Here is a 72089-nt window from a genome sequence, read left to right on the forward strand (position 1 = left end):
AGAGAGAGAGAGAGAGAGAGAGAGAGAGAGAGAGAGAGAGAGAGAGAGAGAGAGAGAGAGAGAGAAAGAAAGAGAGAGAGAGAGCGCGCTAACTGGGAATGGCATGAGGTTTTGAAACTTCAAGGCCTACCCTCAGTGACATGCTCAGCCAAACCTCCTAATCCTTCCTAAATAGTACTACCAACTGGAGATCAAGCATTCAAATATATGAGTTTATGGGGACCTTTCTCACTCAAGCCACAACTGTATGGAAGAAGAAATGGCATGTAAGGAGGACACATAACCCATCTCAAGTCTTGTCACTATGGAGTATGAGAAAACAAAAACTCTGTCTGGGAAGGCAATAGCAACAATGGTGCCTCATTGAGGCAAAATGGTAAAAAGAACTCACAAAACCACTCTGAACCATTTTCCAAAGCAGCTTTCTATGCCCACAACTTGTTGTTTTGCCCCTGAAAGTTTGAACATTTTTTTGATCTTCTATTAAGGTTTTCAATCCATTTTGAGTTAATTTTGGTGCTAAGTGAGGAACACAGATCTAGTCTAGTCTCATTCTTCTGCTTGTGGATACAGTTTTTTCAGGACCATTTGTTGAAGAAGGTTTTCCTCTTCCATGTGTGTTCTTGACACCTTTATCAAATGTTAGGTGGTTAGACCTGTGCCACCCTACTTCTGGATCCTTTGACCTAAACACTGCCCCTTGTGTCTTTGTGTGTGTGTGTGTGTGTGTGTGTGTGTGTGTGTGTGTGTGAGCTAGTACCATTCTCCAGTTTACAATGGATACAGGCTCAGGTTTAACGAGTAACAGATGAGTGGAAAGACATAAAGATTAAGGGCTAATTTTTGCTTACAGTTTGAGGGTATAGTTCCCCCATGGTGTGGCAGCCGTCAGCAGGAGCTTCAGGCAGCTTGCTGCAGTGTGTCTGCAGTCAGGAAGTCCAGAGAGAGAAATGTTAGTCCCCAGTCTACTTTCTGCTTTTAAATCAGTCAAGGAACCCAGCTAAGGAGACTGTGTCACCCACAGTTAAAATCGGTCTTTGCATCTCAGTTAACCCAACCTAGAAGCTTCCTCCACAGGCAAGACAAGAGATTTGTCTTTTAGGTGATTATAGACATTGTCATGTTGATAACCATCAATATTAACCATCACAGGACTATTAGAGCTGTTATAAGCATCCCTGTACCTATTCTTCTGTGGCCGTATGACCTGATTTCTTTGTGAAATGGGTCTAGGTATGGAGTAGTTGGGTCATAAAACAAGCACGGGTATTGCTTTAGTGAACACTGCTGGACAGTGTTGCCAAAGGTCAGCACCACTTCCCAAGCAGTGACTGAGATTTCCAGATGCTTCACATCCTCACCAGCCAGCACTTAGTGTTGGCCATAGCTTGCTTTCAGTCATTTGGTGGGAGTGTAGTTACATCACACAGTGGTTTCCATCCTCATTTCTTTGATGACCTCGTAATACTATCAAGGAATTATGAACACACTGGACACACAGCAATTTCTTTGTTGAAGTGTTATTCAAATCATCAGCTCAGTAGACATTTGAATGGATACTATGCGTCCATATGAAGACAATTTGTCTTTTCAATGGACATGTAGGGATTTTCATATTGTGAATATGAATCTTTTGCTACATAGTAAGGGTTTTCTAAATCTGTGACTTTTTCAATTCACTTACATAGGGACAAGCAAAAGTTCTTCATATCAATAAGTACTAGGTTAAAATATTTGTTCTCTTGCAGCTTGTGCTTTTCATATTTTGTATTCTGTGCACTTGTTCTCAATATCATGAAGATATTCTATATATTATCTTAAAAGCTTTGTTGGACTACTGTTTACAATCTATAATCTGATTCTAATTTTTAATGTATGGTGCAGGGACCAACAATACATTTTTATGTAGATAACCAATTGTTCTTGCATTGTTTACTAAGAAGAATGTTGGTATCATTTTGTTGCTACTCAAATACTTCTAAGTATTTGAATTCATCCCGTTTACCTGTTTTTCTCTTTCTGTGCTAACATCACGCTGTCTTAATTTTCTTTGCTTTGTAGTAAGTCAATTTCCGATGATAAGTCTTGCAATTTGCTCATTGTCTTCAAAGCTATTTTGGTTGTTTTAAGTTCTATGTATTTCCAAATAGATTTCACAGCTTGTCAACTTCTTTTCTTCCACTTTTTTTTTTTTTTTTTTTTTTTTTTTTTGTGGTGCTGGGGATGAGAGCCAGGGCTTCACACATTATAGGAGAAAACTCTTCAACAGAGCCACATCTTCAATCCAGCTTGTCCATTTCTTTTGTTCTCTTTGTTTTTGAGAGTCTCATGCAAACATAAAGTGTACTATGACCATATTCACCTGCATTACCTGCTGGTAACCCCCTTTCACTTCCTGTTGTACCCGTTCTGAGTTCTACTTAGTCCCGCAGTGGCTATGTTAGAGAAAGATGACACCCTGTCTTATTTACTTCTCAATTGTTGTGACAAAACACCATGACCAAGGAACTTATAAAAGAAAGCATTGAACTGATTGTGTATTTCAAAAGGTTAGATTCCATGATGGCAGAGCAGAGGCAGAGCCGTAGGAATAGCTGAGAGCTCACATTTTCATCTGTAAGTAGGAGGCTGAGAACACCCGGGGAATGACCAGAATCTTTTGAAACCTCTTAGACTATCCCTAGTGACACACCTCCTCCAACAAGGCCACACCTCCTAATCCCTCCCTAAAGGTGCCACCAACTGGGGACCAAGTTTTCAAACATATGGACCCATGGGGGCCCTTCTCATCCAAGCTACCACATACCTCCTCCTCCATCAGCCATTAGCCATCATTATTCCCTAAAGAAGAGATGGGCCTCATAGGTATTTCTCCTGTATTTTCATTAGTTTCTCAATTTTTATTTAAAAAAAAATCACACCTATAGGAATTTTAACTGGCAAGACATTTTTTTTCTCAACATAGTTCTCTGTGTACCTTTGGAGCCTGTCCTAGAACTCACTCTGGAGACCAGGCTGGCCTCAAACTCATCGAGATCTACCTGCCTCTGCCTCCTGAGTGCTGGGATTAAAGGAGTGCACTACCACCACCGCCCAGCATGACATTGTTTTTAAGGATCAGTTTGGGTAGATTTTTTTGGCTTATTCTTGCAGTTTCTCTCTGTGTAAGGTCTTCATCTCCTCTCAGAACTACTTTAATTTTCACTCTGAAGAATTTTTACATCTTTCATTAGAAATTATCTTTATGTCTATGAAAGTTTAAGTTTTATTATAATTGCTATGCTTCCTTGAATTTTGTTTTCCAATTGCCTGTTGACAGTTTAAGGCATAGAATTTATTTGTAGATACCCACACTTTATCTAGCAACTCCTTAAAGAAGAAAGGTGACTTGCAGAAGAAGATTACTGGGAGGTGAGAATACAGAAGTGTGGGGGATTAAGAGGAGCGAATGAGAGGAGAGTAAATATTGTCAAAGGGCAGGGTGTGCATGGCAAACTATGAAATGTAATACTATAACAGTGACTGGACGTTCATAAATCTACTTATTTAAAACTATCTACATAATATAGTAATGCAAAATTTTATTTCCTTTCTTTCTTCTTTCCTCCTCCTCCCCGCCCCCCCCCCCCTCCTCCTCTTCTCTCTCTCTCTCTCTCTCTCTCTCTCTCTCTCTCTCTCTCTCTCTCTCTTTCATCTTACTCTGGCTAGACCTCACTTTGGTATTGAATAGAAAGGGTGATATTGGGCAATTCTCAGTACTTTACCCTGGAGTATCATTCCAGTTCAATGTTTTTATAAGTATGGTTTCTTTGTTTCCTGGCATTGTTTTAAAGGGCAATGAATGTAGGGGGAACACTCCTATTCTTTAGATGTTTCTTTCACACAAAAGAACTGGAGCACATGCTACCTCATGTCTCCCTTGCTCTTGTTTACTCTGCCACAGGGAGACTCGACCCCTTCTCTGCTGGGTGCCTGTGCTGGCCAGTGGAATATCAATTTGACACAGGCTGGAGTCATCTAAGAGGTGGGAACCCCAATTAAGAAAGTTTCCATAGGATCTGGCTATAGGTAAGCCCACAGGGAATTTTCTTAGTGGTTGATGTGGGAGGGCCCAGCTCACCGTGGGTGGTACCACCATGGGCTGGTGGTCTTGGATTGTCTAAGAAAGTGGGCTGAATAAACCAGTAAGCAGCACCCATGACCTCTGCATCAGCTCCTGCCTCCAGGTTCCTGCCCTATTTGAGTTCCTGTCCTGACTTCCTTCAATGAGATGACAGGGATGTGGGAGCCAAATAAATCCTTTCTTCTACAAGTTGTTTCTGGTCATGGAATTTCACCCCAGCAGTAGTGACATTTTCTAAGACAGTATCCCTGGGAACAGTGAGAATCTTTCTTTTAATTTTATGATATTACATTTCAGTATTTAAAATAAAAAATAGTTGGAAACACATGACCTATTAACCAATAGCTGAGGAGCCCCCAACTGGATCAGGCCCTCTGGATGAGTGAGACAGTTGATTAGCTTGATCTGTTTGGGAGGCATCCAGGCAGTGGGACCGGGTCCTGTCCTCAGTGCATGAGCAGGCTGTTCCGAACCTGGGGCTTATACAGGGATACTTGGCTCAGCCTGGGAGGAGGGGACTGGACCTGCCTGGACTGAGTCTACCAGTTTGATCTCAGTCCTCGAGGGAGTCTTTGCCCTGGAGGAGGTGGAATGGGGGGTGGGCTGGGGGGAAGGGGGGTAGGAGGGGGGAGAACAAGGGAATCCATGGCTGATATGTAAAATTAAATTAAATTATAAAATAAAAAATAAAATAAAAAATGGCATTTTGTTTATTATTATTATTTTTATTATTACTGGAGTGTAGGTGGGTGGGTGCACCCATGCCACAGTAATCATTTAGATGTCAGAGGATACTTTATTGTTATTTGTGTAAAGTTTGCAGCTTTACTTGGGTTTAGGGGTCAAATTCAGAGTACTAGACAAGTATCTTAAGCATACTAAGTCATCTCAGGAGCCCCTCTCTCAGTTTTTTTTTTTTTAATAAAACAAGCATGTCACAAGGAAATCTGAAAAATAATTCTGTCTGTGCAAGATATTTTCCAAGTGTGATCTTCAGGGGTCATTGGATTCTCCTTCCTCATCTTGTGGCCCTTTCCCTGTTTCATTTCCTCTTCTGTGCTCTTCCTAGTGTACTTTTCCAGATTTCTTCCCTTCCCTCCCTTGATCCCACCACATCTGCGCAGCTATGGTGGTCCTCCCTTCTTCCCCAGCTGGTGGGATCCACAGGGTTGCTTCCTGATTGATTTCAGACACCACCACCGTGTACACTGAATTAAATTAGTCTCTCAGGGCTTTGCTTGCTTCTCTTGCAATTGGGGATAACAATAGGGCCAACCCTACAGAAATAAGATGAAATGAGCCCTCTGGATGTAAAAGTTCTTTGACAAGAGACTGGCTGATAGCAAACTCATTGTACATTAGCTATTGCTACAAATGAGTTTCCATACTCCATAAAAGCACACCTGGGTCTCACACTTTTCTTTCATTTCCACTGTGCTTGTCAAATTTACTAACCATAATGAAACTAATAATTTGGAATTTGGGGGTTTTCAAATCTGTATTTCTGATAATATCATTACCCCAGTCCTTTCTGAAGCTCTGATGTAGATGGCAGCTATGCCTCTCTATGCAGACCTTTTGTTCTTTTGAGTACTGGGGAGAGATGAAGAAGCTTCTCAAAGAAATTGGATGAAAATGAATTTGACCTCTGAAAATCTGGGTTGGAGTCCCGTGGAAACATTGCTCAGAGAGATGCCCTGCATCTCAGCCACAGCTTCTGTATCTCCACATCAGTAAAAGGGGGACCACGATGCCTCCCCTTTAACACCATATTTAGCTTTCTCCTATATTCAGATTTAAAACTACTCCAATAGTCATATCTCTTTGATGAGAACAGTCCTTAAAAGTAGATGAACCCCTGGAATACAGTGTCAACTTTGTAGTCATGTGTATGTGTGTGTGGTGTGTGAATTTGTGTGCACACTAACACAACATTGTTGAAGTGACAACATCTGTGAAGAAAGCAGACCAATTACCAAGGACAGTTTTTCTACAGATACTAACAGTTTGGGTGGAGCAGGTTTAAAAATAGACAAGAAACAATTTTGAAAAATTGTACAATAACCACAGAGGAAAAAATCAATTCTATTGTCTAAGACATAAATTATGCTTTTATGGGTAAGGCTTATGTGCATTGCTACCAATTTTCTACAACTTTCAGGATTATAACAATTTAGAGACAATGGCAGCTTGAAATAACCCCACTTCATGAAGCAATGCTCTCAGGAAACTTGTGTCTCAGAATTTCCTCCTTTACCTCATATTTTTGCAAATACAACATCATTCTTGTTCATACTTGATGTAAAAGGAGGAAAGAATAAACACAGGAAGCTTGTGTTTGTAAGTGACAGCAGCTTTCCGCATGTGACTCCAAGAGTGGTGGCATTTTGTCCTTCCTGGCCATCTACTGTGTCTCTCTCTGCTTGCAGGGATGTGCTTTGGTACTTGTTTTAGCAGGTCCTCATGTCTGATATCATAATTCTAGAGGTCTGAGTAGTGCAATCTAAAATACAGCCATAGAGAGAAATTTTAAATCCACACAGGCTTCATTAATTGCCCCTTACTAGTGTAAATGGAAAGATTATTTTTATTTCCCTCCAATGGAAATGCTGGTCTTTGCTTCCTTGGGTAGGTAGCTACCTGAAAACCAAAACAAAGACCCCACAGGGCAAAAACCATGTGGCACTTTTCCTGCAGCATTGCGTTCTTATATCTTCTTTAGAGAGACTTCTATTAAACTCCCTTACATTTTTTAACTTTGTGAGATGAGGTCTCAATGTGTGGTCCAGGCTTGCCTTGATTTACTGTGTCCTCAAACTCTCCTCCTGCCTCACTACCCCAGTCTCCACAAGGCTGGCATTCTAGATGTATACCACATGCCCAGCTCAGAAGCCCTCCTCTTGACTGTAAACTTCATGTACTCAACCAGCAGCCTCCTTATTTTAGAACACAGTCTTCACTTTAGCAACCCACATACACTAATGCACTTTTTCAAAACCAAATGAACTCTTGGCCATTCAGGTCTAATTCAAAGTTTTGGTAGTAGGAAGCTCTCAGCAGCTGCTTCTCTAACTCAAGCCATCAAGATGTAAAATGAAGTAAAAACAAAACAAAACAGCAATGATGCAACAACATAATAAATATGTTGTCAAAGCATGGTGTCATGGTAACTTCTCTACTGTATGAGTGGGTGGGGCTTAACCTCTGTTTAGAGGGTCCATGTTGTTATCTGTAGATGTAACCAACCGTCTTATGAAATAAGAAACACAGAACGAATGTAAAAGAGAAAGCCAAGAGGTCAGAGCTCAGAGCTAAAACCTTACCCTTCCTCCTGCGGTGGTCCTACCTCCGAATGAGACCTACTTCCTGTGTGTTTGTCTTTATATAGTCTTTCTGTTCTGCCTTCTCATTGGCTGTAAACCCAAACACGTGACTGCCTCATCACTGCCTGTAAGTACAGCCATCCAGGTCTTAAAGGCGTGTGTCTCCAATGCTGGCTGTATCCCTGAACACATAGAGACTTACCTAGCTCTGCCTACCAAGTGCTGAGATTATAAGCGTACGCCACCACCGCCCTGCTTTCCTATGGCTTGCTAATAGCTCTGGCCCCCCGGGCAACTTTATTTATTAACATACAATTAAAATCACATTTCAGTACAAATAAAATACTACCATATTTATCTTTTTCTCCTTTCTACTTTTGGTAGATTTGTGTCAGAGGCCTCTTTTTCTTTTCCCTTCCTCCCTCTTTCCCTCCCCCCTCCTTCTTCCCTTCTTCCTTCTCTCCCACTCTTTTCAACATCCTCATGCTATGAGGATGAAGACATGTTACCAAGTACATGGTCAAGGCCTATGAATTTCCCCCAACCTTGACAGGACTAATTGTGAAAAACTTTGATACAACCCCTATTACTGCAGGTAGTCTTGAGGGGTTCAGGTAGAAATGTTAGAGTGCTAATCTCTTTGTGTGTGTTTATAATGTATGTGGGAGTAAACTGTGGATATCTGAACGTACAAGGCACCAATAATAACAAGCAGGGCTAATGAACATTTTCTTTAAAGGGCCGAATAGTCAGATTTTCAGGACAGCCACTCACTCACCTCACTGCTGCTGCACAAAACCAGCCACGGATTCTGAGTGATGAAGGATGAAGCTGAGCTGCTTTTACACTCTTTGGTCAACCATTGGCAGAGGCTGACCCTTGCTGATCCCTATACAGTGTAGTACTGGGTAAAATTAGCAATACCAGGGCCCCCCTGGTCTTTATTAGTGGATGGTATTACTTAGTTCTCTCATCTGTAATTTGAAGTAATTGTTTTGTAAACCCAAAAGTGCTGTGTAGGCTTCAGAGATGGCATTTGCCCCACCTTTCACTTATTGAAGAAATAGACATCAAATATCCACTGTGTGTCAAGAGCTCTCCTCAAGTCACAATGATGATAGATAAGAATGAGTCACATAAAATTTAGAAAAGGTACTAATACTGGAGTGTTGGGTGTTTGTCAGGTTGGGCTCATAGCACAGGATGACAGCCTGAAGGTGGGGGTGGGGTTTTACCCCAGAAGGAATTAGTTCTCATACAGGCACTCGTGAAGGGAAGTGGTTCGTCCTGGGCAGGAAATGAGTACACACTTTGGGATGGGGGTGGCCATACTTCTTCCTCTCTCTGGTGCCCAGAAAAATTATGCCAAGACTCCAAATTACAGAAAGATCTGAGTGATTCTGTATGCGGGAGTGAGCTGTTTCCTGGCTATTCTAGGTTTGGCTTAGGGTGATTAGTATCATCCAGTTCATACTTTTCCACTCCCCAGTGTCAGCGGCAAAAAGGAGAGGTTATCCCACTTCTGGAGCAACCAGCACCAAAACTCAAGGTTTTGCAGAGGCTCAAAGGAGCAAGTCCTTTTCTGGAGCCCAGAGTAGGGTGTGAATAGTAGAGGATCAGGTCAGAGTAACTAATGGCAGAATGGCTTTACTTTGCAGACAGAGGGGGAGTGTGTTCTGCATTTAGATGCCAATCTCACAGAACAAAGGCAAACACGTAAGGTGCAGAGTGTGAGTGCGTGATGGTGAGGCCATCGGGCTCATGTTGGACGTCTAATTTAGCCTGAGAGTGATTCTTGAGAAATGATGTCTGATTTGAGATTTTATCAAAGAAGTCAAGTTAACTAAGCTGAATGGGTAGTTGTGGGGTAGCATCCTTGTGGCTGATGCTTGCACAAGGTCAAGTGTCTCCTGACTGCTCACAATACTGTGGGGATAGATGAGACTCTGGAGCCAGATGGAGAATGTTTACATCTGGTTCTTCAGCTAAGAAGTTTCTTATGCTGGGACAAGTTTTTACATTTCTCGGAACCCCCATTTCTCCAATAATCTCATGTGACTATTGGGAGGGTGGAAATGGCTCAGTCTCCGGGAGCTTCAGCATGCTGCCTGGAACCTGGTGAGCAAAGTCTCAGTAAGCATTAGCAATAATGTTTGTGTGTTTTAGAGTGGATTAAATAAATACGCCATGACTGACATCAGAGGAACATGAGAAGATCACAGTTGAGGTCTGTGTATTTGTGAATATACATCAACAGCAGAAATGAAGTCTCCTTCAGCCTTTGGTTGCTGGTTCCTTAATTGTACTGTCCATCCTGGAAAGGGTTAGGCCTTTTTTCTCTTGACTGCAGAGCTTCTGCTGACTGTATGAGGACAGCTAGTAAAAGGAAACCAGAGAGACAGCAGAGGGCAGAGGAATCAGAAGGTCACCACAGTTAACGTCATCTGTGGTCCTAGCCATGGGAATGGAATGGTGAGTTATTTAGTCTTGGTGTCTCTTGGAGGAAGACTGACCTTCTGCTTAGTGTGTCCTTAGACATTTTAGTCAATAATTTGGGCTATAGTTCCCTCATTCTACTGATGGTGGGATCCTATTATTTCCAGAGTCCCATCTGTGCCAGACACCTGTTTCTATGCTGCCTCAGAGATGGACTCTTGCTTCATTTCTGTATGAACATGGTGCTCATATGTGGCATGTCTGGAGTTGCCTCAAGGGATACTTAAGGAAAGAGTCCTGGTGCTTTGCCTCCACAGGAGGAGTGCAGTTGGAACTTTTCCTGTGTCCTAGCTGGCCAGAAGTTGGGACAAATATTGCCCAATCATATCCCCAAGTAAGCGCACAGAGGCTTAATTAATTATAACTGCTTGACTATTATCTCAGGCTAATTACTGACTAGCTCTTATACTTAAATTCCCCATAATTCTTATCTATGTTTAACCACGTGGCTTGGTACCTTTTCTCAGTTCTGTCTTGTCATCTTGCTTCTTCTGTGTCTGGCTGGCAACTCCTAACTCAGCCCTTCCTCTTCCCAGAATTTTCCTCATCTCCTTACTCCACCTATACTTCTTGCCTGCCTACTGCCCAATCAACATTTTATTTATCAACCAATCAGAGCAATGCATATTCACAGCATACAGAACATCCCACAGCAGAAGAGCTCTCCATATTGTGGGGATTATGGGAAGACTTGCCCTTTGAGTGTTTGCTTCATTTAGATCTTTGCTGAGCCAATGGCTGTTTTCTCCTGATGCAGGAGAGAACACCTTTGTGTGTGCACAGTAGACCTTTATTTCTTTCAAAGCTGCATTGATTCATTTTCTTCTGCTCTGCTCTCCACAAGTGAAGGTCTTTGAAGAGATAGCATCCCCAGTAAAATGCCCCCAGGTGCATACTTTTCAAACTTAGTATATATGTTCTCCTGATGTTTGGGGGATGGGGAGGATTCATCTCATTTTAAAGAAGAGGAATGGGGAATCCTTGAGACTTGCCAAGTTCAGAAGATTAACAATTGCCTGACTTAGGACTTACACTCAAGTCCACTGATTCTGTAGGGACTGTCTTTTCCCACTGGCCACCTCTGCAGGTTTTCTCTCCTTTCTTTGCCACAGGGAAAGTACAACCTTCACTGGATCATCTGTATGGTGTCTGAAGATTTCTTCTCCTAATCCCAGCACTTGTCTAAGAGTCCCAAGGGAGAAAGCATGTTAAAAAACCAAGGTTTAGAAACTGATGATAATTACCAATGAACAGTAGCATCATGTTGACTCCATGATGGTTCTCTAAAATCTAGACTGTCATACTTGTCCAGTTGCAGAAAGAGAAGAGAGAATCTATTTCCCAAAGGCAGATAGAGCAGGTGGAATGGGGGACACAGTGGATTCTAAACAGTCTGTACTAGGGAAGCCAATGTTCTCCAGACATCATGGTACTTGGGGATAGCTCATGATTCTTAACAAAATTCCACATTGTTTCATCCCTATAAGAGAGAGATGCTACATTATATGCAATTTGTCTGGTGATGCCAAACACCAGAACATAATTTGGATGGTAAATATTTAAGCTATCAATTTTATTATTTTGCTTACTTTAGCACACATTAAAAATTTTAATTTAAAATATTTTTATTTATTCTTTACCAGTTGTATAATAAATAAACTGTATCTTGCTCATATCACACTTCATCTACCTTCCTCTCTTCTTTTCTTGTTTTAATGACCCACTGAGTTCTATTGGTTTTGCCTGCATGTGCATGGTCAATCCACCAGCAGCTACAGCCACAAAAGAAAAATTCATTCCCCAGTTATTCATTGCCAATAGCCCCTCAGCTAGGGGTAGAGCCTCATGAGCCCCTCTGCTATTTATGCCAGAATCAATGCACATTTTGACCTTATTCTCCATGAGAATAAATCAAGCCACTCCCCAGGCAGACACCATCTGATTCCTTAAATAATGCCAAGAAGTATTTTGTTTAAAAAATAATCATTGCCTTAGTCATCATCTCACCAAACAAGAGAGAGAAAGGCAAGTGCCAAGCACCTTGTTTGTAGCTCTGTATGTTTTTCTAATAACCCCAGGAAAGCAATTTATGGTCTCAGGTACTGGAGTAAGGAAGAGGAGTGGGCGGGGTTTAAACCTAGCACAGTCGTTTCTTTCCAAGTCTGGGCACCTGCAGTGAGTACAACAACCTCATCTCTCCATGGTTTCTCCTTGCTTCCTGAAACACATGCAGAAGACCTAACAAAACACAAGTGTCACAAGACAACAACACACACTGCATGCTATCCCATGTAGAATTTTTAAATTAAAAAATTTTTTAATTTTTTTGAGAATTTTATACTGCATGTTTTAATCATATTTACCCTCTCTTTCAACTTATTCCAGATCCACTCCTTTCCCCACCCACCCAACTTCGTGTCCTACAAGTCCGTTTTTGAAATAATGTTTTAGCTATTCTTTGAAAATTCCATATATGCATAAAGTGCATTTTGATTGTTCCTGATTCCTGCTTTCAACTCTCAACCCAATTTCATGTCCTCCTCCTCCTTTCTCCCTCTTCCTGTCCCTCTTCATGTCTCTCTATCTCTATCTCTCTTTCTTTATAATATCTCACTGAGTCCAGTTAGTGCTATCCATGTGCACATGGGCATGGGGCTGTACACTGGAGCATGGGTGATCTATTAGCAGCTACACCCCTCAAAGAAAAATGATTCTCCTTTCTCTATCAAATGACATTAGAACTTCAGCTAGGAGTATGGCCTTGTGAGCTCCTTCCCCATCTGTGTTGGAATTTAGATTGGCTTGATCTTGTGCAGGCCTACGGTACCATAGTTTCTGTGAGTTCATAAGCACAAGGGCCATATCGTATCTAGAAGACATTATTCAGTGTCTCTCCCCATCCTCCAGTTCTTATGTTTTTTTCTGCCTCCTCTTTTGCTAAGTACTGGTGAGAGTTTATAATCATCCCATTTAGGGCTGAGCTCTAATAGCTATTTATTGCAGACCAGTTATGACTGCTGCCCACTGCAAAAAGAAGTTTCTCTGATCAGTTGAGTCTAGCACAGATTTATGGGTATAAACATAAATATTTAGAAGCTAGTTTGGCAAACAGACCTTTCGGAAAAATAACAACAGTAGGATCCTCCCTAGGGCCAATGATCTCCTAGCCATGAACTTTTGACTATGTTTATAGCATCAGAGATGAGTTCTATCCTGGGGACCAGAACTCAAATTCAACCAGAAAATAGTTTGTTATTCCCATAACAGTCATACCATCATTATACCAGTGGGCACATCTTATCTGTGGACAAGTATTAGAGCTTGCAGGGTCAGAACTACCTAAGATCACTGATGTCTTTTTTCTTTCAGTGAAAAGTATGGCACCTTTTGTCCCTGGCTAATCTGAGATTGATTTCTCTGTATTCTGCAGCCAAAGTGTGTGGTGTCTTCCTTGGGTTTTACTGTCTAGTTATGATGAGAAGCTAAAAGCAATGACAATAGACTGTGTTGTTTTGGAGACTGCTGGGGCCTCCCTGGCCAATAACTCATAGAAAGGTGTCCCATGCTGAGCACTGGGATTTTTAAGTAATAACTCATGTCGTCTGGGAGCCATATTGTCCACCCATGCAGGGTACCTCTGTTCAAGATCCTTTAAAATGTATTTTGTAATTATCTTAAAATATGGAGCAGGTCTCTATAAAGCTTTTTCATACAACCTTAGTTTTGATTAATCCACTCCCTGACTCTCCTTACTCCCATCCTCCAAAAACACTAACTCTTAAACTTGTTTTAAAATTTGGGAAGTTAAAATAATCCTGATGCTTATATTCAAGCCTCAGAGATTATAATTTAATTGCTCTTGTGTGGATCTTGGGATTTTAGGATTAAAAAAAAAACAACAAAACAAACAACTTTCATTTGATTCTAGGGTACAACAAAAGGTAATAAAAACTCTCTAAGGTTAGTCTCACCACTAATTATTTCTAACATCAATACTATGAAAACAGCAAACATTTACCTTGGAGTAAGAAGAGGGGACATGCATTATTACATAGCATATACACTACAGTTTGCCTATAAGAACCATCCAGTAAAGGCAAGGAAGAATGGCCTTTTCCCCTGCTAAGTTCTCAGATAGCACAGATGAATGTTATCTTCTGCATACACCATCTTTATTTAATAGGCATTCTCTTAAATAATGTGTTGAAAACCATTCATAAGAAAAACAGCACATTCAAGTTACATTTTTATATTTTGGGTTTATTTTTAAGTGTTGAGATGGAAACAGGATGTCTTATGCAATGTCCTTTCCATAAAATGGACTTGGGTTTTAAATAGCTTTCTTCAATATTCATTTATAAAATATTCAGTAAATAGTCAGCCATGTCCCAGGAACTGTGCTGACTGTGCTTAGTGATGAGTAAGCGGTGCCTTCTTGGATTTGGATGTCAGTGGGGATGTCCATAGGGAGAACCAAAGGATGCAATGAAGAGTGGTGTCACTGAGGATGGGGGAAGCATTGGAAGAGCCGGACGACTCCCATCAGGAGGAAACACGGAAATAGGAAAGAGAGCAATGAAAAGGAAAATGTGAGTAAGCTTTCCATGGGAAGGAAGAAATCAGACACCTGGTGACAGGGAAGATATAGAAGGCTGTAGGAATGGGAAGGAGTTAAACGTGATTTGAGCAAAGACAGCAGGAGGAGGGGCAGGCACAAGGAGAGATATGTGTGGCTCCTGAATTAAATGCTACCAGCCACTGGCTGTGAATGTTGGCCATGCCACTCAAAGCATGGACTCTTTGTGTCATTATTGGAAGCATATGTGTAATGATGTCTATGTCCTAAGACTGATTGGAAGAAGAAACAAATGAATGTATGAAAAATGCCAAACAAGTAAGAGCTTGACAAATGACTGCTACTACTCTCAATTATTAATGTTGTCTGGAGGTGGGCTTGTAAGGAGTGAGACAGCCAAGGATGTGAGTTGGAAGGATTTCAAATAATGTAGGTGAGTTGATGGTGGTTGGAATGAGATACTGGAGGAATGGTCAGATGCTGACTTGGTAGGAAATATAAAGAATCATGAAAGACTGCCAGGAAGAGAACAATGGCTAAGTGCAGCCAGTTTGAACTTATTGAGATTGTATCCAATAGAAATCCATAGGAGGGAAGAGGCTTCATTCTAGCATATTACCAAGGCTGACTAGAGATTGACCACAGTGCTTTAAATAGGACTGACAGACCAGAATGAGCCTTTATCGGGGCAACTTCTGCAGCCACTCCCAGGAAGTGAAATGCCACAATAGCAGTCACCCCTTCAACAGTCCAGCAACCAGGAGGCTGGTCCCTAGAACCACAACACTGCTATCATGAACAGGAAACCAATGCCGTCAGGAAGCTGCTCCACTGCTGTGGATGACTTTGCATTACCAGAATGGATGCTCTTCCTCCTCTATCCAGCCTCCCTGTGACGTATTCTGCTAGTAACTGAACACTGGGACATCTGCCAATACAGCTGTAGAGTAAAACCAAGTACCTCTCCACAGCTGTGCTTGCTGACTGAGTGGACAAACAGTCCCAAGTCCTGCCTGTCTCAGATTCAATAGCATGGGAATCCTAGCTACTCTGGGGTCAGGGAAGTATATTTTAGCTTTGAAACATCTGGATTGCTTACTAAGATAGTGGTTTACGAAATACAGTGTGTGACTAACAAGACTATCATATAGCCAAGATGGCAAGTACAAGGGTTTTTATTTTGGTCCTCTCTGGCAATGTGAGATATTTCTTCTGGTTTGGATGCAATTCTGGAAAAACTACTGTACTGGCTGGCACATATCAGTCTTCATTATAAAGTCACAGGAGAGAACCAAGGGTAGAGTCCAATGACTACTGAAGGCATGTGGCTGGATTTAAGGATAAAAGCAAGTTAGGGATGTATTTTTACAGGAATTTGAAGAAAGCCGTCACTCAAAGACACAAAAGTGGACTGTCATCCCATCAGATAATGGGGAAAATGAAGAAAAAGCAACCTGGACGAGACACAAGGAATCTAGACATTTGATCTTAGGAGAAGAACCTCTTTCTGGAACTTTTCTTTGTCCTTATGCATGCTGGTACTTTTCAATTACTCTCTAGAAAAAGAACCAAATACAGAAAATATCCAGACTACCTTGGAAAGACATGGTGTAAATGCACTCACCATGCTGGGTCATACACTGGCACCCTGCATGGGGCTTGCTGTATGCTGGCACTCAGACAGAAGTGTTGAATGCCTGTACAGAGAAGGACCATTCTCACGAGCTAGAAGGAGCACTTCAAACCCATGAACTGTGGACTGGTGGCTGTGGAGCCCCCATGGGACTGGACTAGGCCCTCTGGACACGGAAGATGGTTGTTTGGCTCAAACTGTTTCAGGGGCACCCAGGCAGGGGGATCGGGATCTGTCCCCGGTGCATGGGCAGGCTTCTGGGAATCCGGTGCTTGTGGTGTGACATCTTGCACAGCCTTGGTGCAGTGGGAAGGGGCTTAGACCTGCTTAGGCTCAGTGTGCTGGGCTCTGCTGACTCCCCATGGGAGACCTTGATTTGGGGAATATGGGGATGTGGGGTGGCTTGGGAAAGAGGGCTGGAGGTGGGAGGAGGGAGGAGGGAGGAGGGGGGATCTGTGGATAGCAAGAGGAGTGAGTAGAAAATTTCTTAATAAAGAAAAAAAATACTGGGGGAAAAAAAAAGAAAAGAAAGAGCACTTTAGATTCCCGAGAATGAGGTTCACTTCTCAAAGGTGGTCATAGGGTGTTTATGCCCTCATAGCCAAGCAGCTATGAGGACCACCATTTTTCTTTGTACAGAAAAATGACAGTGAGAGGTGAGAGCTACACACACACACACACACACACACAAGTGCATTGCAGTAACGTAAATTAAATGTTTTCCTTATGAGAATGGGCAAAGATATTTTGAAACAATGAAATAAATATCTCACCTTTAAGTGAATGAACTAGATTTACATGTGTCAATCAGGGTAAACTCCAAAGCTTTACTATTAACATGAAAAAAGGCAAGTCACAAAATGTTACATAAAGTGTATCTTTTATTAAAAAATTTAAAAGCACACAGAATTGTACTATGTATCCTTATTAGAAAACAAATGTAAATTTATGTAAATGAAAGGCAGACATAGACTTCCAGACAGCAGTTATGAATCCCTGGAGAGAGAGTGGGGGATGGGAGAGTGGGGCTAAGCTCTATCTTAGTTTTTTTTTATTTTCAAAGAAGCAGATGCAAATATGGTGAAATATTAATAATTATTAAATAAGCTGATTAAGCCTAGTAGAAATATTATTTTCACTTCTCTTCTTAATTAAAAATAAATATAAACATATATATATATATATACTTTGCAATTCCAAAGCAAGCATCAGGCTTCCTCCCCGAACCAGGCTAAGCAGATATACGTAAAACATGATGGGAAAAATGTACACACAAACATATGTGTGTATATGAGCATACACGTATACTTACATGTACACCTATGTATGTGAATAGGTACAAATTAAACAATAAACTTTATTACTTTAATTGAAAAATAATATTGGCTTGATCATAAACATCTTTGGTTCTGAGGGTCATAACTCTAACAGCTCTAACCCTTTTCTATGACTCAGTCACGGACCAAATCTAGAGAAGACGGCTAGGGTAGAGAGAGGAGGGCGGAACATTCATTCCCTGGATCCTGGGGGCTGCTTCAGTGTAGGGCTGGAAAGACATGACCTGAAGTTTTTCACAAAGGCTAAAGGAGGCCCAGTAAAGTCTGGTGAGCACAGCAGAGCAGGAGTCAGGAGGCTGGGTGCCACTCCTAAGGGCTGGATAAGGCTAGGCATCCCCCTGGCTTTCTACACAGCAGGAACTCCACCAGGGCTAAAGGACCTCACTACAGAAATGCCTCGGGCTGGCTTCATTGTCTTTTTCATTGGAAAGTTTTGGCTGTTTCAAATAATCAATGATATTATGCTGAATCTGCATCTTTGTATATTTAATTCTCACCAAATTCTACCTCAGTATTTTGTCTGTTCATATCAAACCTTTCCTGGACACTGAATGATTCTCTGAGTCTTTTTTTATGTGGCTGGGGGATTCTGAAGAGGTATCAGGTCATGCAGTTTGCAGAGGGCACTTGTGGGTGTTGGAGAGCAGGTGAAAACAGTTTCTGAATGTAGAGAACCACACACAGCTCCCCCTCCCTCCTCCAAACATCAGGGATACTTTATTTTTGCACACTAAAGTGGAATATTTCAACTTATACATGATCTTCTTTACACATGACCTTCCTTAAGTTCTGTAAGGGTACTGGTATGTGTCTGTGCATGTGTGCATGTATGCGTGTGCACGTGTGTGTGTGTGTGTGTGTGTGTGTGCGCGCGTGTGTGCGCACGCACGTGTGTGCACGTATGTGTCCACATGCTGTGAGTGGAGCATAAGTGGAGCACATGAGTGCATAGTGTGGAAACTCACTGAATTTTTAACAAATTAGCATTTGTCTTAGGTAGTCTAAGTGTCCAGTTAGAAAAATAATGTGCTCACTTACATATGTGTGGTGATAATTAATCATTGTTAAGTTGACAGGGTTTGCAGTCTCTAGGAGACACACATCTGGCTGTTTCTGTGAATTTCGAGGCAGATTCAGCTAGGGACTTGAGTCTCATCCTGAATGTGGGCAGCACTACACTATAGAATCCCAGACTGAATGAATGGAAAAAAGGAGGAAGTAAGATGAGCACCAGCATCCATCTCTCTACTTCTGGACTGTGGACCCAGTGTGACCAGGCCCCCCATACTCCTTCTGCTGTGCCTTCCAGCTGAGGGGAGCTGTAGCCTTTAAGCCAAAGCAAATCTTTCCCTTCAGTTGTGTCCATCAGGTACTCTGTCACAGCAATGAAAAATATAATTATTACATATTTGCCAGAAAGTCCCCAGGGGCTGGTTAACCCTCAAAAGTGCCATAATTTAGTTTTAAACTCCCTGGATTGGCCACTTCCTATTTACATACCAGTTGACTTATCAATAACCATTGTCTATTATTTGTTTTCATTTTGCTACATTTTACTTTTTTTTTTATTGAAGTGCCCTCTTGTCTTTAGTGAATGGCTTTCTGAGCACAGCTTGATAGAGACTGCAATTAGGAACAAATCAAACTATAGTGCAAAGGTCAGGTACCTCTGCCCAGAGGACAGTCTATGAAAAATAAACATGGAGTCATTCTTGACTTAGAGTCTGAGAGGGGAGAGCATTTGCTTAGTTCCCACTCAGATGGCATGTGCCTTTTCTAGAATGCTCCAGTTGATTTAACCTAAGGTTCACTTGCCCCACATCTGAGCACAACACTCACACTGCTGGTCCCCTTACCCTCCAGCACTGAGTTCATGGTACCTCATTCTATTTGACCATACACCGTAACTTGACCTTACAATGCAACTCCTCTTCCTGTACCTATAGAGGAGACCAAAGAGGAGGTTGACATAGCTGCTCTTCTTCGTTATTTTTGTTTCCCTGTGTTCCACTCACACATCAAAACAGCTGCGTTTTATTCTTATCCTTTTAAATCTGTTCTAGCCTTTCTCTGAAAAACGTTGTTCTTCTCTTTTCCTTTAGAGAAACTCATATTTTACTCCATCCTTTCACACAGCACTGGCAGGACTCGCCTTCCTTACTGAAGCATACCTCCCAGGGGCTCATACATCAATTCAAATGATTTGTTAAAGTCTGTCTTCCACAATGGTGTAGAACTCTCAAGCCTGATGAGGCTAGGGGAACTGAGTGGCCTCTCAGGTCAGGAAAGACTGTTGATGTCTGTTGCCCAGAAGCTCCCCTCTTTTTCAGGATCCTCATTGTCTGTCAAAAACTTTTTGGGGGACTTCAAAACCATACTAAAAATGGACTGAGGTGTTTGAAGCAGGGAATGCCACATGTACATCCAAGGAGATGGCAGCAGCTACTCCCTAGGTAAGAGACAGCATCACCTTGGGCATTACAGGCTGGTGGAGTATCATTCTGCAAGGCAGCATGGAGTCCCTATGATCCTCTGAGATGACAAGAAGACAGATATTCCTGGTGGTATCAGTTTCATCATGACACATGAGGCCTTCCTCTGCTTGAGACCTTCCAGAACTCTATCTGGAATCTCAGCTCACAAATTTCATCTTCTGAGATGAAGGAAACACCAGGGAGACACAAACCCCATCTCCCACTCTTTCAGATGCAGACCCTGAGTTTCAGGGAGAGGAAAAGGGGCTCATGGTCAAACAGTGAACTAGTGGTTAGGCTGGGGCAACTCAAACCCTTCTAGTACCCATGTGGGTATCTGTCCACATACTATGTTCCTTCCTTGTGATCCATCTGAAGGAGACTTCACTTTTTAAGCCAAGGAGCTGTATCTTTCCAAAGGACAGAAGAGGAGTACACTAATTCATACACTTAGTTTCAGTTGTCCTAACATTTCTTTTTGCCCATGTTTGGACAGATGAAGTACTATATGGTAGACAACATTTTTCTACTTAAAGGTCAAGAGCAACTATTCAGTCTGAACTACTATATAAGAAGATGGACAGCACGTTTTGAAGTGGAAAAGTTTTTGTATCCACGTACTGGAATTTATCCACCACCACTGATACGGTGGAGTTGACCTGTAAGTAAGACAGCAAGAACTGAGAGAGATTCTGGTAGATGTTCTCGGTTTGAATTCTAGACTGGCACACTGTTACCAGTGTCTGCTTCTTGACTTTGGTATTGATGAGGAGCTTCAACGTCAGGTCCACAGAATGATTTGAGCACTGCACAACGAATTGCAGTTGACAAATGATGAAGTACCAGCCTGGGAACTGGACTACCAGGCTCCCATCCTGGTATCCGACTCCATGGATGGCACCATCTTGGTTCCATGACAGTTTGGTATTGTTGAGGTTTTTTGACACTGGAAGATAGAAGAAGAATTATTGCTCACATGTTAGGTACAGTTGGAAAACTGTTTTTCAAGGTTCCCAGTCAGCAGCCCTGTTTTCTAGAACACTGATTGCTGTCCCAAACATTTAAACATCTTCTGAAATACTCTTTCCAGAGTATTCTTTTATAGTTCATTGTTTCTACTTAGTAATGATGAAGTACCAGCCTGGGAACTGGACTACCAGGCTCCTGTCATGGTATCTGACTCCATGGATCGCACCATCTTGGTTCCATGGCAGTTTGGTATTGTTGAGATATTTTGACACCAGAAAGGCACAAGAAGAAAACCATCTGTATTTTGTTTGTTTGTTTGTTTCATGCTCAAAGCTAAGTTGAGCTTAAAGGTTGGAGTGCATACAGTATTACACTGGAAAAGGAAAGACCTTGCAGGAGAGTTTTCTAATGGAAGACAGCACCTATAGATGATTTTCTCTTAATTATTATCTATCACATCATATGGTTGTTAATATTTTCTTTTTACCCCCATTCAGTGCCTATGTGTATATGTATATATGTGTTTGTATTAGACCCATGAATTATGCAGGTACAGGTACATGCATGTACCTGTGTATATTTAGCCCAGAGGACAACCTTGTGTATCAGTCTTTACACATCATCTACCTTGTTTCTGTTTTTTTTTCTAAAGGTTTATTTTTATTTATGTGTATGTATATGAGTATATGCAGTGTGTGTGTGTGTGTGTGTGTGTGTGTGTGTGTGTGTGTGTGTATGTGTATGTGTGAGTTTATGGAGGCCAGAAGAGGGTATAAGATACCTTGGAGATGGAACTCAAAATAGGCAGTTTTGAGACACCTAATGTGAATGCTGGGAACCAAACTTGGATCTTCTGGAAGAACAACAAGTGTTCTTAACTGCTGAGCCATCTCTCTATCCCCTTAACTTGTGTTTTTGAGACAGAGACTTTCACTGGCCAGAATCTTGCCAGGTAGACTAGGCTGGTCAGCCAGTGTGCTCCAGGGATCCCCCTGTTCCTGCCTTAGCAGCAATCACATGGCAAGCATGAGGAACCATACTTGGCTTTTAAAAACTAGGTTGCAGCAATTGCTTTACCTCTCAAGCCATTTCTTTGGCTCCTTTCTCTTTTAGATCATACCTACCTGGACTGTATTTTGCAACAAGATCTATGCTATTGTGTAATTTGTCATGAATGAGCATTTAGTGTTGATTACTATTTCGACAGGCATTGCAGATGCAAAGCTGTGATATTTAATACTGTTCAATTTCAGTATTGAGTAGTTCAGGATAATCTCTGTTAACTTTTGCATTTAAGATAAAACCAAGGTATGTTATGTGCATGCATGAAAATGTCAACAATGAAACCCATTGTCACAAGCAATTGACATCTGCTAATAAGAATGAGATACACCCTTTAACATGGTCTGCAGTTTTGGATGTCCCCTTTCCTTAAAGGGCAGTCAAGCTTCCTTGGATGGGCCTCTGGCATGCACAATGAGGGGCCTGCTACCTAGGGCTATTAGAAAGGCAGAGAATTAACAGAACTTCTAAGCTAAAATGTTTGTATGAAAGCCAGTTCTCTGAGTCCTAACAAATGAAAATTAGCGCTGACTGGTAAAGGTGCTCCCAGAACCAGGAAGCTGGCACACTGCTTTTAATTGATTCAATGCTTTCTCTTCAAACCTTGTTGCAATTCAATGGACACAGACACGAAGTAATCTAACTGCAAAATGGGATTTATTTGAATAAGCAAAATGGCTGTTTAGAGAATCTTGGCCATCTCTTCCATAGCTCATTCTTTCATGCTCTAAGTGCCTCTTATTGTTTCGTTTACAAGGGACTCTTCTTACCTGAAGCACACTGCAACATGCAAATAGGCCCTCTGCCAGCGAGCTCATTAAGCTGTCAATCTGGGGACCAGGCAATTTTGTAGTTCCCCTGTGAGTAACTTGGTAGAGGTAGAGATGGAGGCCTTCTTTCTTTGCATTAGGGGAAAGACTTGGCCCGAATGAGGAGACAGGGGCACAGCAGGGGATTGGGGGAGAAGGGAGAGGTAATGGAGGTGAGGGACAAAAGTGTCTTTAAAGGCCAGGTAGGAAACACAAAGGGGTGAAAGCAGTGATTCCCACCTGCTTAGGGAGCGTTTGCTCCCAATACAATCCCTACACAGCTTTTCTCGAGCTCATGGCTTATTTATTTATTTATTTATTTATTTATTTATTTATTTATTTATTCATTTATTTATTTAAGTGTGACACTTAATTGTGCCACTTCTAAACCCACAACTAAACTTTTTTTTTTTTTCAGCAGATGGGGTAGCTTTGGAGAGAAACACTCTCATCTTCTTCCTCTAAGACATTCAAATTCAATTTATGGAAAGTATGATGTCGGCTAAGAGCACATGTGCAGGTCATGTTTAGCCGGAGAACTCTAACTGGGTCTTTTGGATTAGAAATTGGTACAGGACATGGCTTTCATGGGGTTAGATCTTTCTGGCATTGGGTACTGACCTTGGAGGTAAGCCCAAGACTTCTTGAAATGATGTCTTTTCACGGTACATAAGAGGTCATCTGAGCAATTTCCTAAAAACAAGATCAGGCGTGAATCATCATGTATACCTCTGGGGACTACAGACAACCAGATCTTTTTTCTGTGACCCTCTTAGACTGCTGTTTATGGTTCTGCTTCTGTTTGTGGGGTTAAATTAAAACAACAATAGCAACAACAACCCCAGACTTTTGTTTTCATTTTGCTATTAAAAGGCTTAGGATTTTCACATTTCCGAAGTTTATTTTTTATTTATTACTGCTCCTGGGCTGTTATAGAAGGCAGTAGAAGTTACACACATACAATCTGAGTTCCCATAGTGTACTGGGCACCATTCCTGACAGTCCGCATGAAAGGGGTTATTGAGTACCTCTACTAGCTGGAGAGAGTCTGGGAATCTCATGTCCTTCAGTCTCAACACTGGTCTCCCTAGCAGCAACGCTGATGGAGCTATGCTGCCCAGCATGCCGTGTGGACACTAGACTCTGTGCTTTGACCCGCATCAGCTGATCTGATTCTCAGACTAAGCCAGGATCAACTTTGCTGAAGACACTCAAGTCTCAGTAAGCATGTGAAAATGTGAGAATTCCCTACATCTGCCTCATTCCAGAGGATGGAATTTCTTCTATAGGCCATCCTGCCAGACAACAAAGACAAAAACATCCCACTCAATTTTAAGAGGACGGAGCATTAGCAAAATCTTAGCAGGAAGCCTTCCACCTGGAGCTTGTTTGGCAGAGGCAAACACAGTATTACTGTCGCTGTAGCATTTGAGAATAAAAATATTCTTTGTATCTTCACCAAGGACGAGAGCTCTTTCTTATTATAACAAGCTATTTTGTATGGTGAGAACCAACTTATACATTACCCTGTAATGACTCATGAATTCAATTTATTTGGAGTAAATCTCTTCTCTTCTTTGGACCTTGGCTCCCCTATCTATACACTGGAAGCTTTCCAACCTGAGGTTGATGTCTTTTTGATGATGTCACCAGAGATGAGCACTCAGTCCATCCATTAGAAATGAACAGGCGTAAGCTCATGCACTAGGGGCAGTGCCCTGCTGTGCTTACTCTCTGAATAGTATAAGCACCCTACCTATATCCCATTGCTTTCTCCACCCAAATTTGAGAAAGTCCCTGGGGCCTGAGAGTGGTTCAAAGTTGAGTGAAGGGTTCCCTCTGCTGTCTGAGCAAGTTCATTACTAGAAGAACCCCCAGCAAAGTGGGGACAGTATTCATCCCTAGCTGCTCTTGACCTGCAAAGAGCTTCTTGACCTACTCTCTGGATCTTATCCTATGCTCATCATCTAAGCAGTGTTCTTGTGAGGTCTGATGCTGCCCCACACATACTCATAGGGTGTGTATAATCAGAACCTTGATCCCAAAGTGTGATATTTTAATGGACTGTGACTACATTTGACTCCCTGTTGTTCAGTTTCATCTGAAAACAGAGAGATGCGAATTTGGCTCCCTTTGCTGGTAGTCACTCCTTGATTTCTGTTACCTACAGCTCCTACCGGTGGTATTCATGACATCTTGGGTTCTGACTTCTCCTGATCTCTCTACTCTCAGCCCATACCATCCCTCACCCCCTTTTACTCTATGTCCTAATAGTAATCAATGTCACTGTCACTACCATCATTATAACTAGTGTTGACTATTTTTTTGTGGTACTTTGCTGAACATGCTACATGTAGCCATGATTTCATTTCATTTTCACAACTGTCCTGTGAGAGACAGTTTATAGTTATTTCTATCATGTATGTAAGAAACCCTAGGCTTTGAAAGGTTAACTGGCTTGTTCTGAGCCATGCAGCTAGTTGCTGGTAGGGTGGTGATTAAAACTCAGCCAATGAGACTCTAATGCCCAAACAGATTTTTCCCCCACCTACTGAAGTTTGGAGACTTGCAGCTCCCCTAAACAACCACATGGACATGCTTCCACCTGAATACCTCCCACACCAGCTCCCTGGGACTCCTTCCTCCATCAAGTCAGTTATCCTTTGATGGACTAAAGAGCAGAGAGACTGCTCTTTAGTCCCTCCTACTGCTCAGCCATGAAAGTGCTTCATAAGCATTTGTTGAATGGAGTCATCTAATCCATCTCTCTTATTTCCTTCAGTAGGGGCTAACTCAGTACTCAGAGCATCAGTGTAGTGAATAGGGATGCTTGGCTTGCCCTACTCCCCACAGGAAGAACACTGGCCTCACTCTCACAGATTCTGCCAAAGTTGGTTGGGAAAGTAGGACTCACGCCCTTGATCAGAGCCAGGATGTTACATAAAATAGACTCTATCTCTCTTGTCCAAAGGCCCCTTTGTATCAGGTGGCTTGTGGTGACATCTGCAAGAGCTGAGCATCTACAAACAGATGGTGGCAGAAGTACAAGCCCAGGCTTGCCTCTCATACATTCAGTCTTTTTTTCTTCTGTTTTTCCCCTTTGGTCTTCACGTGTATAGTGGGGTAACCTCAGCTGTAATTCTGAGAAACCCAACGATGGAAAAAAGCAATCTTATTTTGAAGCAGTTGCATTTCCTGAAGTCAAATGGCAGGTATAATTTTAGTTTTTCTTAAAGAATCAATTAGATGGGTTCATGCTAAAGGAAAAACATGGGCTTCTCCTTCTAAGAATGCCATTGCTGGAAATGCTTCAAGGAGGGGGCTGGTTTTTGAGAGAGTGGCACTACTGAGCTTGAGGAAGACCCTAGAGGCAACATCTCTGTTCTTTCACATCTGGAGATGTTTTCAAAGAGTAACAAATGCTTGGTGGGGCCCCAACACTAAGGGTCTCAGTGGTTTCTAAAGATCAAAAGCCCTTAGACTATGGCTAACACCGCTCCGACCCCCTTTCTCCAACATGGTGGTGGGCAGACCTACACCAAGGACATCCAAATTATAATGCAAGTCACAGAGATGGAAGCTTGAATATTTGTCGAGTCAGTGCTGACCAAGGAGTGGGTGGGATGCTTTGGAAGTCACAGGGCTCTTATGACCTGGACAATATTGTGTGGGGTACCAGCCATGTAGCTCAAGTCTCATCAGCTTGCAAATCTGTGATAAGACAGTCTATTGTGGATATGAAGACTTCTAGAGGGGATTTCATGCAGTAGGAACCTTGCAGTTGCCCCAGAGCTTTGAGAATTGGGTACCTAGACTGTGAACTGTATCTCTGCTCTCTGTTTTTTCCAGGGAATATAGTCTGGAGGGCTTAGTTTGAGAAATGGAATATGAGAACTGTCTGGAGATGGAGGCTAAATTGCTGCATTGGGTCTTGGTATTCTGGGAGTTTCTCTTTTAGATTTTAGTGTTCCTATCTAGATGGAGAGCACTGTAGACTGAAGTCTGGAAATTCCTTTCTAGATGATTCTAGCAGACTATATCTGCACTGTCAGTACTGATGTACTCTGCATTGCCAGTACTGATGTGGGGGGTGGCAGGGTTGGAAGCTGGGGCTGGGAAGTCAGTCCTAGTTCCATTTTTTTTTTTTTTGCTTTTATGTGCCTGCTGCTCTAAGTCTAGGTAGGAGGAGACTATATCTGTACATGTTCAGATTTTTCAGAGACCCAGGGCACAGAAGAGAAAAATTTCACCTTGGTGGCAATCTAAGTTGGGAACATCCTGCTTCGGTAAGAATTCGTATGGCTTTTGAAACAGAAGCTGCCTACAAGAGCAGGTATCCAAACTTGGCAAACATATGACTTCCATGCTCCCAGTGTTGCCCCCATTGCAGGCTTTGTCCTACGTCACAGAGTGAGTTAGTGACAGAGCCAGGACAAGAGTCTAAAACTCCAGATTCCTTGGCAGGTCATTCTGTCTTCAGATCTTTGCAGATTCTGTACATTTTTCTGAGCATCAAAGTTTTCAGATAGATGGAGTCCTTGTTTTATTGACAAGCTCTGGCTTCTAGAAGGATGGGGGACTATTCTTTCGCTTAGGAAAACTGGAGAGAAAGATGTGTCAATGGTATTCCAGTGTCTAGTTTCCCGGAGAGGAGGAGAGAGAAGGGGGTGGGGCGGGGATTGAGATTGCTGAAGGTGATCGAAAGGATCAGGCACTAGATGGTAAGGACTGTGACAAACTTAAAATTGGACCCCCTCCTTGAGATTTTATAATGTTGGACCCAAAGGGTCATGGGAATGGCGGTTTGGATTTTATTAGTGGGAAGGTTGAGCCCGGAGATGCTGGGTTTCGAGACCCCACAGCCGGTAAAAGAGCAGCAGAATTCAGAACTGTTTTCCTTACTCCTAGTGCTTCACTCTGTCCCTAGATCTTAGTCTTCCTGTGGAGCAGTGAGTGTTAAATGAAGGAAGAAAGGATTCTGTAGTGATTTCACACACTGCCACCAAAGTCTCTGGACACAGCTGGAGGGAGGTGCTGGGAAAGCAGCCCCAGAGCCTTCCTGATCCTGCAGGGTGGGAGAATGTCAGAAGATAACTTCAAGTCTATGTTTGGAACTGGGTCAAGTCAAAGGTTGGGGCAACTGGGCTTTCTGGGCAGATGACGTGTGATCTAAATGCTATCAACTTTGGCTCTGCAGAACCTCTCCAGTAAGGCCCGTGAGGGGCAGATGGTGCTTCTCAGAGAGCATGTGGCTCTAGTGAAGGCTTTGGATCCATCATCTCCTCTCCTGGAACTTCAGCTACTGTACTACCCAAGTGAGGACAATAACAATCAACACAGATATGCAGCTGATGGGACACACATAAAGATTACAGATGTCAAATAACCAGCCCAACATGTGACTATCGGAGCCACTGCAAATGTGAGGTCCATTCTCTTCTTGTCTCTTTTTCTTGTTATCTTGGCACAGCTCTGTGACACAGCATGGCACAGAGGATTGACTAAGGAGATGATCATTAAAATGAAACCCATGGTATTACCTGTCGGACTAGACTTTCTTGATCTCTACACAATTGTTTGAGGCTCTCTGATACTTTTGGGGACGGATGAAGACTTCTTGGAAATATTTTAATCTTTGAGGAAATGAAAAGGCCTATATTTTAGTTTCATCTCCCTTGGACAACACCCAGGGAAGTCCCAACAGCGACATCTAGAGGAGTCTCCACTCTCAGCAGCATTTGGGACCAAAGGGAGCCCTTAATCTGGTGGGGGCAGGTTGGAGGGGAAGAGGTGGGTCATTTCACAGGCCTTCAAATCTAACCATTTCCTTGATGCCATCAGGCAAGAACATTTATGATGCAGACGTAAAGAGCAAGTAAGTAGCCATTTGCAAAAGAACAGATGGGTGACTCTGGAGTCACGACAGTACTTGGGATACCCCAGATAAATAGCATGCCTATTGTTGAACACAATGAAAACAGTGGATAAAAATGGCTTGAAACCAAGTTGGAATTCACATAACTCCTATGAAGGCTTTTGGGAGCTGGAAGCCTTTTAAGTCCCGATCTGTTGTGGTTTGTTAGGTAAGTATATTTGACTCTAGGAGTACTTTTTTGGAGTTAATATCTATTAAAGGCAGGTTGAACTGACATTGTTGGGGGTGGGGTGGGGTGGTCATTAAGAAACACCTTAAAGTTCTTCTAACATTCTAACTAACCTTTATAATGCCCTCGCTTATTTGTAATGCGGAAGTACAGAAGCATGCTCATGAAGTTAGGCTTTGGCTCAGACACAGAAGCCTGAATCCCACCCTGGTTACTTACTAGCTGTATGGTTTAGCACAAATGTGTAGGCCTCTTTGAACTGTTCTTTCTTCTTCAAGGTGAAGATAATATCTACCTCAACAGCTGGCCAGAGGATTAAACGAAATAAGGTACAACACTGAGCCTGCTGTATACCACACAAACAATAGCAAAAAAATCGATGTCCCTTCTCTGTTCTGGGGCCTGGGCTACCTGGTTGGCAGAGATTCAAGACCACAGATGTTGTGTCTGGGGGCTTGAACTGAATATAAAAAGGAACCAGTTTGAGGTCTAGGACTATCTGCCCTTCTTCTGCTTCCTCTCCCTTCCTCCCCCTTCCCCCTCCCCCGTTTCTTAAAGTGTTTGGATAGTAGGGAAAGGAGACATAGCCTCTGGAGTTAGAGACTGGCAGATTGTATCTGCCAATTCTAGTATCAAACCTTAGCCTATTCATCTTCCTTGTGTTCTCTCCTTTCCTTTGCTCTGCCTCTCTTCCCTTCCCTCCTCATTCTTTCTGGGTGTGAGGATTCAGAATGGTGGCCTTAGAATCCTAGAGAGCCTCTCCACAACTCCATTGCTCTTCAGTCTGAAGGGCTCACTTCCTAGATATTTTCAACACAAAGATTTCTGATTCCTGTTAGCTCTGCCTTGAGAAAGAGAAAGTGGGCTTAAGAGTGGGTTTTAGTGAGTGTGTTCAGAGCAAACGGAGGAACAAATCGGTTCCTTGTGGCCAGTGAAGTAACCAGCTGGAAAGCAATTTACCGCTGCCCTCAGCTGGCCCCACCTCGCCCAGGAGAGCATCCTACACTGGCCAAGGGGACGGAAGAGAAAGTGGGAAACCAAGAGGAACTCACTGAGACAGGCATCCTGGATGCAGCTCTACTCCTCAGACTGAGCGTGGTTATTCTCCTGAGGGAAGGGGTTGTGAGGAAGAGGAAGGCAGCCTCTCTTTACGCCATCTCTGTCATTAGTGCTGCTTCCACACGGCACCTGGTCACAGACTGGGTCAGTGGAATACTGGAGAGAAACTAGTCTCCTTGGCTGTTCAGTTTCCTCACCCTCAGTATTTCTTTATTATAGGGCCCACCTCATTTAGTGTCTTGTGATGCCCATATTCTCCTTTTAGTTGCAGAGGATGAGGAGGGCAGCTTGCCAAAATATGTAAAAAAAAATCAACATAATGAAATGATCAGAGAATTCTAGGATAGCTGTTCAATTCACAGATTTTTATATCAGAAGCAAAATCCATTCATCCTGGACTTCAGCCATATGGTTCAGCCCTGAGATAAACACTCAGAAGTAGGAAATGCAAGACTCTGGAAGGAACACAGAGGTGCTTCACATTTCAAGACTGGACTGTAAGAATTCCAGGTTCCAGTCTAGTTCTTTGTCTTTGGTATCCATTTTCAGCTGGAGGCAGAACTCAAGCCAGGCTGGATAGTGAGCAGAGGGGACCCAGAACCTGCATTTAATGTCTAAGTTTCCTTTGGGTTTCCAGTACCTGTGGGTACCATGAGCCACATAGCATTTACAGGGAAAAACATCTTTTTCTACTGACAACCCATAGTCTACTGAATCAACCCAGGTCACATGACCTTCTCAACCATGCCCAGAAGCCACAGTAGCCCTCTCTGTTCCAGAACTTAGGGATAGAGTATGCTAGCCTTTGAGAAGTTTCTAGTGGCTGAAATAGCTTCTGCCTTAAGAGAAAGAGCCTCGGAGATCTCTACCACCTGCCGGGAGACATTGTGCTGTACTCTGCTGCCATGCTCGCTTTTGGTTATGTCTCAAATCTCTCTGCAGGTATGGCTATACACAGAGGCAAGGTTCTGTTGGGACTCCTGGAAAATCCAGGGGAAGGGGCTGCAATCTGAGATGTAAACAAATAAGCCTAGAGTATGAGCAATATAAGAGATCCAAAATTCTGTGGAAGCAGAACAAGAACAAGAAATGATGAGGAGTTGTGGGAATCTTGGTATATGGAGGAGGTAGGGTTATTTCATGGAACATGGGAGAGCAAGGACCAGATGGGTGCTCTCAGGGTCAATCAAGCAGCACAATGAAGGTATATTTTTGGTTCCATTTCATGTTCAGGATGGGCTCCCTGCAGGAGGCAAGTTACCTCTGTGTGCTAGAGGAGAGGTTAAAACCCAGTGAGAAGAATACGGGGAAGGCTTGCCTCCTGGGATCTCTGCTTGTCCATGGATCCAAATGAACCCCCAGAATGACCCACAAGTCTCAGGCACAGTGGAGTGAGTGCGGGCTGGCAGCTGGCTGGGGCCTATTTTCTGGCCAGGAATAGCAAGTTACCATTACCAGCACAGGCGTGGTTTTCTGTGGTTTCCCTGTAGCTAAGGATATCCTGTGCTGGGCTGCTCCGGCCTGTGTGCAGCGCCTGCATTCCAGGCTCTGGCTGCTGCTGGTTTTCTGGAGGTGGCAGATTTACAACAGCTGTCATGGCTGAGGGCTCCCCATCCTTGTGGCTTCTGTCCTGTGACAAACCTCATGCCACCCCTGGGATTTCCTCCCAGGAATTTCTGGAAGGTAGGTCTGCCCGGCCTGGGATGTCTTGAAACAGTGCCCTCCTTTCCCCAGTCTCCTTCTTTCCTTTTCAAAGAGGGCAACTTGCTTCTTGTTTAGGGTTAAGACCAGCTTGTTAGTGACAGACATTGTAGCTTCATAGTTTCTTCAGACAAGTGTCAGGCTGTTACTTTCTCTCTTTGTATACAGGACAAGAGAATTCTAGTCTCAGGAAGTGCTATTTGTGTGTGTATGTGTGTGTGTGTGTGTGTGTGTGTGTGTGTGTGCGCGTGTGTGTGTATTCATGTGTGTAGAGGCCGGAGGGCAAAGCTAGATGTCTTTTTCAATTGCTGGCTATCTTATTTTTTAAGATAAGGTCTATCACTGAACCTGGAACCTTCCAGTTTGGCCAGACTGGCTGGCCAGTGAGCCCCGGAGATCTTCCTGTCTCTGCCTTCTCAATGCTGGGATTATAAGTCTACATAAATGCTCTTGGCTTTTTCTGTGGCTGATGGGGTCTGACACAGGTTTTCACACTGTACAATAGGTGCTTTACTTACAAGTCTGTGCAGTGAGCATTCTTCCCAGCCCCAATTTCAAGTCCATTTAGAATATTTAGGAGTGATGTTCGGAGAGGAGAAAAGAATTTCTTAAAGAGACCTAGCCTGCTGGTGTGAGGACCCAGGTTTTGCCTTCAGATATTACTTTCTCTTTCATCCTGCTACTGTGTTCACAGTATGCAGAGCTAAGGCAGGTGTAGGCGAGCATTAAACGTGGGAGTCGTGGGCAGCACACAGCAGGCTGCTAGCTCCTCAAAGCTGAAGCACATTATGTAAGGGCAACAGAGGGAACCTCTGATTCTCACATTTGCCACACTGTTGCCTCCTGCCTAAGCCCTGACAAGTCACTCTGACTTCTCAGATCTCAGTAACTACAAATGGGAATGTTAGTGGGAATATGCCCCATCCCTCCAAGCCTGTACTGCTAGCTCTTGGGGCTGGTACTCAGACCAACCCAAAGGAAGTAGGGAAAGGGGTGGGTGGGGTATTATCAGCATTGACAAACAGAATCTGCTTATAGAAACACTGAATCAGAAGCTACGTTTTTTATTGTTGTTAGTTTTTGTTCTGATATTCCGAGTCATGAGCTAGGTAAGGAGGGAACCCATATCCACGGTCCAATCCATGGTCCCCCAAATTTGGGACTTCATGAACTAAAGACATTTCTCCCTCAAATGAAAAGCTGGGGAGCAACATGGAGAAGGCAGATTTTATTTTGCTTCTTATGGTCATTAAAATAAGACAAGTGACAGAGTAAGCAATCTAGCATCTTTCTATATTAATTTCTTACCGTGAAGGGAGGGGTATTTTCACCAAAACAGAGGAGGGTGGGCGTGCCTAGATAGAGTGTTTACACCTTAAGTGTAACTGACTAGTTGGCAAGAGGACAAGTTTGCTCTTTATTTCCTATTCATGTGATCTGGTGCTAACTATAAGCCGCTAGTTAGAGTGGACTTGGAAACCTATGACTGGAGTGTCCACCAACAGGAAAGCACAGCTCTTCCCTGTGGCTGGGGTCCTGATGCCTTGACACTATGTCCATGGGACGTGGCTACTGCCCCTCATCAAATGAAAACTTCCAGTTTGACTGATAAATATCTAAGTGGAGGTGGTGGTAGGCCAATGAAAGCACAGACTGGAGGAATTACATTCAATCAATGCTGATTGTTCCTTGCAAGGCTCCATGGGAATACGTGCAACATGTTAGCAGGATGTCTAACTCCAAAACCTATACTGCCTGTACCACAAGAGTCCGCTGTTCTGGTCTATAAATCCAACCACTGCTCAGCCTGTAAATAAGTTCTAGGAGGATGCAATCATGCCTGTAAAATTGTGTGTTGTTTGGCTGTCCTAATCATGGCAAACCGCAGGACTGATTTCAGCCAAGATGAGAAGGCCTGCAAAACCTGGAATACTTACAATCTGGATCTTTGTGGACAATATCTGTGGCCACTATACTTTACCTTGCTCCTTGATTACATAACTGGTTATCTACATAGGCAGAGGAAATGAGACCACATTCTAGGGGCTAAGTGAATTTGGCCAATATTGAGACATTGTCCACCAAGGCAAGGTTATTTGTCTTCAAAGTTTCAGGAGGCCTCTCCATCCAGGGCTCCTTGCTCATTTTAAGTCTCCAGTAGGAGGTACTGAAGGGAAGAAACTACAAGGGCAATGCTCTTGGTGTAAGGAACCGTATCACTTTCCCTGTGTCCTCTGGTCCCAAGGATGCCCAGCATCTCTATCCTGATGTCCCTGAAGGCCTACCTACCTATCCCATCTTCTTCCCTTTCCTCATTTAGTTCTGTGGTTAGCCAGCTGTGCTTGCTACCCAAGTTCTGAAAATTGTGGGTGGGACTTAAGTGAGGGTTGATGTTTTGAATGTAAAGACACGGAATCAGAGTCAAGGACATTTTGGTTTAGCCCATATGATATTGAGCAAAACACTTTGTCTCTTTCTAAGTCTGATTTTTTTCCTTCTCTGAGCCTTGACAACATGAGTTAGATGATCTTGAGTTTAATCTTCAGTGTTAACTGAACTCTGCATAGGGACTAGTAGGGGAAACATGTTACTCAATAGCTTCTGTTACTGGTAATGTAGAGGGAATGAGCCTGTTTTCACAGGTCTTCCACTTCATTAGATATTTTGGCTATTTCCAGTTATTTGACTATTTCTATATGCCGGTTGTTACACCAAGAAATTATGATTGGTTCTTCTAAAACCACAGTGAGGTAAGCACTGTGATTCCTGCTTAAGGGATGTGTAACTGAGACTTCCAGTTGGGAAGTGGAGTCATATTGAAATTTGTTTAATTTATGGTTTCCAGCTCTAAATACAAGGTTGCCTTGCGTCCCTGCCAGGGCCCGCAGCATGGCTACACTGATGGTGAGTGTTGCTAGTGAGAGTGTTACAGGCAGATGGGAGGTTTGTGTGGATGAGCACAGTGATCAGGAGCTACCCAGATGAGTCAGACACATCAGCTCAGCCCTATCAGTCCCCACCTCCATCTGCACCACTGCCGTTGAGGACAGTCACGGCATTTCTGGTTGATTAGTAGGCACTACATCTTGTGCTATCATCTGCATGATTCATTACACATATATTCCTACATCTGAGATCTTACCTCCTCTAAGGGGAACCTTGTCAGCTGTTCTGGGAGTGGAGTCCTGGAAGAAAAGAGAGAAGAGCAGGGTCACCACTCACATCTCACCAATGGACAAGATGTGTCGTCCAGGGAGACACAGTGAGTTCATGGAACTCAGGACTACAGTTGGAACTTCCACCTCCCAGTCAAGAGCCAGCTTTCCTCCCCTCCACACGTGCTACTGGTTTTTCCCACTTAAGTCAACGTAAGATAAATGAAATGAATAAATGACGTACTTTTTTTTCTTTCCATATTTGGTTCATCTGTAAGTGTTGTAAACGTACATGGAAGATACCTTTCCACCTCGATTGTTGTTGGAAATTGTGAATTAGTTAGTGCGTATATTCCAAAGATTTGATGATATTGTAAAGAAACTGGTTCTGGCCGGGCGGTGGTGGCGCACGCCTTTAATCCCAGCACTCGGGAGGCAGAGGCAGGTGGATCTCTGTGAGTTTGAGGCCAGCCTGGACTACCAAGTGAGTTCCAGGAAAGGCACAAAGCTACACAGAGAAACCCTGTCTCGAAAAAAACCAAAAAAAAAAAAAAAAAAAAAAAAAAAAGAAACTGGTTCTTTGACCTCATGGATTTTGACCTCATGGATTTATTGCAAGTTTATACCCAGATATAATTAGCAACTGTTTATAAATATGTGGCACAAGCAGTGTATTTATCTATTTTTACATTTACATTATATTACATATGATGCTTTCTATAATAAACACAAATGTCTACATAGACTTTGATGTAAATGAGTAAGAGGTTGATGGAAACACTGTCTCCAGGAAGTTGCCATTGACTCCATCTGGATTTTGTAGTGTTCTGTGCAAGCTCTGATGACTATCTGGAGGTACCATTGTAATTTATGACCCTAAGAGCTCTGTCATTCTCCTTCTGTGGACACATTATTAGCTGAGAAATAGGATTCTTCTCTAGCCCAAGGGGTGGAGCTCAGCCCAGGAGGCCTTATGAATACAAGCCTTGGTGTTGCACTAATCTGGACAGAGTCTATGCATGTGGCCTCAGCTTTTCAGGGGAAGGCATCCTTTGGAAGATCCTTTCCCCTCTGTTTGTTTTCTGATTGTGTTGTTTTCTTCCCCTGAGAGTTCTTAATGTGGGTAATAATGCTTTATATCTGTGATTACATGATTACCCATGTGCTTCTTAGGAAAACCTGACATCACAAAATTCCCCTTTATGTTACCTCTGTGAGACAACAGCCAGTCCTTCAATATTTATTAAGCAGCTGACTTAATGCCAAGCATGACTTTCAATTGGCATGGAGCACAAACACACGAACGAAAGTATTTCCATTTAGATGAAGCCTAATATGACTGAATGCACCAAGTGCCCTGTATCCAACTAGATACCTAGAGTGAATAGTAAAAGAGGAAACACTAGCAGAGCCATTCCAGTGGCAGAAAATCATTCATTCAGCTTTGGGTGACCTGTGGTGTACACTGTGTCACTCACTGCAAGATATGTTATGGACCTAGTTTACTAAAAACAGCCATTTAAGAACTACTAATATATATGGAATCATAATGGTGAGTTGTGGCATGAGCTGTGAATGGACCAGAGTGCTTAAAGACAGAATTTCTGGAGCTTTACTGCTGAGGATCTTGAGCTGTAAATTCCCATTCAGCAGGTTTGGGTAGAGCATGGCTTGCCTTTATTTCTCACAAGCTCTCAGGTGATGCTGATATTCCTGGTCTTCAGAACAGCTTTGAGCATCAAGAGTATAAGCCCTGTATCTGGGAGGAGGACCATTTGTATGGGATGGGGGTGCAGTCTTGGAAGGGAGAGCCTTGCTTTTGCCTGTTATCCAAGAGTTCTTTCTTTCCCTTTAGGGAGAGAGATGCTAAAAATATTGGCATGGGGTCCTGTAGCTTCATCCTTTCCCCAGGGTCTGGGGAATTCAGGACAGAAGTGTGACTGTTTCTATGTTGAAGAACACAGGGTCTCTACAGTTTCCTCTAGTTACCTATAGTAGACTGTGATTCCAGAGTCAAAGTGAGAGACAAGCCCAAACATCTTTCAGACCAAGTTGATTTTGTAAGGAAGGATACCAAGATATTCTAGTCAAGGGCCAATTCTGGGCTAAAATTCTTAGGTAAATTTCCACTGGCCAAGGATAGAGCAGTTCGTTGTTTGTCCTCCTCATTCTATAAGCAGCCCTTGCATTTGAGGATGGAGAAGCAAAGCCTAAGGAAATGATGACTGCTTGCATTTACCAGACATGGTGATGACTGTTAAGATTTGTCAGAGATTGTTTAGACCCCAGGCACTATGCTGAGGTGCCATCTGTAAACTGTTTTAATAAACCGTCCCCAGGAATTTGAGACCTTGGCTGGTAGAAATGAGAACTCTGTTGTTCAGTGACTTGGCTTTGAGTAAGGTAGGACACAGACTTAACCTAGATGCAAACAAATGGGTCCCCCCAGGCTGTCATCTCAGCTCCATAGAGTACCTCAGGAAAAACAATCACCATGGTTACCAAGCCCTGATACATTTCCACAACATACTTCCTCTTTTCTTTTAGCCTCCGTGGACATCGGGTTGGGCATTCCAACAATACTAGGGTTCTTTCTGTATGATGGAAAGTATGATCATGCTTAGTCTGTTCCCAGGGGAAGTGACCCCCATCTCAATCATTAGCCTAGAACTGTTTTCTTCTCTCCTTTAATTACTGTGATTAGAGGGCCAATGATTTCTACTCTGGGCTGTTGGAGTCATACCAAGATGGAAATTATTAGCAATTGTTTGAAAACAGTAGCTATTCGAGAGGGACTGCTTTGAGCCTTATAATGTGTTTAATTTCTCATAATTCCCTGAAAGGTCTATTTGCTTTCAGAGCAATGATGTGTAAGTGCCTTTGGTTCCCAAATTTACTTTTCAAACAAAATCTTCTGTTACTGAAAATGATCAAAGGCAACTAAAGTGTGGAATATTCTAGAGATAATTCCATAGCCCCTTCCTTTCTGGCTTTTACTGTCTTCTAAGATGGTCTCTGGCTCCATTGAGATCTCTATTATCATTAAGCTAAGATGATCAAACATTTAATGTAGGTTACTCTGGGAGCCAAATCCTTTCTGGGCTTTATTGTATTGATCTTTACTGGATTCCAAGAATCAGGAATTGTCTGAGACACAGAGAAGTGACTTAAGGATTGCAAAAGACCTTAGAGATGAGAAACTTGGTCATACTGGCTGTGAAGGCCAACACTCCGCAACATTGTCTCTCTGGATAAAGGCAGACAAAACAGCAGCATGCTCTCCCAAAACCCAACAGGAGACTGAATGACAGTCATAGAAGACCCCCAGGGAAAGTATTTTTACTGGGAACTTGTGCTTTGGCAGGTCTGAGATTTAGAACACAATGGCTTAAACATCATTTCTCACACTTGCAAGGTCTTACCATCCTGTGAAATATTCATGAAAATAGGGATTCTGATTCAGGGAGTCTGGGTAGTCTCTGAGGTGTCATGTAGTTCTAGCCAGTCTTCTATCAATGTCAGCATGTCTGGGCCATGGGATACTTTTTGAGCATCACTGGCTTCAGGACAGGACACAATAGGCAAATATGATACTTATGGTCTTGAAAGGTGGCTCCAGGGAGCTGGACTCAAATATGATATTAGGAAATCTGAAGATGGAATTAGCACTTTGTCCTTTTGGCTTCATCTATCAATGTATTTTGTCTAGTCCCACTTCCTGCTTTGTCTTTGTCTGCTCTGGAGGATGACCATTGTTCACACTACAGTAACTCTCAGTCTCAATCCAGTTTGTCTTCCTCTGAACCATGCCTCAACTCATTGTCTGGCTTGCTGGGTTCCACCTCCACCTGCTTCCATCCTGCTAATGGAGAGCTCATCTTTATAGGACACAGCGAGTGAGTGGAAGGAATGACAGCATCTAATAATCTTCCATCATCAGTCCTCAGGATGGTAAAAGATTCAGATGAGGATCATCAAGAAATGCCAGACTGCTGGATGGAAGACATTCATGTCTTCAAAATGTTACCCCACACATTGGGTTTTTACGAGGAAGAGTGTTTCACAAACCAGATTGTTGCTAGCTGTCCCCTTAATGAAGTGACTAAACACATAACCAAATATAACCAGACATATGTCCCTAGATATGCTATAATAATACCAAGCATGGATAAACCTCAGGCATTCCCAGAATGTAAATTGTTCTACTACAGAATCAGCATGTCTTTTGCAGAATAGTCTACATCACAAAACCAATGCTTGAGGGTAGGTGTAATGATTAGCTCAGGGCTTCTCAAATTTTATTGATTTTACAGATGTTCTGCATTATTAAAATGCAGGTTTGACTCAGTAGCTCTGGGGTGGGGCTAGGAAGTCTTAATCTCTCTCTCTTTGTGTGTGTGTTCGTGTGTATTATGTGTGTGGATATGTGTGTCTGTGCATATTGATGGGTCTGAGTGTGGATATGTATATGCAATGATGCTCTTGTGATGGCTGAAGGGCAACCTTGGGGATCAATGCTCAGCTTTTGCCATATTTGTCTCTTTGTTGGTCACTACTATGTTTACTACCTACTAGCTGGCTGAGAATACTGTCATTCTCCTGTTTCTACCCCCTGTCCTGTTCTCGGAGCCATGGATTTATAGTTGTGCACCTGGACTTTGGACATTCAAATTTAGGTCCTGATGCTTGGTAGCAAGGGATTTAACCACGGAGCAATCTCTTAAGCCAAATCTGTACTTCTGACAAGCTCTCAGGACGATTTATTTATGGGTTTGCTTGTTTGTTTTATTGTATTTTTCTTGTGTTATTGGAGATTGAACCCAAGCCTTGCCTATACCAGGCAAGCGCCCTAGCACTGAATTACATCCCCGAGCCTTTAAACACTTTTATTTTAAGACAAGGTCTCATTAAGTTGCCGAAGATGGTTTGGAATTTGTGATCTTCTTGCTTTAGCTTTGGGAATAGCTAGGATCACAGGAATGTGATGTGCAACCATGTAGGGCTAACCACTAAATCACAATGTTTTAGATTAAAACATATGTAGTTATCACACATAAGGCAGTGTGTGAGCCTAGTTTGGATACTAGACTCCCAAATAACAATAAAACAAAACAGCCACAGAGGACGTGGGGAAATGAAACATGAACTGTATTTGATTGCATGTTATTAGGCAATATTGCTGAGTTAACATGAACTTTCTTGGCTCTAGTAACTGTGTTGTAGTGGATTAGGATGGATAACAGAATCTGAGTGAGTGAAGTCACACTGCCTACAACTTGCTTACATATACTTACAGAGGCAGCATGAATGTGATGGATACTTGATCAGTTTAGGTGGAAGGTTATATGGGTTTTATTGTACTAGTTTTGGACATTTTCTAAATTTTCTCAGGTTCAGCTTACATTTTAGTTACTGCATATAGTTCCCCCCTATCTTAAGCAGAGGCCACCCACTCTTTGTTTGGTCAAGAGCATTCTGCCTGAAGCTCAAGGTCATCGGTTTCATTTTCTCAGGTTGGGAGAGTTCCCAGAATGGATCCTACATGTCCATGTGAGTCTTCCCTTCAAAGCCCTGCATAAGACTTGATTCTTAGAAAATTCTCAGCTATCAGGAAAAATTTAATTAATTAAACATTCTTAAATAGAATGAAAGCCAGTTGCAGGGAGTCCCGTAAGAAAAGGGAAGTGTCCCAGGGCATTTTCAATTCACTTCTACTATTTGAGTTTGAAAAGCAAGCTGCCTCCCAAACAGCCCCAGTCCTATACTACGTTTATTAACAACCAGTGTACTAAAGTCAGTAAGTCAGCACTCTACTTCACTCTTGACCCAGACTCCTCCCCCCATCTCTCTCTCAAGAGAAAGGTAGACTTATCTGTTTTCTCTTTCTAGAAATGGTGTATAATATGTGAAAAATCAAACAACCAGAGACCTGGCTATACCACGCTGGACTGTATGTGTGTTCTTACATTGGCCTGGATAAGCCCAGCCTCCTGGTTTGGGGTCCAGAGCCTTTATTAAAATGTAAACACCTATCTGTAAAGTGCCTGGGAAGCCGGTGCCATCACGGATTCCGCTTTCCCAGGGTAGATAAGAGAAGCTCTATTGTGTTTTTTCCTTTTTCTCTGCTCTGTGTAAAGCTCATCTTAACTCTGTAGTCTTTTCCAGGTTATGGGAAACGTATCCATACACTTGAATTACAAGATTTTTCTTTCCCTTTTCCATAATGATGTAAAGCCATATGCCTTTGATGATAGACTTTCCTTTCTTCAAGATGGTACCATATCTGTGGAGGCTGATAGACACTTACTCAAGTAAAAAAATACACATTTTATTCCCATTTCTAGGGCTTTATTGACAATCGGTTTGTAAAAATGCACAAAGGGCAAAAGGTCCTAGAGGGAAAGGTAACAGCCTTCTACAAAGCACAGATAAATCACGAAGCATTGGAAAAACAGAATAAGATATGACTCCACAGTGGCACAAAGCAGACTTCTACATATAGACGTGGAATGATCTCCAGGATACACCACTAAATGAATGGAATGGAGTAAATAATGACATGAATGTGCTATGTACTTGTAGATACTCAGATTTATGTAAGAGCACACAGGAATTTGCTCATGGTAGCCATTTCAGCAAAGAGAGGTTGCTGCTAGGAGAAACATTGAATTTCTTTTCCCTTATTTGTTGGTTAGTTTTCCCAAGCAAAGTAAATGTATTTCATAGTAAGTTTTTATTTTTTTTTTTGCTAAATGTAAATAAGCATACAGATATTGCAGGAGGCTTCAAGGACATCATGAGAATACTGTAGAAATTGTGCAAGGGCCGGGACTTTGCTAAAGGTTTTGGCTAAAGCTATATGCCCAGTGTCTGCAACAGTGTTCTCTGCAAAGCAGATGCTCAATAAATATTAAGATTGATGCATCCACTTCCCCTTTGTCTCCCCTGTGGAGCTTTCACTTGGAGTTGTCTGGTCCTCTAGCCAAATCTCAGGGATGACATGGTTAACTGCCCCGTCCGTCTCTCTTCTCATACTCTGCCATTGTCCTGGGGGAGGTCTCTCCTTTCACCTCCTCCACTGCCTGAAAACCATTCCTCTTTCTCACTCTGACCAGACACTAGTTTCCGTGATGTTTTTCTTCAGTCTGCTGGGGAAACACTCCTTCACAGGAGGTCTCAAAGTGGTCCTATGTATGTCAGTAAAGTGATTCTATTCCCACAGTTCCCCACCCAGTCCCAGTGGTACACAGAGTGCTATGTGGCCATAGCCCATTCCATGTTTAATGCTAGGATCTGAGTCTGAGCTCTTAGGACCCTCTCTTTGGTTTCTTCAACAGATTCCCTCCCCCCCAGCTTCTTCAGTTGCCAAGTCCACCTGTTTCCAACAGTCCTCGTCCTTCCTACAGGATATATCCCTGATAACTGAGGCCAGGGGACTCACATTTCCCTAGTTCTCACCATAGTTAATGCCTGAGAGCGTACTAGAAACAATATGCACAAAGCGTCAGATTCTCTATATCATGGCTATTAAAATGGAGAGCCCTACCCTGGGAGCAGGTACCCAACATTTAGGAAATCACAGAGCACCAAAGCATAGACTAAGACTGTGAAGTGCATCTTTCCCTACTTAGGCATGGAGGTAAGTCAAATAGATGCACCAGAGGATGAATCTCAGAGAAAAATGGGAACCAAGGCTCTCTACTCTTCTGCCACCATCAATGCAAGCAAAGGGAGCAGCATGCTCATGGAGCAATCAAAAGCAACCAAGCAGTCACCACTGTACCACTTCCTCAGAGTGGGTTGACTTCAAGCCCTGTCCCCTGCCTGGGCTTCACTTTCTGCATGTGCAGAAACAGTGCAGAACAAGGCCTGTCCAGCTTTCCTAGGAGGAATCATTTCAACAACAGATTGGAATGGCATGACAACTCTCCAGGAGTTCACTCTGGTTCTACACAGCACCATCATCACCCCTCCCCATTTTGGTTTCTCCCTCACACCCAGCAGTTCTACCTGTATCCTTCAATTGAAAACTTCTTAAGACCACTCTGATCTATCTTATCTGGCCATTGCTTTAAAACAACACATTTCTGGCATACTGCAAATCACAGTGACAGAAAGTGGAGAATGTGGACAGAAGAAAAGGTACCCAAACCTTTGTCTAAGAGAGTCATTCTTAGCAGATGTAGAGAGTTCATTAAATGATGAGTCCCACCAGCTTTGACAGCCAAATCAAATGTGAATAACTCCCTTACACTCTCATGGAAGAAGGAGCTTCAAAGCTTCCTTTAAATGTCAATACTTGATGACATTTGTAATGCCCTTGCTCCCTCTCAGCAATTAGTAAGTTGCAGAGCCTGTGGTCCAAGACAAAGAAGGAAAACTAGACAAAAAAATCTGGGAGATTATAATGGGATGACGAGTGAGAACTATGAAATAATAACAGATGCATTCATACTTGGCTAGGGTGTTGCATATGTGGGTATAATTCATACAGTACCCAAATCATCATGACTGGATCTCACCCCAAGCCTGTGAGTCATGATGCTGACGGTACAGTATTTTCTAGATGGTGAGTAACAGTTGGTTTTCTCTCAATGCTAATTTTCTATTTTCTACATTTTGGCTTTCTCCTTCAATTCCTCTGTCTTCCCCTCTTCCTCCATTTCAAACAAAGTAAATCTCCAAAGACAGTGTGGTCCTGCTTGTTGGGTGTGCATCTCAGAGGGTGCAGGTGAAAAAACATTGCTCTTTTCTGTTCCTCGGCTCTGTTTCTTTCAACACCCTGGGCTCTTCAAAGCCAGTGGCTTGTGAGGAAGCTTTCGATTTCTTCTGTAGGTTTTAACACTGAAGTACCCAGAGTTCTGGGGGAGCCTTGGCTTCTCTTGCTTTTTTTTTTTTTTTTTAATACCACAGTCTCTGAAACTTAGCTAAAACACAAACAACTAAAAACAAACAACAAACAAAACCAACAGCAACAACCAACTCTTGGCAATAGAGAGGCTTCAGAAGTCCTGGGAGCATGGATAGGGGACATAATCCTAGAACTAGGCTGAGCACCTTGCCGAGATGACTTCTCTCTATATACCGTGAAGCTCTCCCTCAGCTAGGCTTAATCATCGTTTCTCAAGGCCAATAGTTCCTCTCTGCTCTTTTGGCTCAACTAGGTCTGGAAATTTTTGAGCTCATGTCCAATTACATTCCTCTAAATTAGCACAGGGAGTCCATTTCTATCTCTTTTCCCCTCTCTGACATCTGTATATATGCACAGTTTTATTTATTTGCATTTTTTACATTTTTTGCTCCCAGTTTATCTATTCATTAGCCCCCAGAGCTGTTCCTCTAGGGGAACACAGATTATAAATTAAGAAAAGAGAAACAAAGAAAAGAAGTTTACTCACCTTCTTCTGGACTACCAGGACCAGAATGATCGCCATCGCCACAACGAGGCACACCAGTGCGACGGTGCTGAGGTAGAAGTAGCTGTGGCTTGTGGTTCTCCAGGGCCTCATGCTTCTCCAGGGGCTGGCCACCAAGTCGGGTGGCATCTGCATGGCTGGGTCAGGGGAAGGGGCCCCACGGCTGCCTGCTTGCTGCAGCCCTGGCTCCATGCTTTATATACTCTGCCCCACATCACACCTTATCTCTCCTCATCTGATTCGATTCTGCCCTCAGCTCTGTTCCAAAAAGGATTTTCCCCCTGCATCCTGGATCATGTGACTTGGAAAAAAGCCTTCACCAGTTGCCGGATGAAGAAACTCTTCTCTGGGGGCGTGAAGCGAAGGGTGACTGGAAGGGTGGGGGAGAGGTTCATTTTTCATCGCCCGGGATTAATTTGAGTGCAGAGAAATTGTAGCGAGAGATGATGGCTGATGTCAGAGGGCGGTAGGAAGGAGATAGTTCCGCATGTGTTGCACCAACCACTTCTGTTTCCTTTAGGCTCAGCCACAGAACGCCTTCCCGCGGGGACTCTGCACACTGCCTTCTCCACGCTGGTGGCCCCAAAAAGCTTCCAGATTAGTCTCTTTGTTGGGTCCCTGGGAGACTACAACCCTTTGTCAAAAGTACGAGTACTGTTAGGGCTGTCTGACAGTCATGGCCTGCTGTAAGCTGGAAATACACCCTTTCTTGGGAAAGAAGAGCCCACAGTGTGGACATTCACCTACGTGGTAACAAGCTTGTGGCTGTAGGAAATTTGAGGGTAGTTTCAAAGATATGGTGAAAGACTAGGGATTTGTAAACAATTCGCGTTTGAACTAAAGATCCTAAAACTCTTGCAGTGTGTTTTTGGGGTCTGTTAAATTTGCTGAGGAAACTGGCTTGCCATAAAGTTCATATAAGGGGAAGAAATTAGCGAGGTGTCAGGACGGGGAGGCTGAGCGGTGTGGAATGTGTGTGCATGTGTGTGAGGTGTCTCTGGGGTGTGCCAGGGTGCAAATAGTGCTCCACGTATTTGTGATGAGTTCGTATTATGGATGTTGCTAGAATTCATCATTCTGGCTCAGGTACAGTCTTGGGGACTTGGTGTAATGGCTGACTTCACAGTCATCACCAGTGTCAGAGGCAGGTAACATTTCTTCTTTGCAGAATGGAAACAGAGGCCCAGCAAGCATGAAAACTTTCTCCATCAAACCTACTGGTGCTAATCTAATGGAAGAACTTGATGTGTCCAAACCAGCATGGTCCCGGAAGCCTGCAGGAATCCTCTGCTACAGGCTGAAAACCTCTTATCTCACCTTAGCCCTTTCTCCGGCTAGCTTTGGCCCCCGAATAAAGTCACCACAGCCCTTGCTTTAACCCCCTCTGCCTTACAGTCACTGAGAAGATCAAACACGATGATGTAAGAGTGCTTCCTGAATGGGAACTGCCTTGGCAGCTGCTGCTGAACAATTCCTGTTAAACAACCCAAGTTGCCCTCTGGGCCATGTCTGGAATTTAATATAATAAATAGAGTCCCTGGGACATAGAGCTGGATCACATCTGTGGATATGAATGATCTTCATTTCAGAATACCTCTAGAAGTACTTATCACTGTTTCATAGTTGCCTCCAGATGTGGCCTCCGGAAACCTCGTTTTCTATTTCCCTGGGTGTTGACAGCATCCTTCCCTTTCAGTTGAAGTCTGTCTCTGTGAGCCATGGGGGATACCAGAAGCCCCAAAGAAATGCTGTGCCCAAAGCCAACCTTGGGTTAGTCTCCTTCCTGGTTCTCTGTAGACCTCTTTTTGAGCATTCTTTAAGGCAGCTTAGACTTAGAAGATGGTCCAGAGACCCTTTCTGGTGTTTTCATAAGATCAAAATCCACAGAGGTTGGAGAGGCAGTGAGGGATGATCTGGTGAATAGCTTTCATGGCAGGCAGTATCTGCAGTTGACTTTCAAGGAAGCTGAACCCCCTTGGTATCAAGCTGAGCTTGGGCTGGGAAGAAATATGTGTCCATACTCGTTTGCCTGTTGGCTTATATAGGGCAAGGTAAGCTAGTAGTTTTGGGGGTGCACTTGGTTGAGTGGGGGAGAAGGCCTTGTCCTTTGCTGGGTACGGACAAGGAGTGGGTGGCAATCTGCCCAGGGCTGCTGAGAACTGGTTGCTCCCTCGGCCCCTCTCTTTGTAGCCCCTTTGATCAAAATGGAAAACTTCTGATTGCTGAATGGAAGCTGTGGGTGTTGAAAAATAAAAAGGCTTTGCTTAAAGTTCAGGTCTTCCTGAAGGCCCGTGAGTCTGAGCAGGCAGTGGAAAAAAATGTTTGTCTTACACTTACAGTTTTGCATACTGTATAATGTCCTGGGAGAGAAGGCTGACAAGGGGGAAAATCACCCTGTGTTCTTAGAACCTTCTGAGCAGTTGAGATTTTCAGATCAGTCACTAACAGTTTGGGGGGCAAATTTCCCTTCTTTTGCTATTGTGCTCCTCTGCTCATGAAATTTCACTGGCTCCCTATTCCCTACTCCCATTGTTCTCAACTATTCTATGCTTTTCACTGGTAGAATTTGGTCCAGCCAATCTGAGAGTCAGTTCCCTGTGCCAATAGGCTCCTTTCTATTTCTACTTAAGCCACATGATATGCAAATAGAAGGGTTCTACAGAGTTCCTTGTTGAGTGATTTTCAAATCCTTCTTGGAAGTAAAACCGCACGGGAAGTGTAAAATGGAAAATGGAAGAAAAAAAAATAAAAAGGAGAACTTGCTGGCCAGAGCAGAGGAGGGCCAGGCAGAGAGACTGATCTTAACTGATTGCTTGGTTTATCAGACCTAGAATCATTACATAAGATAAACAAAATACAGAGCCTTGTGATTTTTTTTTTTTAGCTCAAATTATTCATTTAGCAAAGAAGGAAATGGACACATTGAAATGAAGTGACTTGAAATGTTGGGAACTTTCTCAGTGATCAAGCATGAGGACCCAAGTTTGCTCTCCAAAACCCACAAAGGAAAGCTGGGCACAGTGGTATGTGTTTATAATCTCAGTGTTGCGGAGACAAAGACAGGTGGATCCCTGGGATTTGCTGACCAGTAAACTCAGCCTAATCAGTGGGTTTCAGGCTGCTGAGAAACCCCATCTCAAAAAAAAAAAAAACAAGGCCAGTGGTTCTTGAGGAATGACAGAAGTTGACCTGTAGCCTCTATTGTGTACTTGCACATACACATATGCACAATTGCACATATGTTTGTACCCCTCACATGAACATGCACACCACATCCTTTCCTTGAAATGGAGTGACTTGATTCACATGGAGATGGAAAGAAACAGGCTTCTTTCCCCCTCTACTTTTTCTCCAGCTCACTCTGCCATGCTGGGCCCATTCAGGCTCTTTTGAATGTTTTTCTTGCCTTCTCCGTCTCTGGCTTTCTAGTCTCTCTGAACTCTGGCCATCTGGTTTCACCTCCTCTGGTAAAACTTGCCTCCATCTCAGCAGCCCACCAACACACTCTCTAGATACTCAAGTACAGACCATGTGACCTAATTATTAAATTACCTGCCTGGCTCAGCTTGTTTACGAGTGTGTGAACATGTATAAATTTTGCCTACCTTGTGAGATGACAGAGTCTCAAAGACACTATGTACTTTTTTACTCTCTTCATCCGTGCATCCTATCTGCATGATTTAGGGCTGAGCCTATGAATGGTCAACCCTCAATCAATGATCATCTTGACTTCGTGTTTATGGAACAAGAAAGGTTCTAGAGGGTTGGGTATACAAAAGAATTGTGCCATGGCATTTCTGTCTCTTTTGATTTTCAGCTGTTTCCTGTGTCCCCATCTTCTGTACTTACCTGCCTAGCAGCACTTCCATTCTAGCATGTTCTAGTGAAACTGTCCATTGGTGTCCTTCTAGTGTATCAGTGGTTGCTCAGATGTGGTTTCAGTACCTGACACTGTGTTAAACAAAGCTAATTTCTCATCCTCTGAGGAGTACATCTCATTTTGAAAAAAGAAGAAAGGACACAGCTGTAGCTCTCACACCTCTCATTGCTTCTTAACAGCCTGGCTTTGGGAACTCCATCCCACAAACTAGGAGCACTTAAGGGGTGTTCTCTAGCTCAGCACCTTCAGTGTCAGCATCACTAGGAAAAGAGTGAAGTTTAAAAGCTTCCGGGGCTACTGAAACAGATGCCTGGGTTGACATAGGGGAAGCCATGTTTGGGAAAGCACCTCAGACTATCCTGGAAGCATTTGGCAAACAGTAGTGTAACGAATAAGAAAGAACCTGTAAGGTAGGCTTTGGGAAGGTACACTGTTATTCTTCTATGTTATTGTAAAAAGTAAAGAGGAATAAAGTTAGTCCACAGAGTCATGGGGTTGGGAGGTGCTGGTTTGAGGACTGTTTTTCCAATGCCTCGGTGAGCAAGCTATCTAACCTCAGTTACAACCGAGGGATCTAAAGCTACTATTGGTCATGGAGATGGCGATATATCTAGAACAAAATAGAGATGATTTTGCACCTATAGTTCTCTTGAATTATCACTATGTAATAAAGACTTTTAAAAATATGTAGTATTTGTGGGAGGGGATGAACGCACTTAGAGTATATTTTAAGCAACAAAGCAAAGAATTAAACTACCTTTTGAGGAGGAGGTATCTGTCCCCTTAAATTGTGAGCCTTCAATCTTTCTGGGGCTAACCTGAAGAACTTGGACATTAGACTTGAGTCATAATGACACTTTTCTAAGAGTCATTGTGAGTTAAAGGGTTAGAGGTTAGGGGCAAGGTCAATGAAATATGGCCCATGGTTAAATCTGGCAGTCGCCTATTTTAGTCAATAAAGTTTTATTGAAATAGTCATGAATGTTTGCTTATGCGGGTTCTGTGGCTGTGTTTTCTATAATGGTAGAGATGAGTTACTGCAATAAGGACATCATAGTCAATACAATCTGAAATCTTTATTATTTAGCTTTTTATAGAGTTTGCTGACCCCTGATTTAGAATACCGAAATTAACTCAAAGCAAAACAATCAAGAAGGCTTGGGGGAATAACAGAGACAGGTTTAAGCTTCCTTCATAAATCCTTGTGAATGTTTATCTTTCTATCCAGTGCTTTCATATAATAAGATTCTTTCAAGGATTCTGCCACTGTGAAGAAGCTATGTGTACTGGTTGGTGCAATACAAAAGCTGACTGTTGGAAAGAACATAGCATCTGAAAAGAAGGTGAGGTGGAGAATATCGGGGAGACACATTCACAGGTACTCTCAGCATTTCATGCATTTGTTTATATGCATTAAAGTGGATGTTTTAAGATAATTTAAAAATAAATATACAGGTAATAATGGAAATGATTAACATAAAGCCAGAGATTTGAAGGGAGGGAGTAAGGTTAATGTACTGAGAAATACATTTGAATATGACAGGTATATCTATAAGCTTCTTGATCATTAGGGCAAAGAAGGGAGCATATTGTATTATATTACTCTCTTTGCTCATGAAAAGCAGAGGAACTCAAAAATAGTAACACACAATTTACTGGCTATAAAGATACTTTGAAATATGTAAAATGACTGAGGATTATTTACAGCATGCCATTCTGGGGAATCAGGATAACAGCCAACCGTAACAAGTGGAAATATTCAAACATGTTTTATAAACAAATGTAATTTTAGCTAGACCTTGCAAGGCATGCCTCTAATTCTAGCACTTGGAAGAGAAGGACAGGAGGACCCTGTGTTTCGGACTAGTCTAGAGTACCTAGTGAGAACTTGTCTCCACAAAGAAATTTACTTTCTTAATTTTCAATGACACAGAACTAATGATAAAAGTGGGAAACCAACCATAGAAGCAAGAGATTAAAATATATTAATTTCCTGACCTCTCCCAGTGTAGTTGGTATAGAAAACTCAAATGCTTGAAGTTGTCCTTCAGAATACTGTTGACACTGCACTTATATACTAAGCTGAGGAAACAGTCTTCCTTGCTGATAAGTAATGGTACAGGGAGAGACATCACCACTGAGCATAGAGAGTCTATGTGGAGGACACTGTCAAGATAACAGTGAGGGAGGCAAGCATCATCACATTATCAAGATAATAATGAGGGAGGCAAGTGTCATCTTTTCTTGCATGGACAGGCTGTTATGAAGTTCATTTAAATAAGTAACTGTAACACAACATGGATGGTGCTCCTAACAATTGCTTCAGAGTGCTGTATGCACACACGGGGAACTCATGCTGATCTACCATCCTTTGGGTTCATTTGTGGTAGTGGGGAGGCAGTATCCTCTTTGACTTCTTCTATACTGGTTGTAAAATTACTAACAAGAAGGAATCCACAACCAACTCTTTAGTAAGCCATCCAACTCCTTTCACCCTTCTGGGCTGAAATCTGTCAGCATCTGCTGTTGCTTGCAGAATCCTGGCCGGATCATTTTATAAGGCTTCTCTTGCCTCCCTCTTCTCATTTTCAGCCTCTGATCCTAATGAGTTACTCCTGTACTAGAGGTGTATTGTTTTATTCCAACCCATGTACTTGTTAACCTCTTCCATGACACCTCCTTTGTAAGGCCAGCATCCTTCTTGCAACATCAGAAGCTCTTTCTTGCATCTCTCGCTCTTGAAGTTCACCACATTTTTTATTTCAATTTTTGAAGCCCTCATTCAAATCATGACCTCTCTTTTTTAAAAATAGATTCATTAAATTTATTATTTATGTGTATAAGTGTTTTGCTTGCATGTATGTCTTTGCACAGCATATGTAACTGGTTGCTGAGGAGGTCAGAAGGAGGCATTTGATTACTTCAGACTAGAGTTGCAGTTAGTCATAAGCTGATATGTGGGTGTCAGGAATTGAACCCAGGTCCTCTGCAAGAGCATCTTAAACACTAGGCAATCTTCCAACTCCATGGCCTTTTCCTCTAATAGTTACTACACATGGACCCATGCATGTGTGCACACACCACACACCCCTAAATACACAGCTATAACCTGTTCAGTTAATATAATATTACTTGTATGTACATTTTTTCTTTTCTTTTTCTTTCTTTTTTTTGAGACAGGGTTTCTCTGTGTAGCTTTGGAGCCTTTCCTGGAACCACTCCGTAGCCTAGGCTGGCCTCAAACTCAGAGATCTGCCTGGCTCTGCCTCCCTAGTGCTGGGACTAAAGGTGTGCGCCACCACCATCCGGCATATGTACATGTTTCAAGTTGCTATTAAAATATTGTTCATTCTTCTACCCTTCACTTCCAGTAAACATTAAACCCCTCTTCTCTGTTGGCTTTTATAACATGCTTCTTCCTCTGATTACTAATGATGATTAGAGTAAGAAAATTATTTTATGGATTCAACAACTTGTCTGCATTTTGGTAAACTTCAACCTTGTGTCATTCGCTCATCAATGTATTTGTTCACGTTTCTAACTTTACAACAATCCACCGAGTGTCAGCATTTATATATGATCTCCAATGCTGTCTCTCCCTGTGGTAGTTCTTCCTTTACATATAAGCAAACATGCATATCTTCTAAATAGAACAGACAAAAATGATCACACTAGTGACTGAATGGATGCCTGATAACTACTGTGAAGAAAGTTTGGACAAAGCAATGTCATTTATAATGAGGGAGAAGTGAGGAGGAGGAGGGAGAAGGGCTATGCACATTTTGGAAATTTGGGGTCTGAAGGTTGTTTTTGACTTATTATTATTTGTAGTAGTATTATTAGTATTATTTATTATTGTTAGACAGGACTTATTTTGTAGTTTGGGCTGTCCTCAAATTTATGATCCTCCTGCCTCAGCTACATGAGTGCTGGGATCAAATGCTTGCACAACCACACCCAGTAGAAATATGTTTGTTGCTGTTGCTTTTATAAAAATGGCTCATTTCTGAGCCAACTAATGAAATATTTCATGTGAGCAATCTGGCTTGCACATTGTATTGGATGTATAGAGCATTATGGGAGGTGGGAGTAAACATCATGTCCCACAGAACGGTTTTCTGAGCAAGCAGAATCAGGAAGTGACATTTTTCTCTTTAAAGTGGGCTAAATTTTCTTCTTTCAATTTCTAGGAAATATGTAAGCTCAGCAGTCATGACTTTGAAGTGAAAATCAATTTATCTCCAGATGGTTAGGGCAACCCAGTAAAGCCTCGGTCGGCTACACTAGCTGTGCAGGGGGCATATATTTCCAGCTGGGAAAGGACAAGCTAGGGAAAAACAGGTGAACCACAATAGATTATACCAATGCATTTTGCACAGTAATTATTTTTACTGAGAACAAAAACATCCTGACCTAACTTTGCCTTTTTTAATATTGAGCTTCCAGCTATGGAATGCAGGACACATTTGCAGGCTGAAAATGCCCAAGTGTTCATATCTACTTGATACCTGTGGGCCATGGGGCTATAGATACCACTTTGTGGGGGCCAAAGTTGGAAAGCTTGGGTGGAGGGTCTCAGTGAGAAATCCTGCCTTGATGAAGTGGTGGAAGCTGCTGGGTATTTAAAGGAAACCAAGGGATAGAGACCCGAGCTCAAATTCCCTTCTAGTCCTTCTGTTTCAAAGCAAACATTTGATGAGAGCCTCCGAAGTGGGGCTTGCAACCGTGGAGCTGGGGAGGCATCCAGCCACTCCAAATCTGGGTTGCTTTCGCTGGTATTGGGTGATCATTTTTACTTTTAGTATAGTTCATAGGGGGATTCTGTGGACTGGAGAAACCTTGGGATGCATCCAGGTACAAAGTGGGTACTTGATTTACATTTTTCAGAATGTACCTACCTAAACTTTCCTTTTGTTGAAGTGTTAGACACGTTAGCAGATCATCTCATCTAGGTCTACACATCTAGACAGCTAAACTCCCTGTCTTCTCTCCTCTTTCTCTGTTAGGCCACAAAGATGTCCTTTTCTCTTTTCCTTTTGCTTCCTTCTGTGCTTCTGAAAGGACCAGGCAGATGCCATAACATGCTGCTTAGTCTTCTCTCAGAGATCAGGTCTCAATTTCAGTTTCCTGAGACTTGAGCAAGCAGTTTCTGGGAGGGCCATGAACAAAAGATAGACCTTGCAGTAGCTCCCTTTCTGCATGTACTCGGACTGCTCAAGGTTCAGCCAATTGTTTACTATCTGGGACCCCTCACCAACTTAGAGCTATGTGCATGGGTCAATGTGAACATGCAAGGCCAGCCAGCCTCCATGGTAGCTCAAGGACAAAGCATGGGACTTGTTCAGGCCTGCCCCAAAAAGGATAACTGTAACCCCCAACTAACCCTAGCCAATTAAAAGTTACTAACATAATTGCTACTTGCATAAACCAATCCTGAGTCTGTTCTTATATAGTCTGTAGACTTTAGCCCCCTTTGCTTTAAAAACCTGCCACATTGCTACTCAGGGTCTTTCCTGCTCTGCTGCTGTGTCAGATGGATGGAGAGTCCCGAGTTAACTTGAAATAAAAAGACTCTTTGCTTTTGCATCAGATTTGGCCTCTTGGTGGTCTTTGGGGGACTCTAGGTACATTTCCATACTCTTCCCCTTTTGCCTTATTGATCTCATTCTCTTCTGGTTCCTACAGCCTTTTGGTTTCTTTCTAAAACTTTACAACTGCAGTTTTACCAAGTATATTCATTACTTCTTTTTTATAGTGCATTTCGTCCAAAATGTTTATATTGATTAGGTGTTGCCTTTTATGAAGAAGGTTCTAGAAACAACCCATGATCCCTATACTTAGGGTAGGCTACAGATAATATCTTGGAATCATACTGAATTGTATTATTTCTTTCCCTGATACATGTAGTTTCCTATGTGTCATAGGAAAATCTAGTGTTTCCTTGTCTGAATACCATGTACCACTTTTCACTACCTCTTTCCAGTGAATGAGAATAAATAGAAATAGAATTAAGCTTCTCTCTCTAAACCTAGTGCACAGAGTGGTTGGCCCAGCCCTGTGCATCCCTTTCCCTTTCTCTGTCAAGTCACTTTCCCAGGTAGCCCTTTCATTCTTCAGCTCATGAAATGTTGGCACAGCTGGCCACTAGCAGGACAGGCAGCAAACCCTGGGGAAATGGGAGAGAAGCTGTTATGCCAGGAGTATGGTCCTGCCAGGTTGGTCAAACCCTAAAAGATAGTGTGTTCTGAGAGAGCTGGAGCCAGGCAAGGCTGGCAAAGGGCGTAGTGGCCTCATGTTCTCTCTGTGAAGTCCAGCTTTGGTTTCCGTATATGTTCATTGGAGAGTCTAAGAGAAAAAAAAAACAAACAAAAAACGATTCAGCTTCCCCGGGTTCCACTGGAGTGGGAGAACCTCTGTCTCCTAGACTGCCTGGTTTTGCCTTTTGTTCTTTCCCTTCTTTTGATGTGATGGTGCTTGACCAGCAATGTGGGGGTAAAAAATGAAGCCTAAGTGTGGGTCCAATTAAAACATCGGTAACATTGTCTGTGCTGCACCGAGACTATGAGCTAACTGATTAATTGTGGGTTGAAACAGGACTTGATTTCTTTGTTTACTGAGTCTCCTGGAGAATATTAGTAATGCTGTGATTAGGAATTAAAGGTGGAAACTGTTGGGCTAACCCAGATCCTTGGCCCAAGATGGAATCACCTAAGACACCAAGATGGATGACCTGTGTGGGAACTAACCCTTTTGGGAAAATGGAAAATAAACGTTCTGTACTTCTCATAAGCCTGCTGGCCCTTGTCTCAGTAGAATATCTTGACCACAGCCTCCTGCTATCCTAACTGCTGAGAACCCCTGGTAAAGTTTACTTTGTCCCTTTTGCCCATGATAGCTCCTTTTATCCTTAATGTTGTCCGGTCAAACCCCCACCCAAGTAAAAGCACCATATAAAACCCTAAGCTTTTTTTTTTTTTTTTTTTTTTTTTTTTTGGTGGAGCTACATTCCCCTCTCTTAGGGGCAGCCCAGCAGTTTTACTTTGCCTTTTGGCCTCAGCATGGCTCTCTTGGTCTGGTTCTTGTTAAGCCACACAGAAACTAGAAACAATGAAAAGCAATACATGCATAAACATTGAGTCTATCTACAAATAGGTAAGTGCTTCAGAAGTGGGCTGGTTTTCATTGCTGTTCCTGGTCTATAGGACTGCTGATTCAGGCACTAGTTTATATTTACTTCTGACTCTCCAGCTATAATGGTGCATGAGAATTGTCCAGGGAACTTCTGAGAATGCAGATTCTAACTCACACAGGCTGGGTGGAGGTGACTGCATTTTTAAGAAATTCCTGGGACATGCTGGTGCTGCTTTACCAAGGGCCATACAAAACTTTCTACTTTCCCACAAGGAGAAAGTCAAACTTTCATATAGTGACTTGCTTCATTTAGAAGAACAAGGTGTAGGGAACCTCACAGGGCAACAGGATAGCGTTCTGCACATCTCTCTAGTGGGAGTCTACACGGCAGTTCTCAAGCCATCATCCTCCTCGATGACGAGGAGGATACTTGGTGATCCAGGTATAGTCTTGTCGTGAGAACACATAAGGTGTGCACCACACTCCACTTAAAAGCTTCATATTCCCTAGGAACCAGAATCCACCACAATAGCTTCCAGGCCCTGTTTTGTGGGAAATCCAAGTCTATTCTTTCCAACTAGCTATTCCTAGCTCATTTGCAGTTTATTGATTAAAGTAATTCTCCCCCTGAATGAAGCTGTTTTACTTGTACCAAGAAATAGCTTCCAGGGAACAAGCTACGCTGTGAGACTAACCCATAGCCGCTTCCCACAGAAATGAACAATGCATTTTGCTAACACTGCGCCAGAGCACACACGCCCACCAAGAAGTCTATCACCACTTGTCTCTCTTACAGGTTGATGGGGACTTGCCATAAACTTGAGGCTGCAGACTATGATAGGGACCTATGATTTCAATCTGTGAAGAGCTTCTCAGCTAAGTAGCTGACTGGGTGTGGAAGACCCAGTAAAGGAGTCCAGGGAAGATTCTGGGGAGAGTAGAGCTTCAAGGTGAAGGAAGGAAACATTATGAGCAGAGAGAGGTGTGGTAAGTGTTGCTGGATACCATGTTCACTATAATTACTTTAGTTTTACAAGTTATTGTCTAAACCTGGATGCCTAAGAGGCAAAGGGGCTGTTGTGTGCTACTTCCTTTGAATTGGGCCCTATCTATAGTTGGTGAAGCCTATGCCTGAAGCTTACAGCCCTGCCCTGCACCCTTGAGGTTTCCTCCTTCCCTGGAACATCTGGATACAGGAATAAAAAACTAACAAGATCCTTAACTGCTGCCTTTAAGACATCAATGACTTTATAAGTAATCCTTCACTCATACTCCTATAAACAGCATCAGTGGTTCACTCAGCTGGACTTCAGTCTGTTGATGGTGCCGTATCTGGAGTAAATGGATATTCATTCGTATCTCCCCAGGAGAAGGCACGGAACAGGGTTCTGTTAGTAACCACATTGAATCACACCAGGGACATAGGTATAAATGGGACCTATTCTAGTCAAACTGTAGAACATGTATGGCCACTCTAGGTATAGTCTATTTTTGTTTCAGTGAAAACAACATGATTCACCAGTGCACATAGAGCCTTGCCTAGGTGTGGGAGGGAAAGCTGTAATGAAACATTGACTTCAGCTTCCAGATAGAGATGAGGAAATCAAGGACTATCTATGGTAATCTCTTCATGTGTGAGTAACACAGGTGAGTAATTTGGGGCTAGAGAGGCTGTGGCTTTCTAGTCTTACTTTGTAAACTGAGGAAAATGTGGGCCTTAACCTTTTGATTCTTTCTTTTCTTTTTCTAATGTTATAACCGATGTCTTCAAAGGCATCAAGACAGTACAAGGATGAGTACCCACGAACTGTTAACCTTTAAGTATCAGGGACTTAAGAAAATACCAATTTTCATCTCACTTCTATGAGATGTAATCTGTGGCAGGTAGCTCTGGCAGCCTCAAAAGTAGGGAGCAGGCTTTAGTGAATTTCCCTTCACTATAACCAATTACCTAAGTCAAAGTAAAGGGTTATTTTGTCCCATAGTTTTAACAATTCCAGCTCATGATACAGTAGATCCATTTCTCTTATGACTCAAGTGAAGTTCTAGATGCTAATGGCAGGAAACCTATGGTAGAACAAATGATTCCCCTCATAGTCAAGAGGCCAATGGAGGAAGGAGAAGGGAATGGATCACAGTCTCCTTTTAGAGCATTCTGCCTATGACCTCAAGACCTCTCATGGGATCCCACTTTCTAAAGGTTCTATTGCTTCCCAGCAGCACCAACCTGGGAACCAAAGACCTTGGCACATGAGTACTGGGCAACATCAGTGTCCAGACCCTAGCACCAAGGAGACTGTGCACTATCATACATGGACTATTCTCTGGGGCACATCTGGGAGTTGATTGTATAACTTTCGTCTGCATTCTATAGGCTGGAGATCAGTCTGACCCCAAGTACAATGAGACTAGGAAATACAATGTGAGTGCTTGAGCCCCTGTGTGTGTGTGTGTGTGTGTGTGTGTGTGTTTGCACACACATGTGCATGTGCTTGTGCGTGTATATCCTGAAATAGGAAATACTGTGGTGACCCAAAAACATTTTTCACTCTTTCTGAAAATTATGCTTTGTTAGACATGGTGGCACACACCCTTAGTCCCGGGAGAGGGGCAGAGGCAGGCAGATCTCTGAGTTTGAGGCCAGCCTGATCTATAGAGTGAGTTCCAGGACAGCCAGAGCTGTTACACAAAGAAGAGAAAACTTGTCCCAAAAAGTCCAAAAAACAAAAAAACAAAAAAGAAAAATGAAAGAAATGAAATGAAAAAACGAAAGAAAGAAAATTATGCCTTAAGACCTGACCTTAACAACAATGTAAGAAAGTCTCTATTAAGACTGAAGTTCTTGGGCTGGAGAGATGGCTCAGAGGTTAAGAGCACTAACTGCTCTTCCAGAGGTCCTGAGTTCAATTCCCAGCAACCACATGGTGGCTCACAACCATCTGTAATGAGATCTGGCACACTCTTCTGGCCTGCAGTCATACATGCTGTGTACATAATAAATAAATAAATCTTTTTTTTTAAAAAAAAAAAAAAAGACTGAAGTTCTCATGGTCTCATACTTGCACTAAAGAATTTCTCACTCCAGTTTTCAATAGGAGACCATGAGTCTATTGGGGCTGCTAAAATACCAGACTACACCAGACCTTTATTTCTCTCCTGTCTGTGCTAGCATGCTTGACTTCTGGGGACCTCTTCTTCTGTCTTGAAGACAGCTGTCCTTTTGCTATTCTCACAGGCTGGAGGAAGGGCTCATCATACTCTCATCCTGAGAACTCCTCCCTCACAACAATATGCAAACCCAAGTACCTCCAAATTCTTTACTTCTGAGTGATAGCACACTGGGATGAGAGCTTCAGCACACGAATTTAAAGAGGAACTAAATATTTACTTCATAACATATTTTCTTACATTTTTCTGCCCCTTCCCAGGATACTTCATGATTTGAAATATGCTTCCTTGGGCTGTGGCCCTCCTGCAGTTCTGAGAATTGGAATTTCTATTCATGTAGCTTCTTGATGCATCAGTTTCCTGAACTGTCCATCTTCAAAGGATTTCAAAGAGTGAGCAGGGAGGAGATTAATGTAAAGGTAGTGACTATCATAGTACAGGCAGAAATAGAGAACTGACTGTTCATCTCTTCTCCAAGTGTCTTCTGAACACTAAGTCCAAAACAGTTTTCTAGAAACTCGATATAACGGTGACCCATAATTAGTGCACTTGCTGAATAATCCTCATGGAATTTTTTTCCTTAAAGATCTGTATTAGTTTTGTGCCTTTTGTTTAATGATGTAGACTAACTAATTCTGTGTAGAAAAGGAAACAGGTCATATATATGACTATGATAAGGGCAACTTGTCCCCTTTGATTGGGGACATAGAATCTTTATAGGTTGAGAACAATACTTGCACAGAGACTTGGAAGGCATATTTATCACACTGCTCATTGTCGTGAAAAATATACCTGACAAAAGCCACTTAGGGAAGGAAGGATTCATTGTGGCTAATGACTAGAAGGCATGGCAACAGGAGGCAGCTGGGGCACATTGCATCTGCAGACAGGGAGCAGAGAGATGAATGTTGGTACCCACGTTTTCTTTTTTTCACCTTTTATTCAGTTTAGGACTCATGGCCCATGAAATGGTAACACTTACATTCAAGGTGGGTTTTTACCATTCAATTAAATTTTTCTAGAAACTTTCTTGGTGGTATGCCAGAAGCGTTATCTCCTTGGTAATTCCAAATGTAGTCAACTTGACTCTGAGGTTTAGTCATTGCAAAGGATAATTTGGAAATAAAGCAATAACTTATGATGATAATAATAGCATTTATTTAGCTCTTCCTGCATAAAGTTCTGAACTTTGTACTACATGATTTTTATGTATTGTTTAAGTAATTTCTCATAATCACCATGGCCTAGTTATTAACCTTTTTGTTTATAGGGTTTTTCTTTTGAAAGAAAGGTGTGTTTTACAATAAAAAGGAGGAACTGCAGAGTTCCTGTGGTTGGAAAGATTATGGTTCATTAGTCATTTGAGGAACTGAAGGGAAGTATCTGGAATCATACTGTATAAAATGATTATGTTGGGGAAGGCAGAAAAGAAGCAAATGAGGAAGTTTGTGATTATATGTCAAATACAGCTGTATAGAAATACATTAATACATGTGCTGGCTAACTCAACTGTCAACTTGGAACAACCTAGAATCACCCATGAAGAGAGTCTTCATGGGAAATTCTTAGGTCAAGTTGATCTGTGGGGGATTATGTTGATTTTTAAACAATATAGGAAGACCCAGCCCACTGTGGGTGACACCATTCTCTAGGCTGATTCCTGAGTGAAGAAGAAAGTGAACAAGAAAGCAAGGTTGTGTTAGTTCTTTTTGTTCTTGTTTGTGGATATGAATGAAAATTTGAATTCCAGGCTCAACTTCCCCAAACTACTAGAATATAACCTGAAATTGTAAGCCAAACCAAATGAAGCCTTTCTTTTCCTAGGTGCTTTTAGTCAGTCAGAATATTTTATCATGGTGGCATAAGTGAAACTCAGATGCAATATAACACGAAGTTATGGAGAATTTAACTAGAAAATTTTGTGTGTGGATTCCTCACAACATTACTACAAGACCCCAAAGAAATACAGTTTGGGGAAGATGTCTAGAATTGTTAGGAACAGACTTTTCTAGTATCTTTCTTCATTTGAAGTTATAGGAGCGATGGAGGTGTTATAAAGGTCAGAGTTCGAAGTGGAATGCTTCCAAGTGACTTAAATCTTCACTGTGGACTGGGGAAGATAACGGTTTAGTATAATGTGGTGGGTCATAGCTCATCTAGCTTGGCATTTTCACGGGAAGGTGATAGGAAAATTTTTTTTCCCATCAGTTCTAGAACATAGTCCATTCTGTATGAAGTCTGAGTTTAAGTCTTTATACCAGGCAGAATTTCCCCTTTAACTTGACTGAAGTATGAAATGTTCTGGTGTTTCTGAATTTCATATATGAGGTTTATTCCTTTGAAGCTGAGATCTCTAATGTATAATACATACACACCTGATGATGACACATGTCAATGATACAGACAATCCACTCCATGGCAAATATTTAACATCTCAATAGGCTAGATCCTGGGAAAGCCATAATGTGCTCATGAAACAAGGCCTGTGACATTGTGCCCATGAGATCCACATTGGAAGGTCCTTATGAAATAAGCCAAAAAAGGCAAATAAAGAAGTGGCAATTTTACTGACTACTAAGAAGAAAAAGAATGAGCTGCTGGGGGACAGATAAACAAATAAGTCTCATTAGACTGAGTAATGTGCTGCGTAGCTATTTGTGCTGGTCTCTTTCTCTCACCCTTCCTTAGCCCTGGGAGCCTGATCAACACGGGTTTCCCTAAAGAGCCCTCTGCTCTCTGCTGTGAATTTGCTCTCCAGATGGTAGGAGGAGACTAGGGCAGGGTATCCCTGTCAGATTCTTATGAGATTTTCCTGATTGTGTGAAATCCTGTACTGAATGCTACCGATTTGTTTTTGAGGCAGGGTTTTACTGTGTATCCCCAGATATCCTGGACTTCACTATATAGACCAGGCTGGCCTCAAACTCACAGAGATCTACATGCTTCTGCCTCCTGAGAACTAAAGGCATGAGCCACTATGCCTATCCTGCCACAGATTTTTTTTTGGGTGTCCCTCTGTTCACACTTTTCCTATTTAGGTTCTTGGATATGATCCATTATCTCCTGCTTCCTGCCCTGTTATCACTAGCCATGGGCAAATGGATTGTCTCTGTCTCTTCTTGTGTCTCTAAACTCTCCCCATATTCCTGTTTATAGCCCTTTATGAACATTTTACCCCATTTGTATACAACACCTGGTTCCTGACATTACCCCAATGGATGTATACTTCAAAGGATCTTTTGAGGATGTAGCTTTTGTATTGAAACCTGAAATGTCAGAATCTGTAGATCTTGTATTTAATTGGAAGGAGTTTTTTTTCTTTCATTTTTCTTTATTAAGAAATTTTCTACTCACTCCACATGCTATCCACAAAGCCCCCTTCTACCTCCCCCCAGCCCTCTTCCCCAAGCCACCCCGCATCCCCGCATCCGCACATCCCCCAAACTGAAGTATTCCAAGGGGAGTCAGCAGAGGCCAGCACACTGAGCCTAGGCAGGTCCAAGCCCCTTCCCACTGCACCAAGGCTGTGCAAGGTGTCACACCACAGGCACTGGTTTCCAGAAGCTGGCCCATAGACCAGGGACAGATCCCAGTTCCCCTGCCTGGGTGCCCAATGGGTGGGAGTTTTAAAGATATGTAAAAATATGTATGCTAGTCTTAAAGCTGTATAACTTTATATGTCTACGAGATGTGTCAGGGAGGTATGAACATGTAGGGACAAAGAGGAGGTAGTGCTAGACAAGGATGAAAAATGGACAGTGACAGTGGAAAGTTTGTTTTCAGTGTGATTAAAGTAAATGGCATGGACAGAATTTAGGAGTGAGGGTGTCATGACCAGATTGAACTCATCATCCTATTAGTTTAAGTGCTCAACGTCACCAATGAACACTACTTGTATGTTGGAATCTATATAGAGTACCAGGGAGGGTGGGGCATCTACACAAGCATGAAAGGCCTAGCCCTCCCTAACAATCTGGGAACCATAGGAGTTATGTGTATACAATGCTAACAGGTGACAGGGGGCAAAGCAATGTCTAACACAACCACAGCTGGGGTGAATACAGAGGGTTTGGTCAGGGTGGCAGCATTTGACTGGGACATTGTCAGATAGATAGATAGGTCTCAGCTACCAACAATGGAAAGCCAGCCCAGAGAAAGGAGCACTGTTGGGCATCGCCAATCAAAACGTCTGCTGTGTGAACCAAAGAGATAGCAAGTATGTTTTCTTCATCAGGAAGTTTTGTCATGGGCTATTTGGAATCTGTAGGAAGCTGCTAGAGGAGTCATGAGAGGAAGAGGAGGTTGACTGACTGAAGAGAGACAAGGCAGACCACATGGGTATGATAATTCCAGGGCAGAGAGTTAGGGCTTTATGCTGTGGGCAGGGGTGGGCCATACAACTCCGTTTTAAATTTAAAAATGATGTTTATCTACTTTTGACCACTTCAAAGATGAGTAAAGTATTACAAATGTAATTGGGAATTACACTGCTTTATGAGAGTGGCAGCAGCCAGTTCTCCTGTAGGGTCTATGACTTCACCAACCATCGGTGGTGAAGCTAGAGTTACTGAAGCAGGAGTGATATATTTTCTATTGAGTTGGCTTTCAGGCCAAGTGGGTGGCTGTTGGTAACTCCCTAGACGTAAGGGCTTCTATTGAACCCTTGAATATATCTTGCTGCTCTTTGCTGTGGTTTGTTGGCTTTACAGCTGGGTAGGACTTTGAATTGCTTTTCTTCCTTGATGGCTTGCACAGTGCCATCAGGTACGATGAGAGCTGATCTTCAGGAGCAGGCTTCCAGATCAGTTGCAGCTGGATTCCTCCAAGTCTTGGGCCTGAAGTATGCGGTGTCTTCAGCAATAGGGTCCTACCTTCAAATTCTGTGAGGCAACCAAGGTCAGTGGCCATAGCCTATGTCGATTCTGGAGTCTCTCTCGGAGTCCTCTGACGAATAAATTCAAGGGATGTTTCCCATGGCTAAAACCGAAGTTTTTTTTAGGTATTCTTTGGCTCTTGGGGGAATCATTAACCTCCAAAGTGGCATAACTTCATTTAAATTATATATATATATACATATATATTAGACATATATGCATACATATATGCATTTTAAACACAAAATGTTTTCCTATGGCTTTTTAATCATCCTTAGTGTTTGACTTCTCTATCTCTCCTTCTTCCTCCCTTCCTCTCCTTCAGCATTACTTTCCCTCCTATTTCCCAAGATAAAGTCCCCCATGGTTTTCTCCTTTTTCCCCTTCACATCCCCTAGGCCCTACTGCCTTCCTGTGTAGAGTTCCTTCTTGCTTCCTTCCCTGTCCCAAACTTCTCTTGTTTGTATGGGTTACTCCAGCTTATATATTAACATCTAAAGATTTAGAACTATGAGCCACAAATAAGAAAGCACATGAATTTACTGCTATTAACTTTAAGTTTATTATACTGTTTTTTCCTATTTCCATAAACTCCTTGAATTCTGTGATGAAGTTGTGGTCATTTTTTTAAGTTCTGTGTCCTGGTGTTCATCTAGTTAAATTTCACTGGAGAACATTTCTACAGCACTGGTGGATTGGGACTGGCACATGATGTCTTGGCCTTTAATACTATTTGTGTTTTGTGATGATACCTAGGCATGTGGATTTATTTCATTGGCTGTGTTTTTGATAGGAAACTCTATTTTGCCTCTGTTGAATGGAAATTTTGTTCTGCTTTTACAGTTGCCCGAGTTTGATTTAAGAGTTGATAGGAGGATCCTTCAGATACTCAGTGTAGAGTTTGGATTGGAAGGATCGGGTGATTCTAATTCAGCAGTAAGTAAGAAAGAATGTGAGTGGGATAAGTGGCTAGATCTGCTTGGGCTGGTGTGCAAGCTGTGCTACTCAAGCTATGTCTGGGAGTGTGAGGATGGTGGGGTTGGTTAGGAGTCATGGATACTGTTGTGGTTTGAATAAGAACAATTCCCCTAGATTCATATGTTTGAATACTTGGTCCCCAGTTAGTGGAATTGTTTGGGAAGAATTAGGAGGCATGGCCTTGTTGGAGGAGGTGTGCCACTGGGGGCAAAATTTTAGGTTTCAAAAGACTTGTGTTATTCCTAGTGTCTCTCTCTTTTTTCCTCCAACTTTTGAATCAAGATATACACTCTCAGCTCTACCAATATGGACTCTAACCCTCTGATCCTCGAAACTTAAATTAAGTGCTTTCTTTTATAAGTTGTCTTGGACATGGTTTTTTATCACAGCAATAGAAAAGTAACTAAAATAGTCACTAATCAATGAGACTAGATGGCACAGGCAGGTAAGCTCCCAGGAACTTATCAGCCTGGGCACAAATGTGTGTCCCAGGCTAAGCTTGGATGGTGGATATGGTACAAGCCATCTAGGATTCAAAGGATCACCAGATTTGACCAGCTGGCAGGATGTGTTGCCTGGGCTAAGCCAATATGTTGGGAAACAGTACAGGCAGGACTCACTAGGCTGGACCAGTGCACAACATGTGCCACCTAGGCTAGATTCAGAGCTTGAGGAGGTTACAGGGGGACTAGGATTAGGTGAATTCACCAGAATGGATTGGAGCACAGGATGTGCAACCTGGATATGACGTGGATGGGCTAGGGTCAGTTGTACATGCCAGACTCAGTCAATGTACTGGAAGTGTGACCTGGGTGAGGACATTGGATATGGCAGAATTTATTTATTTAGTGTATGTGTGTTTTTGTGTGTGTGCATTTATATGCTATGGCATGTGTGTAGGTCAGAGGATAACTTGTGGGAGTAGGTGTTTTCCTTCTATCATATGGATCTCAGGGATTGAACTCAGGCCATCAGTCATTGCAGCAAGTATCTTATAAGCAATTTCAACAGATCCATAGAACATTTATATTTGTTGGTTTTTATTTTCATGTATGTATGTATGTACGTATGTATGTATGTATGTATGTATGTATGTATGTAATGTAAGTATTTGCTTATTTAGAGATAGGGTCTCATTTAGTAGCCATGGTTGGCCTGGAACTTACTATGCAGACTAGGCTTGGCCTCTAGCTCATAGATATTCACTTGCCTTTGCCTTCTGAGTGCTGAAATTAAAGGTGCATGCAATCGTGCCTAGGTCTGTTTTTAAATACTAATTTTTAAATGTCATTTGTGTTTTGAAATTGAAATGTAATTATATCATTTTACCGATTCTCTCTCCAATTCATTTCACACGTCCCCATTTTGCCTGTGTGTGTTTCAGGGCTGACCACTTGGTGTTGGATAACCAGTTGGGGGTTGAACAAGGCTATTTTCTCTTGCTCTCAGTATTCCTTACTTGTCTGTAATTCCTCCTTTAGGGTTGGGCCCATGAGATTTCCCCCTTTCATGTTAGCATGTCTGTTGGTGTTATGGGTTATGCCCTTGTTTGGGCAGCCATGTTGTTGAGACTTCATGGATACTTCCCTGACATTTCTAGGAAAGGAAATCTCATAGCAGACATCCTGTTCCTCTGGATCTTATAATCTGCCCCCTCTTTCTCAATGTTCCCTGAACGTGATTGCAGGAGTTGTGTTGAAGTTGGATCAGTTGAAGCTGGGCTGTTTGTTGTTATTTGTCTTTTACTCTTTTTGGGGGGTCCTGCCACCCAACTCCCAAATAAATCACACATAGAAGCTTATCCTTAATGATGAATACCCAGTCTTAGCTTGACTTAGTTTCGAGCTAGCTTTTCTTAACTTTAAATTATCCCATCTACCTTTTGCCTCTGGGCTTTTCCCGTTCTCTTACTTCTGTAAATCTTACTCTTATTCTGTGGCTTGCTGTCTAGCTGGGTGGCTGGCCTCTGGAGTCCTCCTCCTTCTCTGGTTGCTTCTTCTCCTCTTTCTCTGGTTGCTTCTTCTCTCTTCCTTTCAGATTTCTCCTTCTATTAATTATTTCTGCCCACCAGCCCTGTCTATTTCTCTCTCTTGCCTCACTATTGGCTGTTCAGTTCTTTATTAGATCATCAGGTGTTTTGGACAGGCACAGTAACACAGCTTCACAGAGTTTAAAAAAATGCAACATAAACAAAAGTAGCACACCTTAAAACAATATTCTACAACACTGGATATCACATGAGCACTTGTTCTCTGAAGTTTGATCAGTTGTGATTTTCAGTAATGGTCTCTGTTGGGCTAGTCTTTGGTGCAAGGTGTTTGTTTGGTGCACTTTGTTTAAAGTTTTAATTTCATTATTTTCAATTATGTGTAGGATGTATGCCTGCATGTGGCCATGTGCACATGATGCCAGAGGCATCAGATCCCCTGGAGCTGGAGTTATAGAAGCTTATGATTCATACGACACAGGTGCTAAGAACTGAACCCCAAATGCGCTGGAAGAGCAGCAAGTGCTCTTAGCCACTGAGTCATCTCTCCAGCACCCCTCTTTCTCCCCACCCCTGGAACATTTTTGAGCTCCACATAGAAACATCTAACAGGACAGGGATGGATAGATTCCCAGGAGAAAAGTGTGGGCCAGTTATCAGAAAACCACTGGAGAGATTCTGTTATCTCTCCTGTGCTTTTATTATTAGCAGCAGGCATGGTTTTATCTTTGAAATGCTGGCTGTGGTCAAAAATGTGCTATCGTTACTACCCCCCTCATGCCAACTTCTGAGTGTGATGACTTTGTTTTTTTTTTAATGAACAAAACCAGGAGTCTTCAATGAAATAAAATAGAAATCTCTTAAGAACAAAGCTGAGTTAACCATGGCTGCTATTCTTTTAGTCTGATTTTGGGAGATGGAAACATTGTCTGTTCTGTAACCTATGATCCCTGTGAATTTTGAGTACACACTTTTACTTGTGTGAGTGATGTTAGTGAGTTATGATGAGAAATTTGGTGAATTATCAGCATACTATTTAGTTGTGTATAAGGAGATAAATATTTTTTTTGACCAAGGAAGGGCCCAAGGAAGATTTATATAAGAAAAGAGAAGGAGGAGAGAGAGAAAAAACCCTCATTCAGGCCACATAGAAAAAGGAAAGCTCTTGTGAACACTTTCTGGGTAAGTGGATAACTTGGCATTAAAATATTAGTTTAGCTTTCTACATTGGGTGAGCTAGCTGGGGCAGTGCTGGAGAGCTCACTCTGGTGGTGATGAAGAGGGAGAACTGGTGGGCCCAGGCCCAGAACCAGGACTATGAGGTAGCCCACCCCAACATCTACCTTATCTATGAACTGCTGGAGTGTGTGAGGGGACTAGACCTGCAGATCCAAATCTACAGGATCTTCATGATACAAGACAATAGGATATTAAGAGTAATCCCCATATCAATAGTTTAGCAGAAACCAGAGGCCACGAACCAGACCAACGGCTCATTGCAATGAACGCTTATATTGTATGGATTAAAGGATATACTGTGTGACTCACTATCAGTGGCCTTTGGAGAGCATGCTCCAAGGCCACCTCCACAGTATGCAAAAAAAAAAAAAATCCACAAATGTGGTGAGGGATAGATGTTTTCTCTCTGAGGGAAAAAATGAAGAAACGCATATACTTTCTGATGATAACTTTCTCTTTTACTTCATCTCAAAAAAATCCTCTCTGAAAATCCCTCTTGCTCTCTCTCCTACCTAGCTACTCATGTTCTCTCCTCAGCTCCTTCTGCACACACACGCACACTCACATACCTCATTCACACACTCTGCTGCTCACCCTGCCACTTACTGCCCAGCTGCTTTTCTCAGCTCCTCTACAGAGCTTTGCACAGTCCCCTTCACAGCCAAACTCTGCACAGTTATGACTTACATTTGCAAGGTCACAAAGCTTTTCTTGAATAAACAATCAGAGACAGAGCCAAACTGATACAGGTAAGGAATCACACAGTTTCTTCCAGGGTAAGAAGGTCACACTGATTAGCCAGTGAGTAACACTTGGCCAAGCACGTAGCCTGAGTGGTTAGCGTTCCCAGATAGAAAATGACATTGAAATTCAGGACTAGCAATAAACAGTTAGTTGGCTGAACTTTGAGCCTAGGAGTACGTGAAGTTAATTATGTAAGGGGTTATATCCCAGGGTAAACAGCCTGACCTTGATTTAGCAATAAACACCTGGGAACTAATCTTTGTGTATTTTCTGCAAGGGCAGCTTAGTCAATTTTGAATTTGTTCTGAAATCTAAAATTAGCTATTGTTGTGACTGAGAACACTGTTACTCTCCCGAGTCAGTAAAGAAAAAACATGCTGGTATTATTTCTATTCATCAGAATTTAATTTTTTTTTTAAATTTTTTTTTATTTTTTTGGTTTTTCAAGACAGGGTTTCTCTGTGTAGCTTTGCACCTTTCCTGGAACTCACTTGGTAGCCCAGGCTGGCCTCGAACTCATCAGAATTATACAGCTTAAGCAGAAATCATCTTCCTGAACATCCACAGCTATAAGTGTGCCCAAAGATGTAAAACACGCTACCAATGAACTGTGGAAAGAACCCCACAGCTGTTCTTTTATTTGTTATTGTTTATTTTTTTTAGGGAGGTAAGTGGTGGCACATGAGAAAGTTACAGACAGAAAACAACTGGTTTCTATAGCCAGTGGACTTTTCCTAGTGGTGCTCCCCAACAGAGTTATTCATTTGATGGGACAACCTGTTAAATACTAGTTGTCACCTGCTGTATACTCCCCCAGCCTCCTGCAACTCGGCCACACTACAGCTTCCATGCTGAGAGTTGTTTGTTTTGTTTCATTTTCTTGGAGGGTGGTTTACTTCTGAATTTTGTTTTGAGGGGGAGATTGAAAGTGCAGAGGGCAGAGGGAAGGGGATGGGGAGATGAGTGGGATCAGGGTGCATGCTGTAAGATCTGCAAGGAATCAATAAAAAGTTAAAAATTGTAGTTTAGGAAGTACAGTGTGCCAACCTGGGCCTCTGCCTGCATCTTTAACTGGGAGGAGGGGTCAACCACGGGGACTGAGCCTCAACCTGGGGGATCTGATGCTAAGTTCATAATTGAACTGAATTAAGAGACACCCAACTAAAGTCCTCTATCACAGAATGGCTTGCCTGGTGTGTGGCAAAACCTTTACACATCTGGTGTGTAAAGTGATACATGATGGAAATGCTTAGCAGGAAAAAAAGAAGTCTGAATTAGGGATAATTTTTCCTTCTCTATCTTCTGAGCCAGACCCCAAGTCATTCCTAAACTCTTGGCTTTCTGAAGCCTGTACCTTACTTCCACATCTTCCCTCCTTCAAATACTTACTAATAAATCTATCACCATGTCTCCATATCCTATATAGTTATTACTTTTCTTAAGGTTTAATTTTTTGAGGTCTTTGTATATTTTTGACATAAATTCTCTCTCAGATGAAAACTTAATGAAGACTTTCTCTCATTGTGTTCATTCACTCACTTCACAGCTTCCTTTACTGTACTGGTTATTTTTCGCTTCTCATGATGCCATTTGTTGATTGTTTTATGTCCTGTGCTAACAGAGTCTTATTCACAAAGTTCAAGCTGTGCCTGGAATCATGCTCACTCCTTTCTCATCTGACAGTGTCAGGGTCTAAGATATACTTTGAGGTTCTTGATCCATTTGAAGTTGAGTTTTATGTAGAATGAGAGATAAAGATCTAGTTGTATTTTTCTGCATTTTGAAATCTCACTTTTCCAGCACAACTTGTTGAAAATGCTCTTTTTTTAGTGTGTATTTTTGGTATCTTGGTAAAAAATCTGGTAATTATAATTTTGTGGACTTATATCTGATTCCTAAATTCTATTCTGTTGGTTTGAGCGCCTGTTACATCTCATTTTCATGCTTTTTTATTAGTGTACTCTATACTATGATCTGAAGTCAGGTATGGTGATATCCCTTGCAGTATTTTTGTTGTTGTTGTTCAGGATTAGTTAGGCTAGTCTTGGTCTTTTGTCCCTCCATATAATTTTTTTTTTTATGTCTGTAAAGAATGACATAGGGATTTTGATTGGCATTGGGCTGAATCTGTGGTTTGCTTTTGGTAGAATCGTCATTTCCACATTATTTCTTCCAATTCATAAGCATGAAATGTCTTTCTGTCTTCCAGTGCCTTCCTTAATTTCTTTCCTCAGTGTCTGAAAGTTTTCATCATAGATATCTTTTGTTTCCCTGGTTAAGTTTATTCCCCAGGCATTTTTATTACTTTTTTTGTGGTTATTAATGGGGTTGTTTCCTGTCTTGGGAATCTTAGATGGTCTTTTAATTAAAAAAAAAAAAAAAAAAAAAAAAAAAAAAAAAAAAAAAAAAACAGAGCCAGATATCAGGGTGAAAGTTGAAAGATCAGAGAAGCAGAATAGCCAGCCACTAGATCTTAGGTCTTACCTGTATGCGATCCTCAGCCTAAAGTGAGTGAGTTCCTGTTTCCTCATGCCTCATATACCTTTCTTTGCCCAGACATTGCTTCTTGGGATTAAAAGCATGTGTGATTTCCAGTACTGGGATTAAAAGTGTGTGCCACCACTGCCTGGCTCTGTTTCCAGTGTGACGTTGAACTCACAGAGATCCAGATGGATCTCTGCTTCCCAAGTGATAGTATTAAGGGTGTGTGCCACCACTGCCTGACCTCTATGTCTAATCTCATGGCTGGCTCTGTCCTCTCATACTCATGCAAGTTTATTAGGGCACACAATATATCACCACATGTTCCTTTATTTCTCTTTCAGTCTGTGGTTGATATATAAAAATGTTACTGAATTTTGTGTGTTAATTCTTCATTCTACCACTTTAATAAAGGTAGTTCTCAGCTCTAGTTAGCCATCAGGGAAATGCAAATTAAAAGTTCTTTAAGATTTCACCCACCCCAGTCAGAAGGGCTATTATTGGGAATGCAAATAACATCTAATGTTGGAATGGGTGTGGTGAAAGGAGAACACTTATTCCCTCTTGGTGGGAGTATAAACTAATGTAGTTATTTGGAAATCAGACCGGATGGTTACTCTTTTGTCCTTGAAAAACAGAAATAGAACAGCCATATGACCCAGTTATACTATTCCTGGGAATGTATCCAGTGAACTTTGCAGCCTATGGTAGAGACACATATATCCATGCTCATTGCTGCTCTATTCACAATATCCTGAAAAATGGAATCAGCCTATATGTCCATCAGCAGATAAATGAGGTGAGAATTCTGAAGGACAAGAAAATTTGACACAAACACACAATGGGATAGTACTCAGATGCAAAGAAAAATGAAATTATGAAATGTGCAAGTAAATGAACAGAACTGGAAAAAATATTGAATAAGGTAACTCAGGCCAAGAAAGACAAATACCTGCCACATGTTCTCTCTCATATGTGAATTCTAGCTTCCAGCTTCTAGTGTTATGAAGTCAGGAAAGTAGAAAGTTGTCTTTGTGGGGTGTGGGGGGGCATGTTAAGGGAAACTAGATAGAAGATCACAAGTAAAATGAATGTAGCATGGTAGAATACTGAGAAAAGCTTAAATAGAAGAGTATGGGAGTATGGGATAAACCAGGGGTTGGGTGAAGGTGGGGGCTGGCTCAAGGGAAGGGGCATATGAAAAGCCAATTGGATCTACTGTCTAACAATCCAACTTAAAGATGGTAGAACACATGTGGAAAGAGAGAAGGAGAAGACCCTGGGGGTTAAAGGATTAAGTAGGGATGAGGCAGGGGAATTGGGGAAAGGAAGCAATTGTGGGCAAATTAATCAAAGCTAAGGATATATGA

General features: G+C 42.2%; 1 protein-coding gene across 1 annotated transcript; it reads right to left on the reverse strand.

Annotated features, from left to right (window-relative positions):
* Window positions 1-17014: 17014 nt before the first annotated feature.
* Tnfsf8 (TNF superfamily member 8) lies at window positions 17015-44727 on the reverse strand. The gene is made up of 4 exons (XM_028892644.2): window positions 44220-44727; window positions 34809-34851; window positions 23424-23495; window positions 17015-20908 (listed from the first exon to the last, which is right to left on the reverse strand). Exons 1-4 carry the CDS (start codon window positions 44427-44429, stop codon window positions 20514-20516), a joined length of 720 nt encoding a protein of 239 aa, XP_028748477.1. The 5' UTR covers window positions 44430-44727; the 3' UTR covers window positions 17015-20513.
* Between the last annotated feature and the right edge of the window lie 27362 nt (window positions 44728-72089).

The sequence above is a fragment of the Peromyscus leucopus genome, chromosome 2, assembly GCF_004664715.2.
Source record: "Peromyscus leucopus breed LL Stock chromosome 2, UCI_PerLeu_2.1, whole genome shotgun sequence".
NCBI lineage: Eukaryota > Metazoa > Chordata > Mammalia > Rodentia > Cricetidae > Peromyscus > Peromyscus leucopus.

What these genes read in the sequence shown, in the direction of transcription:
- Tnfsf8 (XM_028892644.2), bottom strand. Translation starts at nt 44,429, where the DNA reads ATGGAGCCAGGGCTGCAGCAAGCAGGCAGCCGTGGGGCCCCTTCCCCT. An exon ending in TCCTGGTAGTCCAGAAGAAG is followed by an intron (nt 34,852 to 44,219) that starts GTGAGTAAACTT and finishes CTTTTCTTCCAG; the next exon opens with GACTCCACTCCCAGAACAGC. An exon ending in GTCTTGGGCTTACCTCCAAG is followed by an intron (nt 20,909 to 23,423) that starts GTCAGTACCCAA and finishes TCTATCTTCCAG; the next exon opens with TGTCAAAAAACCTCAACAAT.